The following is a 60,243-nucleotide window of genomic DNA, read 5'->3' as shown; positions in this document are numbered from 1 at the left end:
CTTTTTGCTGTATAAGGTACCATATGCTCAGGTTTCAGGGATAAGGGTGTTTTTGGAGGCAATGCAGATGTCAGGGGATGTCTTCTAGCACAGCAGGTTAAAAAAAAAAAAAGCATTGTCAGATTCAGAAGATCCCTTATGCTCAGTACTAAGGGGTTGGCCAAATCTGGAAGAGGATAATAAAAAGTCTGAGCAGAGAGGTACAGATCAATGGCTTCAAAGTCATAAGATGATCCCAAGCAACACTGGGAAAGACATAAAAGAAAGGCATAAAAGAAGTTTATCCTTCTGTGATGTTTTTGGTCAAAAAGAAAAATGATGAAGAAGCACAACATTGATTTGTGAAAACTCATGTAACTTCACGGTGCAGACAGTTCTGGAAAATGGGAGCTAAAGTTAGATGAATTGATGGGTATGATCCCCATATCCAAAAATCTATTTAAAGATCAAGGCTTGGGGTGCCTGGATGGCTCAGTGGGTTAAAGCCTCTGCCTTCAGCTCAGGTCATGATCCCGGGATCCTGGGATTGAGCCCACATAGGGCTCTCTGCTCAGTGGGGAGCCTGTTTCCTCCTCCTCTCTCTCTCTCTCTGCCTGCCTCTCTGCCTACTTGCGATCTCTGTCAAATAAATGAATAAAATCTTTAAAAAAAAATAAAGTTTAAAGATCAAGGCTTACGAATGGTGACAAAAAAATCTAGTGAAAACATAGTTAAAGGAGAAAGGATATCTTTCTTTCTTTCTTTTCCCCCTGATGCAAAAGGTGATTTTATTAAAATACGGGGACAGGACCCATGTGCAGAAAGAGATGCTGCCAGAAAGGCTGTTTTTCATCTATTTAACCTCAAAGCACTCAAGACTCATAATTTTGGGAACTTTCTGTGTCTTACAGGTTAATTACTGCCTTGCTCATTAGCACTCAGGTGATTTCAGGGTGATTCCCTGAGGAATCTTTCCGAGGGTGATTTTCTGAGGGTGATTCCAGGCAGCACTGGAACAGGAACTGTCTAGATTGGAAACCCAGAAGCCAACCCTTTCTGAGGTGATTCCAGGCAGCACTGGAACAGGAACTGTCTAGATTGGAAACCCAGAAGCCAACCCTGGGACAAGGCTCCACGTACAAGGAGCTGATGCAGGAGGAAGGGAACCCCCTGCCTGGAGTGGGGGGGTGGCAAGGGAGGGAGACAGCCAGTAGTCTACGTGACCCAGCCAGACACCGCTGCAGGCGACCGAAGCTTCATCCTGCTGGGAAACTGGGCGCCACACACCTCTGATATATTCCTCAGAGGCACCAGGCGGCTGGGGCTTTTGAACACCTCTTCCTCAGCAGTTATTGGTTGAGGACTGCTCCTAGGGGCCGGCAGCCCTTGGCATTTCCAGTCTACTCAGCAAGAGGCAAAGGCAAAGCCTCTAGAGAGGCAAGAGAAAGCCTTAGGGTCACAACAGGCAGACCTGACGGTTCAAAATGGTGGTCTTGGAAAGTGGTAAAGGCTGGGGGCAGGGGGTACAGAGCACTAACCCGTCAACAACTAGCCTAACCACTGGGATGGTTTCAAATTGGGCTGTCTCTTTCCGTGCATCATGGTTACTCTACCTCAGTTAAAATAATCAGAAGAACAATAATCAGAAGACGGGCACAACTTTAATGCTTCTGTAATTATATTTTAGAACAGATCAGGCTGATTGATACCAGGTTTCATGGCTTTTGTGTTTCAAAACATTCAACTGAAGCCTGCATTTTGAGTTATTTTGTAAAATGACGTTTACATGATGTAGAATGAAGCAATGAAGTCTTAGATGATGACAACACCAAGAACGAAAGCTAGTAAGCATAAATTTTTACTTTGTGGACTTCCTTGTCGTCACACTCCCTCTGTTTGTTGTAGTAATAGAAAGTATTGTCCCTTCTCTGGAGTTTCTTCACGTATCCGGTCTCTGGCCAACGATCTACCTGCACATCAGAAACCAGAATACAAATACTATGAAGCTAGTTTTATTTTTATATAATAATTTATTATCAAATAGTTAACAGTGTACCTCACATCCAAAAATTAAAGCATAAAATTAAATCTAAAAATACTTGAGCTCTCAAGAGAGTATTATGCACACCTCAAACACACCCTAAGTTGTACCCTTATACTGTAAAATAGCTAAGTTGGTGCTTCTCTCTAGATCCCAATTTCTAGATTTAAATTTCTACTCAGTGGCCAAGATAGAGGAAACATTCAAAACACTCTAAGCATTTTCTTACATTTACAAATTATTTCAAACATTATTACTTCCTAATATCTAAAAGTAATGCCCGAGGAGGAAATTAGACTCAGGCCCTGCTCTGAAAGCACTTGGATGCTGAGAATTGATGTCACAGCAGTGACAAATGGAACCAGCTAGACTCGAGACACCTAAAGGTTCATATGCAGTCCTCATGTCCATATCACAAGTTCATCTTGAAAACCAATTTTTTAAAAGATTTTATTTTTTAAGCAATCTCTATGCACACCATGGGGTTGGAACTTACAACCCCGAGATCAAGAGTCTTATGATCCATCAACTGAGCCAGCCAGGTGCCCCTTGAAATCCAATTTTTAACAGAAATTTGAGGTCATGAATCTAATCCTGCACTATCTTTTCTTACCTTTTCCCCACTATTCTTTCTCATGTCATATTGGTTTGTTTACATTATCATTTGTCTTGACCAATTTGGACATTTTTCTCCCTTTCCTCTCCAAATTCATGTTCCACTTTCTTGATCAGGTCAATGCACTTCTCTTGTTGTTTGGTATATTTCTTCTGGATTCTGTAAGATCTACTCTATCGTTGTCAAAACCTGATCACTCAGGTATCGTGGTCTAGATAATCAAATCTTCCCCACCACCTCTACAGGCAGCTTGACAGTTCTCATATGCCCCACCCATAAATTACAACTTTCCACTGGGATAGGAATAGATCATGAATACAAAGTGGCCTTTGTTTTCTAACAGCACATTTTCATTTTTTATATTGTCTCATTTATTTAAGAATTGATGAAAATAGGTAGAAACATATCGGATAAACCTTGGAAGGCTCTCTGACATATACAGCATAAGAAAAAAAAAATCAATGGCTCCTGTCACTTGGGTCAAGTTTTTCTTTCATAGCTTCCATTGCCCCCAGCAGAGAAAGGAGGATGTTCTCAAGTCACCATTATAACTCTCTTCTTCTTGGGGCCAGGAGCAATCTCTCTTTCATTTACTAGGGTCCCCAAAATCATCTCATGCAGTGAAAAAATACCCTCCAAGGAGCTGTATTGGTTCCTATGCTCATCACCCCTTAGTCATTTTAAATAATAGCCCTTGTATTTTACAACTTTTTCTTCTTGGCTTTTCACTTGAGGACTCCCATTCAATGGAGGAAAGCTTCACTCCTTTCAGTAGAACAGAGTGGAGTGGTTTGGTCATCAAGACCAGCTACAGAGGTCAGTAAGCTTCAATAGCTCTTATGTCCCAAATGGACATATGCTTCAGGTGAGGAAAGAGAAATTTGCTCAAACCCTTCCCACCTCTACCCACTGGTAGAGATATACTAATCAAGGCAAGTGTTCAGTTACCATCCTACCTTCAAGGCCCTCTGCAAATGTCTCTGGGGGCATGAAGCCAGCCCTTTTGGAGGATGGTCCCCCAGAGGAAGTGATTTTGTCTTTCCCTAAATTCCTGCATCATTTAAAAAGGCACACGTATTTTGACTTGCATAAATTTTTACTGTTCATGTCATTATTAATCTTCTATTCCAAGATAATAAAAGCTACCAATCATTAAACACTTATCCTTCATTCACTCAACAAATCATTAAGCACTACAATGTTGGACACTTCGAACACATGATTTCATTTAATTCCTGTAACTATTTTCTAAAGCAGGCACTGCCATTACAATTCAACCGTTGAGCTCAGCCAAGTGAAGGACCTTGTTCAGGCTGGCTCGACTAATGAGAGAGGGGAGCCAGGATTCAGGCCCTGGAGAGATTCCAAATCTGGTTCTCTTCCTACTGGCCCAGTCAGTTTCTGGAGGTCAGGTACACATATTTTTATCTCCTAAAGCACTTGGCACAGAAATTTGCACATGGTATGACAGGGCTGAGGGCACGCTGCCCCAGAACATGGCGCTTTGGCGTACTGATGGTTTCTAGTTAAAGTTACTTGAGAAACTAGAGCATAGAGACTCTGACCCTCCTCTCTGTACCCCTGAAAGCAGGAAAGAAATCTCCCCCATGAAAGGCACCCTCCCTGCACCTGGAGGTAGACAGACATCCTTATCACCAGAGACAGAGAATTCAGAGCCAAGAGGGCTGTGTAAATAAACCCTGCTTCGTTTCCCCACTAATTAGTCCTCAAGCCCAAGTACAGTTCTTCATACATTTCTTATTTCTTTGTCTAAAAGGTATACAAATGGCCTGCTTTGGTCACTTCTTGGGTCTAATATATTTGGGGCCCCTGTATGTATGAAATTAGATGAAATTTGTTTTTTCTCTTATTAATCTGTCATGGGTCAATTTGATTGTTAGACCAGCCAAAAGAACAAGGGAGAATTTTCTCCTTCCTTCCAGTTTATACCCAATTAGTATATACTGAAGTGAAATGCAGGACCTCTTAAAAATCGCCAAGTCATACAGTGAATAAGCTTGTACTTCCCTCTATCACACACACACACACACACACACACACACACACTCCTCTCTCTTTGTGGGACTTCCCTTTCAAGGAGGTTCTTTGTGTGGTCTTAAATCTGATTTTATGTCAATCCCATTATTGGGCATGAGAGTGTAATGCACAACCAAAGTCAGATGCTCTTTAATAGTTCTCTGTCACTTATAATCTCCATAATAAACAAAATCTAACCCCTTTATAATTCAGGATAAAAAGAAACTGGAAAGAAGTAATAGGTACACAACAAACTGAGTATCTGGCAATAGAATTACCTGAGGAAGGGAAAAAGACTCTGCTTTTGTGGTTATCATCAACCCTTTATCTGGCAGAGCATGGTTGTTAAATAAAAGTTAGAAAGTTCTTAATGTTTCCATGCTGAGGGACCACCTCTCTCTCCAGTCTACTTGAAAACCACTCCTCTGGGCCTCAGTCTCCTCATCAATGAAATGAGAGAACTGGAGTAGAGCTTCCTTTTAGTTATTCTCTGGTTCTTTGTTTGATTTTGACACTTTTCACTGAATATTTTGAGTTCAGGTTTGTAGACACATCTTACCATAGAAACTTGTTTCACTTGTTTATATTCAATTTCATCCCGATATCCTGCTTGCTGAAATCTGTACAGATTTTCTATCTCTTCTGACCATTTTTTGGCACGACTTATTGATTTTGGTTTCGCATCAGAACTAGCCATGGCTACAGGGGTCTTATTGCCAATTATTTCTGAAAGATGTTAAAACAACATGAATAGCATAACAGTGACAACTTTGAAAGTCTCTTTAAAAATGAACACAAGTGGAATTAAAAAAAAAACCTAGAATGTTGAGAATCTCATTAAGTATATTAAATTTTAAACATTCAATTTCGGGGTGCCTGGGTGGCTCAGTGGGTTAAGCCTCTGCCTTCGGCTCAGGTCATGGTCTCAGTGTCCTGGGATGGAGCCCCGCATCAGGTTCTCTGCTCAGCGGGGAGCCTGCTTCCCTCTCTCTGTGCCTACTTGTGATCTCTCTCTCTCTCTGTAAACAAATAAATAAAAATCTTTTAAAAAATGAATAAACATTCAATTTCACGATTGAGAAGGATTCATGGTCTACTTTAGAAATAAAATAAACCCTGAAAGGAAATGACAGATGCTGGAGAGGATGTGGAGAAAGGGGAACCCTCCTCCACTGTTGGTGGGAATGCAAGCTGGTCCAACCACTCTGGAAAACAGCATGGAGGTTCCTCAAAATGTTGAAAATAGAACTACCCTATGACCCAGCAATTGCACTACTGGGTATTTACCCTAAAGATACAAACATAGTGATCCGAAGGGGCACGTGTACCCGAATGTTTATAGCAGCAATGTCTACAATAGCCAGACTATGGAAAGAACCTAGATGTCCATCAACAGATGAATGGATCAAGAAGATGTGGTATATATACACAATGGAATACTATGCAGCCATCAAAAGAAATGAAATCTTGCCATTTGCGACGACGTGGATGGAACTAGAGCGTATCGTGCTTAGTGAAATAAGTCAATCGGAGAAAGACAACTATCATATGATCTCCCTGATATGAGGACATGGAGAAGCAACATGGGGGGGTAGGGGGATAGGAGAAGAATAAATGAAACAAGATGGGATTGGGAGGGAGACAAACCATAAATGACTCTTAATCTCACAAAACAAACTGGGGGTTGCTGGGGGGAGGTGGGATTGGGAGAGGGGGAGCGGGCTATGGACATTGGGGAGGGGAGGCGAACCATAAGAGACTATGGACTCTGAAAAACAACCTGAGGGTTTTGAAGGGTCAGGGGTGGGAGGTTGGGGGAACAGGTGGTGGGTGATGGGGAGGGCACGTTTTGCATGGAGCACTGGGTGTTGTGCAAAAAGAATGAATACTGTTACGCTGAAAAAAAAAATAAATAAAAAGGGAAAAAAAAAATAAACCCTGAAAGATACATAGGGAACTGTTTATTTCTTCATCAAATAAAATTGCATTCAGAGCATAATGTCCTACTTCTGGTGTCCTAGGCAATAGTAAACACATTTCTGAAGTCACACTCTTATTTTTAACTACTCAGTAGATTGTCAAAACATCTCACCACCATTCCATTTGATTATATTCAAAACTGCATCCCCCACTTTTTTTTTTCCCCTAAAAAGGGAATGTAAGATCAGTCTTCTCACTGTCTTCTTATTCTTCTTGCTGAGAAGCAATGGTTTCCCCTTTTTCCGTATCTTAACTACTTGGAGGTGGTCTAATCACTGCAGTCCATTCACTCCGGAGGTCACATGACCCTGCTCCTGTGACAGCCCGATGTGAAAAGACAGATGCACACAAAGTCCATGAAAGCTGTACGCCTGTATGATACTGACATCATTGATTTTAAAACAACGTAAGCAGGCACCAATCGCTTTTGACGTTCAAATAGCCCACTGGAGTACGCATGATTGTCTATTCACCAAACTTCTAGAGTCAGTTTTTCAAAGACATGTCTTGCAGTTGTTTCCTCAGAGTCATTTTATAACCAAAATATGTATCAGTTAACTGAAATAAAATGCCTAGAATTTTCATCATGATTCCTTCAATCCATTCTTCTATTAAAATATGTTTCTATTGGCTGAAATACATTAAATATAGACCTCATGAGTTGATCCTCTAAATGGATCCTTATTTTCAAAATTTTTTCAATTACAATGACAAATACTCATTACAGTAGTACCTCTGCACTCTCTACCTTGACTGCAGTCTGGAAGCAGGTGATTCTCATTCTGACCTATTGTCAGAAGGTCAATGGTAGCCTAAGGCTACATCCCAATGCCTGTGTCATTCACCTCACTTGATCTCATCATACAGGCATTTTATCTTACATTATCACAAAAATAGTGAGTATAGGAAAATACATCTGGACAGGCTACATTCACATAACTTCAAAATATAATTATAATTGTTCTATTTTATTATTGTTGATTTAAACTTTATCATAGATAGGTATGTATAGGAAAAGACATAGACTATATAGGGTTAGGTACTATCTGTGGTTTGAAGCATCCAGTGGTGGGGAGGGGGTTTGAACTGTAACCCCCATGGATAAGTGGGGGCTAGTATGTGTTGAAAAGGTCAGGAAATATATTAAAGTATTAAAAAAAGAAAAGTCAAAATAATCATTACATCAATTAGAAGTATCCATCATCATCTCAAACTCATCTTAAGGTGAGTTAGGGCAGACTTCAGAAGTTTTTTAAAAAGGAGTCTTACAATAAATGCTTTCAGAAGTATAACAAATTTAGCTCAGCCTGAATTTAATGAGAGGGAAGTGGGAAATGGGCATAAAATTGATGGAATTTTTGAATTTCAGATAAATATTTCTTCAATGTGAAGGATGTGACCTAAAATTTCTCTCATAGTTAAAAAAAAAGAGACTAGTGGAGACTGTTATTTTAATAAAAATAGATTAGTGGAGACTGTTAGTAGGCTAAGAGTCATTTGTTTGAATTTTATGTATCAATCATGTGCAAGTACCAATTGGCTCTTCCATTAAACATAAGGGAATTGGTCCTATGCTTCCCCCCACCTCCTGTAGACTTTTGTCACATTCTTACTTAACATTCTAAAGGTTGTGGTATTCACATTCATCCTGAAACCAAAATTCTCACAGTTGTTTGGGCTTAGCTCCAGATTTAAATGAATTAAAATGAAGTCATTTGAGCTACACAATTCACTCTGATGAAAGTAGCAACTACCCAAATGGATATGTCATTAATATTGTTTGCATTTTTTATCATGCATACTAATTATATCTATATCGATATCAATATTGATATAGACTAGACCAAAGAAAATTAAGATATTGTTAATATTTGACTTTTTAAAAACTTTTGACCCTTGTTTATTAATTTCGGCTTGGGCTCATGTTATATTTTAAGGCAATATATTGTTGTTGTATGAATTTATGTAAAATATGGACTACCTGACAAAACAATAAGCAAGCCATATTCCAGTGAAATCCTTGCCTTTCATTTCCATTCATTTTTTCAAATTTTCAAATTTTTATTTTTTGTTATTTTTAAAGGTAATTTTATTTATTGGTTTCTTTTTAAAAAAATCAAATTCAATTAATTAACATATAATGTATTACTAGTTTCAGAGGTAGAGTTCAGTGATTCATCAGTCTTATGTAACACCCAGGGCTCATTATATCACATGGCCTCCTTAATGTCCATCACCTAATTCCCCCATCACCCCCAACCCCCCCCAGCAACCTTCAGTTTGTTTCCTATGATTAAGAGGCTCTTATGATTTGTCTCCCTCTGTGATTGTCTTTCTTAATTTTTTCCCTCCGTTCCCCTAAGATCCTGTTTTGTTTCTTAAATTCCACATATGATGAGGTCATATAATTGTCTTTCTGATTGACTTATTTCGCTTAGCATACTACCCTCTAGTTCCATCCATGTCATTGCAAATGAGAAGATATCATTTTTTGACAGCTGAGTAATATACCATTTTCTACATATATACCACATCATCTTTATCCATTCACCTATCATTGGACATTTGGGCTCTTTCCATAGTTTGGCTATTGTGGACATTGCTGCTATAAACATTGGGGTGCAGGTACCCTTTCAGATCACTACATTAGTGATGCCAAGTGATGTGGAGCATTTTTTCATGTTCTTTTGGCCATTTGGATGTCTCTTTTAAACAAATGTCTGTTCATGTCTTCTGTCCATTTCTTGACTAGATTTTTTTGGTTTTTGGGTGTTGAGTTTGATAAGTTCTTTATAGATTTTGGATACTAGCCCTTTGTCTGTTAAGATGTTTGCAAATATCTCAGGGAAATACAAATCAAAACCACAATGAGATACCACCTCACACCAGTCAGAATGGCAAAAATTAACAAGTCAGGGAATGACAGATGCTGGTGAGGATGCGGAGAAAGGGGAACCCTCCTACACTGTTGGTGGGAATGCCAGCTGGTGCAACCACTCTGGAAAACAGAATGGAGGTTCCTCAAAAAGTTGAAAATAGAGCTACCTTATGACCCAGCAATTGCACTACTGGGTATTTACTCTAAAGATACAAACGTAGTGATCTGAAGGGGCACGTGCACCCAAATGTTTATAGCAACAATGTCCACAATAGCCAAACTATGGAAAGAACCTGGATGTCCACCAACAGATGAATGGATAAGGAAGCTGTGGTATATATATACAATGGAATATTATGCAGCCATCAAAAGAAATGAAATCTTGCCATTTGCAATGACGTGGATGCAACTAGAGGGTATTATGCTTAGTGAAATAAATCAAGATCATATGATCTCCCAGATATGAGGACATGGAGATGCAACGTGGGGGGTTTGGGGGGTAGGAAAAGAATAAATTAAACAAGATGGGATCAGGAGGGAGACAAACCATAAGAGACTCTTCATGTCACAAAACAAACGGAGGCGGGCCAGGGGGAGGGGTTATGGAGAGGGTGGTGGGGTTATGGACATTGGGGAGGGTATGTGCTATGGTGAGTGCTGTGAAGTGTGTAAACCTGGCGATTCACAGACCTGTACTCCTGAGGCTAATAATACATTATATGTTTATAAAAAATTTAAAAATTTTAATTAAAAAAAGATATTTGCAAATATGTTTTCCCATTCTGTTAGTTGTCTTTTGGTTTTTTCGATTGTTCTTTGCTGTGCAAGAGCTTTTTATCTTTTAAGTCTCAATAGTTCCTTTTTGCCTTTGTTTCTCTTGCCTTTGGAGACATGTCTAGCAAGAAGTTGCTGTGGGTAAGGTCACAGAGATTGCTGCCTGTGTTCTCTAGGATTTTGATGGGTTCCTGTCTTACATTTAGGTCTTGCATCCACTTTGAGCATATTTTTGTGTGTGGTATAAGAAAATGGTCTAGTTTCATTCTCCTGCATGTGGCTGTCCAATTTTCCCACCACCATTTGTTGAAGAGATTTATCTTTTTTCCATTGGATAGTATTTCCTGCTTGGTTGAAGATTAGTTTACCGTGGAGTTGAGGTTCCATTTCTGGGGTCTCTAGTCTGTTCCATTGATCTTTGTGTCTGTTTTTATGACAGTACCATACTGCCTTGACTATTATAACTTTGTACTAGAGCTTGAAATTCAGAATTGTGATGTCACCAACTTTGGGTTTCCTTTTCAACATTACTTTTGCTATTTGGGGTCTTTTCTGGTTCCATAAAATTTTTTGGATTATTTGTTCCAGCTCTGTGAAAAAAATTGATGGTATTTTGATAGGGATTGCACTGAGTGTACAGATTGCTCTAGGTGGCATAGATATTTTAACAATATTTGTTCTTCCAATCCATTAGCATGGAATATTTTTCCATTTTTGTGTATCTTCAATTTCTTTCATGAGTATTCTATAGTTTTTTGAGTACAGATCCTTTGCCTCTTTGGTTGGTTTTATTTCTAGGTATCTTATGGTTTTTGGTGTAATTATAAACGAGATCGCCTTAATTTCTCTTTCTTCCAACTCATTGTTAGTGTATAAAAATGCAACTGATTTCTGTGCATTGATTTTATATCCTGCCACTTTGAATTCCTGTATGGGTTCTAGCAATTTGGGGATAGAATCTTTTGGGTTTTCCACAGAGAATATCATGTCATCTGAGAAGAGTGAGAGTTTGACTTCTTCTTTGCTGATTCAGATACTTTTTATTACTTTTTGTTGTCTGATTGCTGAGGCTAGGACTTCTAGTACTATGTTGAACAACAGTGGTGAGAGTGGACATCCCTGTCATGTTCCTGACCTTAGGGGTAAAGCGCTCAGTTTTTCCCCATTGAGAATGATATTTGCTGTGGGGTTTTCGAATATGACTTTTAGGATATTGAGGTATATACCATTCATCACTACATTGTGAATAATTTTAGTCAAGAAAGGGTGCTGTACATTGTCAAATGCCTTTTCTGCGTCTATTGAGAATATCATATGGTTCTTGTCCTTCCTTTTATTAATGTTGCGTATCACATTGATTTGTAAATGTTGAACCACCCTTGTAGCCCAGGAATAAATCCCGCTTGGTTGTGGTGAATAATCCTTTTAATGTACTGTTGGATCCTACTGGCTAGTATCTTGGTGAGAATTTTTGCATCAATGTTCATCAGGGATATCGGTCTTTTTGATGAGGTCTTGGTCTGGTTTTGGGATCAAGGTAATGCTGACCTTATAGAAAGAGTTTGCACATTTCCCTTATATTTCTATTTTTTGAAACAGCTTCAGAAGAATAGGCATTAATACTTCTTTAAATGTTTGGTACAATTCCCCTGGGAAGCCATCCAGCCCTGGACTCTTGTTTGTTGGGAGATTTTTTTTTTTTTTTTTTTTTGACAGAGAGAGATCACAAGTAGACAGAGAGGCAGGCAGAGAGAGAGGGAAGCAGGCTCCCCGCCAAGCGGAGAGCCCGATGCGGGACTCGATCCCAGGACCCCGAGATCATGACCTGAGCCGAAGGCAGCGGCTTAACCCACTGAGCCACCCAGGCGCCCCTTGTTGGGAGATTTTTGATTACCACTTCAATTTCCTTGTTGGTTACGGGTTTCTTCAGGTTTTCTCTTTCCTCCTGTTTCAGTTTTGGTAGTTTATACATCTCTAGGAATGCATCCATTTCTTCCAGATTACCTAGTTTTTTGGCATAGAGTTGCTCATAATATATTCTCATAACTATTTGTATTTCTTTGGTGTTGGTGATCTCTCCTCTTTCATTTATGATTTTATTAATTTGGGTCCTTTCTCTTTTCTTTTTGGTAAGTCTGGCCAGGGATTTATTAGTCTTATTGTTTCAAAGAACCAGCTCCTAGTTTTGTTGGTTCTACTGTTCTTTTGGTTTCTATTTCATTTCCATTCATTTCAGTGGGAGGCTCACTGCTTTGTTGCTGCACACTAGGTGTGACCAACAGTGAGTTCGACATATGTGGTACAGCCTGACAATCCATTAACATATACAACCATATATAACCTATTTTTTTCATAGAAAAATGACACTATGAAACATGAAAGGAAAAGTGCAAATTCGCTGTATAAAAATACTTTCAGAATTAGTCATGTTTGTTATATGAATTTAGGGGCTGTATTATATTGCTTTTACAGATAAAGCACACTTTCTAAAAGTCGTGGCACAATCCATCCTTTTTGTTTTACCCAGGCCGTTTTTGCTTTAGGTAGGCTTGGCTTTTTCATACATAACAAAATATTTTATATACTCAGATTCATTCAAAAACTATTTTCCTGAATGTCATCTAGATAACATTTTGCCACCTTCAAACAAAACAGTTATGTAAACTATAAATATAAAAATGCTTTCAACAAGGGTTCCTGGGTGGCTCAGTTGGTTAAGCATCTGCCTTTGGGTCAGGTAATGATCTCATGGGTCTTGGTATTGAGTCCTGCTTCCAGCTTCCTGCTCAGGGGGGAGCCTGCTTCTCTCTCTCTCTGCTCCTCCCCCTCTTGTACATGCGTGCATGCGCTTGTTCTCTTTCAAATAAATAAAATCTTTTAAAAAATAAAAAAAATTGCTTTCAACAGAAGAGCTGTCCGACAGAAGAGCTGAACTACTGCTGGAAAAAAACCCATTTTTTTTTTTCCTCAGTGGAAATATGTATCCTCTACACATATTAGCCATTTCAAAACTTTGTTTTCCCACAATAGCTAAAGGGAACATAAATGCATTTTCACCATAATAGGAAGCCCTGTGCTTACTGAACTATACTATATAGTGGTGGTGCAAATCCCCCCCTAAATTTTTGTCTCCCTTATTACTTACTTTCTACTTATTAAAAACAGAATGAAACTAAAATTGGAAAGATCAACTTACAGTTTTTCAATTAAACATTTAAGTAATTCTGGGAAATTCAGTGACAATATTAATCCCGCTAGTAACATTCAGCACTTTGAAATTTAGTGGTTTTACTTTGCCAAGAGTTGTGGCAAAACTGACCTTTATATCACTATGTTGTAGCTACAGAAACAGGAAATGGCAATGGTTGACTTTCTAGTTTTGCGAAATTCTCATTTTATTAGACAGTATTAGGTTTATATAGGTATTCTAAAAACTCAGCAATATCAAACCCTTGACAATCTAAGGTTTTATTCTGAAATCAAAGCCTTTGATGTACCAGTTATCTCAAACTCCTTTCTATGCAAAAGTCCTTTTCATTTCCTTGTTCACTCTGAAAAGTACTTTTGGCCTTTAGTTGTATTAAAACCCCAAGAGCATTAATTAGTATTGCTAACCCTCCATTTCTTTACCGACTTTATTCTGTTCCTAGATGTTTCAGGATATGGCAAAGGAGCTAATCAGTTAACATCCCTGGGCTTGTTTTCCGAACAGGGAAAAGGTCTCATTTAGAAGGTCTTAGGTCCGCACACTTCCCTTCCCAAAGTTCTTGGGGGGTCAGTTGAAAAATCCAACTGGTTTCCCAAATATGCCTTTGTAGTCCATGGTCTAGGTGTGCTAATCTGCATCTGTGCAGCGTAAAGCCACTCCATGCCTTCTCCAGTCCCTCAAACCTTTCTTCTGCCAGAAATCACCAACTCTGTAATCGAGGTAAAAGGCTGAGATGGGGCAAGCATTTTGAAAACTGGGGGTCAGATGACAGGTCCGCAGAACTCTTGAGAAGAGACCCCAGGATACCTCAAGCCTCAGAGGGCGTGGCTCGGCCTGGAAGCTACGGGGAAATCAGATTCTGAAAGTCAAGGGGTAGCAGGTAAATAACCCCGCTAACCCAGAAAATAGAGAAGCAAGCGGGACAAATCTCAGAAATCACGAAGGCGGGTCGGGCAGAAGGGGCGGAGCGAGGTTTCCGGGGCGGGGCCCGGGCGGGCACAGGGTAGGGGGCGGGCCGTTCGGGCCCCTCAGGATGTGTCCACCCACCCCCTGGGTCCCGCTCTCCATGGTTACCCTCGCTGACCGACCTGGAGAGGCCGAGGCCCCCCGCCCGGGAGCTTGCAGGAGAGCGCGGCGGTGCTGGTGTTCTCCACTCAGGAATCCGTGGGCTGGGCAGCGAGAGGCCAACTGTCGCGCCTGGGCGACCGTCGCGTTCCCTAGCAACGCGTGGCGCCCCTAGCTCCGGCCCTACCCCCTACGAGAGGGCCCTAGCGCGCAGGTGTGGGGGCGGAGACGGGCGGTTTGGAGAGTCAAAGCTGACGCCAGGATGGGCATCTTGCAGGGGCTGACCCCTAGGCAGAGGAATCGAGCAGAATGTGTTATTTGCTTCTACAGTACCAGACAGAATTCCGTTGGAGGTTTTGGTCCCTGCGAGTAGATCCCTCATGTCTGTCCAACCCTATTTTTCATTTTGTTGAAACTAAATGAACCGGTCAATTCACAGATTAGAGTTTAGTGACTGGCAATTGGTAAATCCACAATCAACAGCATCCATAATTTAGATGACTTTCATCTATCATTACCTTTATCTGTATATTTAAAATACTATTGATTTACTTATAACTCCCAAATTTATATCTTCAGCTCAAATCTCTCTCTGAATTCCAGACCTGTATATCCAGCCCATATTCAACATCCACCTAGTTGTCCCAAACAGCCCTCTCCAAAGTCCCCTCCCCAGCTTGCTCCTTCCACAGTCTTCCTCCTTAGCTAAATGGCTCCTAGAGTCCACTCTGTCTTGCCCTATTTATCCGTCACTGTTGGCTTTTCTGTTCCCACCGAGTCCAAGGCACTATCACCACCCCCCACCGCTGGTTATTGCAATAATCTGCAACAGGTGTCTCTTGATCCCCCCCCTCGTCTATTCTCAACACAGCAGTCGGTGCAATCTGTTTAAAACATAACTCAGATTGTGTCATTTCTCTGCTCGAGTCTTGCAATGGCTTCTCATTCTTCCAGAGTAAAACCAACAAAACCCTACAAGGGTTGCATACAATCCCCCTCCCCTTGCTCTGGAGCCCTGGATCACTCCATTCCAGCCACACTGATCTGCTGGTTGTTCCTGGCCCAGCTTCCAGCTTGAGGCCTTAGCTGTGGCTGCTGCATCAGGCTCTCTATCTGACCCCTTACTACGTTCTAGTGTTTCCTCCGTCCACAGCACTTATCACCACTTATTATACTATTTAAATTGCTTCTTTCTTATTTTCATTGTTTATCTTCTGCAAGAATGTAATTTCCGTATTTCCATAAAGACAGAGGTCTTGTTGACCAAATTTCTAGAATGGTACCTAGTGCACAAGAGGTGCCAAAGCAATATATTTCGAATGAATATCTTTCACCACCATGGCCATTCGGATGCTCTGGAAGCAGTATAGCGTCATGTCCAAGGCACGACCTTGGATTTGGATCTGGTTTCTACTACTTTGTTGTCACATGACTTTGTGCAAGTTACTGAACGCTGCTTTCCTTAACTGTAAAGACAAAAAGTGTACCTATCTGCTGGGGCAGTTGTGAGGATGAATTAACAAATGTAAACCATTTAGGAGAGCACCTAGAACTATATGAACGATAGACCTGATTTCCAGTAGAATGTACACTTCATTGTCACAAGGGGTTTACTTTGCTTTGCTTGATGCTGTATCTTTAGTGTCTAGAATAGTGTGTGGCACAGAGTAGATGGTCAGGGATGATTTGTTGAGTGAATAAGTGAATCCACACCATCACATTTTTTGGAGTATTGTGGCAGCTTCCGATCCAGACGTCCTGCCCCAGATTGCCTGAGTGATCTTTCAAACTTAAATCCAGTGGCTTGACAACTTAAGCATCAATCAGAGTCCCCTGGAGAGTGTGTTAAAAGAGACTGCTGGAGAGTTCTGATTCAGTAGGTCTAGGCTGCGGTAGAGATCTTGGATTTTTAACAGGTGCTCTCCCAGGGCCCACACGTTGTTGAGAAACACTCTTCTGATTCACTTGTCATTCTCTTGTTTCAAACCATCCAGGCTTCTCGCTGTTGCTGAAGTTAAAGTTTGAACTATTTGACTTGGTGTATAAGGCCCTCGTGGTCTGGTCCCTTAGCTAGTTTAACCTTGACTTCCCCTGATAAGTCCCTATTATTTCATCCCTTTGACCCAAGTGCTTTGGTTAAAAGGAAATATTTGCAGTGTGCAGACTGAATAAAAGCCCATTCCAGGGACGTCAGTTATTCCTGTGCTCAGAAGCTGAACTTGAGTTTACCTTCTCTGCTATGTTTTTCTTTCTCCTTGCAGAATTGAGCTCTTTTGCTCAGTCCTTGCGCTGCATTCTTAGCAGGTTTCCAATAACGCCCTGTAAAACTTCTTGCATTTATTTCCACGAGTTTCTACTTCTGCCAGACTGTAAGGTCTCATGCCAAGGCTGACTCCTTTATGTACAAACGGGTTCAAGCACAGTGTTTGGCACTTAGTGGATGCCCAGTAAATAATAATAAGAGCTAATATTTATTGAACACTTACCATTGTCTGGGGCTTTGGTTAGACTTTAGTTAGTTAGTTTTTCTTAGTTGAATAATAACACTTTAATCAATCAGAGGGTTGAGAGTAGGAGGTGTGAAGAAGAGATATGGGTGGTGAAGACATGCATGAAACTAATGCAAAATAAACATCTATTGTGATTTTTTCAAAGCCACCTTCTGTTATGTGAGTTAGCCATGCAGTGTCTTCTTAACTCCTCTAGAGAAGGGAGATCCTTGCCAATCTTGTTCAGTTTGTCTCCCTTCTCCCATACACTCTCCAAACATTTTGAAAACAAATCCATTGAGTGATAATTGAAATGCAATAACTAGCACATATTTAACAGCCTATAATTCGATAAGTTTGATATATGCATACACCTGTGAAATCATCACCACAATCAAGTTAATGAACTTGTTTCCTGTGCCCCCAGCAAACTATTGATTTGCTTTCTGTTGCTTTGGATCAGTTCACATTTTTCATAATTTTATATAAGTGGAATCATAGAGTATGATCTCGGATTTCCAGCTTCCAGAACTCTGAGGCAATGAAATTTCTGTTGGGGAAGTCACACCCAGTCTGTGGTGCTTGTTACAGCAGCCCTAGGACACAGATACGCTTTAAAAAAAACATACATTATCTCCTTGTATGCTTCCTCGTATGACATTTTATGTCTGTTATTCTGAAGGAATAGCATAGAATATAGGAAATTTATAACGTAAGTTAATTTAGATTGACAACAGTTTATAAGTGAAGAAAAATAGATCCTGTAGTTATTTCCGAACAGACTTATACCTACCTCAATAACGAATTTTTTGGTATGTAACATGCACTTGGTAGCAGTTTTCAGTCCCTTTGAGGCAGAACATATCAAGGACTTAGAAGTCTGAAGAGCTTGGACTTGCAGAAAGATTCCCGATGTGGGATGAGGAAGTGGAACATAGCTGATGTGGTTGACTACATTTCAGTTTTCTTTACTAGCAGCCACAGGAGGAATTTCTGTTGGGACTCAGTAATCAGAAAATTGGACTTCTGAAAATCTGTTATATTTGTGTCTTGAGGATGTGTAAGGCTAGTGATTATGGCTTCTTCTAGAAGAGCCAAATAATTGGCTCATGTTTTCTAATGGTTTGTGTGTGTCTGTGGCTCTACTTACCCACCTTCGCTGTTTTCTGACCTATCTGTTCCCCTTTATCCTCTTTCCCTTTACTCTGTCGTACTGTACCCATTGCGGAAAGAAGAGAGAATAAATAAGTGGTTAGATAAGCATATGACTATTATCTTCACCTGCCTTGCCAGGAGTTCCACATCCTGTCAGAGGTAGACACACCAGATTCTCCAGATCCCAGTCTCACTGCAGAATTTGTTTTTAGATATACACAGCTTAGTCCTCCTTTATTCTAAGACAAACCATCTTATACTGAATCAAAGGTGTTGGCAATAGTATACTAACAGAATGCTTTACTCAAATGATTATGATGTCTATACTGCTCCCACTCTACCTTGTCTTCCTCCCTTTCTTTTTCTTCACCTTTGAGAAATCTCTATTTGAATAGAACTCCGAGTACCATGGCTGCAGGAAAATGCTGATGTTCTGTGAGGGTGGCACTCTGACTCTTGATTCCACTGCATAAAAGTCGTTGTTCTTGTATTCCCCTCCCCCCCCCGCATTAATTCGTGTCTTTGTGGAAGCATTTGTTTGCCATATTCTGCAAATGTGCTGTCCCAAATGGGTTGAAAAACCTACCTGAAGGCACATCTTAGTCATATATGTAATAAACTGCAAGGCCTATTATAATGTAATACACAAAACAACACCTTAAGAGTGTTTGAGTTGTTTCTGATTATTAATATTGTGGTGTTTGAGGAGACTTGATAGGAAGGGATCCATTCAGTGGGATCGAGTCCCTATAGGGCTCCTTGCTCAGCTGGGAGCCTGCTTCTCCCTCAGCCTGCTGCTTCCCTGCTTGTGCTCTCTCTCTCTGTCAAATAAATAAATTAAAATCTTTTAAAATAAATAAATGAATAAATAAAGGGAAGCGGGAACTAACAGTTATCGAATCTACCAGGAGTCACATACAATTTTTTTTTCTCATACAATCCTGATGGTTACCTCCCTCAGGTAGAAACGGGGAAGAAAAGTAAAAAAAGGGAAACTGAGCTCCGCTTTCAGGCTCTCAGTAGAAAAGCAGGAGGTGGAACGAAGTCTGATTTCAAAGCGAAGCCTTGCATCGCCCTTCGCTTCTTGGCATCCTTGGGTAGAGCGCCTGCTACGGGTGTTCAGTTTCCTTTCGCGATACCGTTCCTGCACAGACACGGACACACTGCACCAGGAAGGTCATTCGTGTTGAGTTAAAGTTTCCAGCAGGAGGCACCCTCGTCGCGCCACATCCTAAATCCCAGCCAGCTGCCCCAGCCCAGCATCCCGCCACTCGAACAATCAACCACGCGACTCGCGGGCAGTGGACTCTCCACTGAAGTTCCTCGGCACCGCCCCGCCGGCGCAGGGCTCCTCTGATTGGACGTGGCTGCATCCGGCGGGCCAATGGCGCGGCGGCGGCGGCAGGTTCCCGGAAGTGGCGGCCCGGCGAGGAAAACCTCAGCTTCCGCAGGCGGCGTGGGGTCGGGTCCGCCGGGCTGCGCTGGCGCTATGAGTTCCTTCAAGGGGCAGATGGCCGAGTACCCAACCATCTCCATAGACCGCTTCGACAGGGAGAACTTGAAAGCCCGCGCCTACTTCCTGTCCCACTGCCACAAGGGTGAGTGAGAGCGGAGCGCCGCCCGCCCCGGGGACGCAGGCTGCCTGGGTTCTGGCCCCGCGGGGAAGCCGCTCGGGGTGCGGGGGGAGCTCGAGCAGCAGAGTGCAGGCTCCGGGAGGCGGGGGCCCAGACCAGCAGATGCACCTTGTCCCAGCCTGGCTCTTCGGCCTCTCTGAGGCTTTATTTCTTCATCTGTACGACGGGACAGAACCGAAACTTGGGCAGCCCCCCCACCCCCCGGGCCCGTTTGACCAGGGATAACACTTGGGTTCTTTTGGTAGCTCTCCTAGCAGCGCAGAGTCAGAGGTCAGCGAGGATTCTTTCTTACTTCTTCCTTTACATCTTCGCTTCCATGTTATAAAGAAAACAAGTTTTAGATGATATCCCGCCCTACCCGCCCCCCAATATTTATTATCAAGCAAGCGCCCGCACACACGCTCAGACCTCGTGTCCGAAAGCTCCTGTAGTGCAAGCTCCTCCTTCTTTGAGGTGTTCTGCCCGCCTCCAGTATAAAAGTTTCGTTTAAGATGAAGTAATCAGGATACTAAAATTTCACAGCTGCACACGGTTAGGGATTAGGCCCTAATGATAAGGCCTGGAGGTTAGAGACTCCAAGTGAGGCGGGAGAGTCTCTAAAACATTCTAACGGATCTCCAGAGTTGGAGGAGCCCTCATTTTGCAACCGTTGGCCGTGTATGTATCACCTAGTATGCCTGCGTTCGCGCTTTTGGGAAGTGCCTCTGCTTTCTTGCTCTAGTCTACGAATTTTCTCTCGTCAATGCGGAAAATCTGAATTTCGTCTCTTGATTTGTAAAATAGCACTGTGAGCCTCTTTGAGGGTCTTTCTACTTATTCTCCAGAATAACGTTTTTGGATTTGGTGTGTTTTTCATTGTGAATCCCCTGCTGGGTGGGGATACCTCTGTTTCACCTTTTGTCTTGAGCAGTTACTGGAGTTTCTGAACTCAGAATGTGCTTAGCCATGATTGACGTGTGGAGCAGGGGCTCGCCCTTGATGTTTACCAGTAGCGAGTTTGGAGAAGGAATCCATCTAACGGAATCTGAAACCATGATCATCTGTTTGTACATTAAGCAAAAAACTGACTCCCTGTTATTGAGCAGTTTATAATCACTGTTTCTGTTCTCTAATGACCTGTGAGTCTGTTTACTCAGCCTGAAAATAATCTCATCAAGGGCAAGAACTCAGCTTCTGCTTTTGGAAATTTCCCACATTGCTTACTGATAGTTTTTAACCTTTTTCAGAAACCGATTTCTTTGATGTGCTGTGGACTGAATTGTGCTGCCCCCATCCCCTTCATATGTTGAAGCTGAAACCCCCATGTGACTGGATTTGGTGACTGGGTTTTTACGAGGCAGTTAAAATTTAAATGAGCGGGATCCTAACTCATTAGGATTGATGGCCTTATGAAAAGAGGAATAGAGATTGCACTCTTTCCACACACACTGAAGGGCCATCTGCAAGCCAGGAGGGGAAGTCTCACCAGAAACCAACCCTGGCTCCTTGAGCTTGGAATTTAGCCTCCAGAACTGTAAGAAGTTTTATGGTTTAAGCCACCTTGTCTGTGGTATTTTGTGTCATTCTGAACAGACTGATACAGGATATCTGACAAAATTTGTTGCCTCTTTTGGTAGAAAAAAAATCACATTTTGATAGAATGTCTCATTCCATGGCCCACTCAGTCCTGCTTATGGGCCATCTGAAACCCAGTCGTATGCTCAGGGCAGGCTTTGCTAAGCATCAGTAAGGTCTGGCGGTCAAGAGGGGACCCGTGGCCTGATAGAGTAGCCCAGGGTTGGAGAAGACCCCATTAGGGGACAATTTCCAATGATTTAATTTGGTTAGGCAAAGCAAAAAGGCTCTGGAAAGGAGACTCTGGGTACAGTCCTTGCAGCACCGAGTAAACTGGCCCAGGTTCTCTTGTTGGCAGCCTTAGAGGGGTCTGTGGTGGTCCAGGGCCGGTCCTGGACTGTCTTGACTAAAGCAGCCGCAGAGGGCTGCCTGCTGATTTAGTTTGGGAGTATGGAACCGAGTCCTGATTCAGCCTCTCTTTTGCCGTGGCACAAATTCTTTGGAAATTCTAACCGATGCCACCAGAGGCCCTAAAAGCCAGGACCAGGAATGATCTGAGGGGATTCACCCACCGAGGGAGCAGGCACAAGTCCAGTCAAGGTCTGCTGTGGGGGGTGTGGCGACTGCTTTGTTTTCTCTGGGGTTAAGGATCAGCACAGGTGATTGTGTTGAGTGTGTGTGTGTGTGTGTGTGTGTGTGTGTGTGTGTTTTGGGTGGTAATTTGAATAATTAGGATTTGTGGTCATTGCTATCTAGTCCTTCCCATGCTGGAGATTCAGAATGTATTAGAATGACAATGTTTAAAGGCTGTCTTTCTGTATGTGTTGCTTTGGAGGGCTGCGAAGCGGACCTGTGTGGGTAGAAAGGACGCATCTTTCTACCCAGCAGTCACAGTAGGCTGAGAAGAGAATGAAACTCTTTTCATGCTTACCTAAGCCTAAACAAGTTCCAGATGGACTCACTTCAGTGCCTGGAACTGGATGGGTCACATAAAGTGGGCACAAAGTTTGGTTGGATTAAAATGAAGGAAGAACATGAAAGAAAGTGCTGGAAGCAGTTCTGAAGTGAGAGTCTGGTCACTCATTCTTCTGTGGTTACTCAGAGTGATTTATAGTCTGTTCTAAGATGGAGGGGATTGTTCTTGTAAATGATGGCCAGAGATGATCAGCTTGCTGTGGTTCCTGCCCTGTTTGCAGCTGCATTTGCCACCTGCAGAAGAGTCAGTAGCCCATACGAATCAGTTCTCTTATAAAGGTGAACCTCTTGGGGCACCTGGGGGCTCAGTTGCTCGAGCATCAAACTCTCGGTTTTGGCTCAGGTCATGATCTCGGGGTCATAGTATCCAGCCCAGTATGGGAGTCCCTGCTCAGTGGGGAGTCCGCTTCAAGATTCTCTCCTCCCACACGGATGCAAAAATTCTCACCAAAATACTAGCCAATAGGATTCAACAGTACATTAAAAGGATTATTCACCACGACCAAGTGGGATTTATTCCAGGGCTGCAAGGTTGGTTCAACATCCGTAAATCAATCAGTGTGATACAATATATTAATGAAAGAAAGAACAAGAACCATATGATACTCTCAATAGATGCTAAAAAAGCATTTGACAAAGTACAGCATCCTTTCTTGATCAAAACTCTTCACACTGTAGGGATAGAGGGCACATACCTCAATATCATCAAAGCCATCTATGAAAAACTTACAGCAAATATCATTCTCAATGGGGAAAACTGAGAGCTTTTCCGCTAAAGTCAGGAACATGGCAGAGCTGTCCATTATCACCACTGCTATTCAACATAGTACTGGAAGTCCTAGCCTCGGCAATCAGACAATAAAAATAAATAAAAGGCATCCGAATCGACAAAGAAGAAGTCAAACTTTATGTGGAAAACCCAAAGGACTCCACTCCAAAACTGCTAGAACTCATACAGGAATTCAGTAAAGTGTCAGGATATAAAATCAATGCACAGAAATCAGTTGCATTTCTATACACCAACAGCAAGACATAGGAAAGAGAAATTAAGGAGTTGATCCCATTTACAATTGCACCAAAAACTATAAGATACCTAGGAATAAACCTAACCAAAGAGGCAAATTCAGAAGACTATAAAAGTACTCATGAAAGAAATTGAGGAAGACAGAAAGAAATGGAAAAACATTCCATGCTTGTGGATTGGAAGAACAAATATTGTGAAAATGTCTATGCTACCTAAAGCAATTTACACATTTAGTGCAATCCCTATCAAAATATCACCTTTTTCCCCCCAAAGAAATGGAACAAATAATCCTAAAATTTGTATGGAACCAGAAAAGACCCCAAATAGCCAGAGGAATGTTGAAAAAGAAACCCAAAGTTGGCAGCATCACAATTCCAGACTTAAAGCTCTATTACAAAGCTGTCATCATCAAGGCAGTATGGTGCTGGCACAAAAACAGACACATAGATCAATGGAACAGAATAGAGAGCCCAGAAATAGATCCTCAACTCTATGGTCAACTAATCTTTGATAAAGCAGGAAAGAATGTCCAATGGAAAAGAGACAGTCTCTTCAACAAATGGTGCTGGGAAAATTGGACAGCCACATGCAGAAGAATAAAACTGGACAATTTCCTTACACCACATACAAAAATAGACTCAAAATGGACGAAAGACCTCAATTTGAGACAGGAATCCATCAAAATCCTTGAGAACACAGGTAGTAACCTGTTCGACCTCTGCTGCAGCAGTTTCTTCCTAGAAACATCGCCAAAGGCAAGGGGACCAAGGGCAAAAATGAACTATTGGGACTTCATCAAGATCAAAAGCTTTTTGCATAGCAGAGGAAACAGTCAACAAACCAAAAGATGATTGACAGAATGGGAGAAGATATTTGAAAATGACATATCTGATAAAGGGTTAGTATCCAAAATCTATAAAGAACTTTTCAAACTCAATACCCAAAGAACAAATAATCCAATCAAGAAATGGGCAGAGGACATGAACAGACATTTCTGCAAAGAAGACATCCAGATGGCCAACAGACACATGAAAAAGTGCTCCACATCACTCAGCATCAGGGAAATAGAAATCGAAACCACAATGAGACACCACCTCACACCAGTCAGAATGGCTAAAATTAACAAGTCAGAAAATGACAGATGTTGGAGAGGATGTGGAGAAAGGGGAACCCTCCTACACTGTTGGTGGGAATGCAAGCTGGTGCAGCCACTCTGGAAAACAGCATGGAGGTTCCTCATAAAGTTGAAAATAGAACTACCGTATGACCCAGCACCACTGGGTATTTACCATAAAGATGGAAATGTAGTGATCTGAAGTGGCACGTGTACCCGAATGTTTATAGTAGCAATGTCCACAATAGCCAAACTATGGAAAGAACCTAGAGGTCCATCAACAGATGAACGGATAAAGAAGCTGTGGTATATATATACAACGGAATAACATGCAGCCATCAGAAAACCGAAATCTTCCCATTTGCAATGACGTGGATGGAACTGGAGGTTATTATGCTGAGCGAAATAAGTCAATCGGAGAAAGGCAATTATATGGTCTCTCTAATATAAGGAATTTGAGGTGCAGGGCGGGAGGTCATGAGGGGTAGGGAGGGGATAAAATGAAACAAGATGGGATCATGAGGGAGACAAATCGTAAGAGACTTAATCTCATGAAACAAAATGAGGGTTGCTGGAGTGGAGCTGGGTGAGAGGGATGGAGTGGTTGGGTTATGGACATTGGGGAGGGTATGTGCGATGGTGAGTGCTGTGAAATGTGTAAGCCGGATGATTCACAGACATGTACCCCTGGGGAAACACTACATTATATGTTAAAAAATATATATATAGTAACCACACTCCAGGTTTAAAAAAAAACATTCTCTCCTCCCCCCTTCCCCCGCCCTCCCACTCACGCATGAGTTTGCGTGCTCGCTTTCTCAAATAAAAGAAATCTTAAAAAAAAAAAAAAGTGAACCTCTCATATACTTTCTCTTAAAAGAAAGCTTGAAAAGAACAGACAACCATTTGCTTGCCCTAAGAAATCCTCTCCAAAAAAAAATGTGCTTATAATTTATGATTCTTTTGTTTTTAGATCACATGAAAGGATTAAGAGCCCCTACCTTGAAAAGAAGGCTGGAGTGCAGGTAATTTATTTTGCTCCTTATTTGTGTGTTTTTTTAAGTAAACATTTTAATTGAGCTGTGACTGCTACACAGGGAAGTACATACATCGTAAGGGGACACCGTCAGATGAGCTTTTGTAGGTGAGCACATCTATGAAGCTTCCACCCAGATCGAGAAATAGAATAGGGCCCGTGTCCTAGAACAGAGCTCCATTCCTCCTCCCAGTCAGTCCTCGTCTCAGAGGCATCGTGTATTCTTTCTGTCGTCATGGTTTAACCTTGGCTGGTTTTGAACTTTGTATAAGTAGAATCATACCGAATAGACCCTTCTAGTTGTTTTCTGTCACTTGACATTCTAATTGTATGATTCATCGTGCTGTTGGGGGTAGCAGTAGTGTGTTTGTTTTCTTTTCTCCCTGTGTGTGTAGTTCTCTCGCGAAGACAGTCATAATATTTTTGGATCTCCAAGCCAAACTACTGCATTCTTTTCCTACAGCCCGCTTTTGCCTAAATGTCAGTTCCAAATCCCCAAGCTATGTATTGGAAAGGGGCCTACTGACTCTTTAACTTTTGACCCGGTGAATGCCAGTCCTCTCTGCAAAGTGCTATCACGAGTCTGTGTTCATGATGAACGGTTGCCTGTATTCACTGAGTACTTATATAAATGCCAGGCACTATGTGTTGATTAGTTTGACAGTTTCTTTGAGAGCCTGTGACAAGGCAGGCATTGTGCTGGACGTTGAAGATATACTAGTAACAACACAGATGAAAATCCCTGTCTTCTTGGAGCCAAGATCCTCATTAGATCCTCTTGATAACTTTTGAATAGATACCATTATTATTTCTATTTTGCAGATGAGGAAACTGAGGAACCAGAGAGGTTATATTAGTTGCCCAAGGTCACGCAGCCAGTAAGTGGCAGGACCAGGATTTCAACCAGGTCTGTCTGATTTTTGAGCCCATATATTAGTTATCTATTGCTGCGTAACAAATTACCCCCAAACTTAGTGACTTTAACCCACTAATCTTATGTTCTTTCTCAGTTTCTGTGGGTTGGGAACACTGACAGAGCACAGTCGGGGGTGCTGGTTTCTGCCTGGCTGGGTGTCCTAGGGGGACTGCCATTATCTGGGGGCCCATCCTTCAGTGTTTGACACCGAGGCTGAGAGGAATCAGGCAGCTGGGGTTTTTGGGCAACTCTGTTGCTAGAAAACTCTTCAGCATGGTGATTTCAAGGTAGCTGAACTTCTTAAATGGAGACTCAGGGCTTAAAAAGTGTATGTCCGAAGGGAGAGCTAGCAGGGAGCCATGTTGCCCAGGAGACGTAGCCTCCACAGTCCTGAGACCTCCCTCCGTCACGTTCTGTTGGCTGAGGCAGTCACAAAGACAGGCTGAAGGGGGGGAGCTTAAAATAGACCCCTCTGTCAGTGGAAGGATTTCCTTATCCATCTGTAAACAGAGCATGTGTGGTTAGTTTGGCCATCTTTGGAAAATACAGTCCACCGCAGACTATATTCTTAACTCTAAGCTTTGTTTTCGAATTTAAAAATTCGAAAGCATCCCCACCCCTTTCCCTTCTTGAGAGGTAGCTTCATGTGGTAGAATCATTCCAGACATATCTGGTCAGGTACAAAGATGTGATGGGGGACCCCCTTTTGAGGAAGTCAGAGGGCACGGTATGTTCTCTTCTTCTGCTTCTTCCCTGTTGTCCCTCTGCACTCTTTTTTTTTTTTTTTTTAATTTTATTTTATTTTTAAGGGGGGCTCCTGGGTGGTGCAGTCTGTTAAGCAGCTGGCTCTTGATTTCAGCTCATGTCATGATCCCAGGATCATGATTCCACGGTTGTGGGATCAAGCCCCCATGTGGGCTCCACGCTCAGTGGGGAGTCGGCTTGAGATTCTCTCCCTCTCTTTCGCTCTTCCCTTTTCTCTTTTTCTCAAAATAAATTTTTTCTCTCAAAATAAAATAAATAAATACATCTTTAAAAATAAATTTATTTTAAGTAATCTCTGCTCCAAATGTGGGCTTCTAACTTACAGCCCCAAGATTCAGAGTCGCACACTCTACCGACTGAGCCAGCCAGGTGCCCCCTCCCCCACTTCGGTCTTGACGGAACTTAGATAGTTACAGGTGGTGGCATGTGGGGACCTGTTCTGACACTTGTTGAGCCAGCTCAGTGTCTGAATGATTTGAGATAACTGATACGTGATGAAATGTATTTTTCTGGTCACCCAGATGGCTCACTGTGGATTATACTGACCCAGCTTTTCTAAATTTCTTCTTTCAGCCTGAAGGTTTGCTTATACTGTTCGCCTGTTACTAAAGAGTTGTTGTTAACTAGCCCGAAGTACAGATTTTGGGAGAAACGAATCGTAAGTTTTATTTTTTTATGACACTAATTCTTTACCTCAAGGGGAAATATTTTTCGAGGTCGATTAAACAAAGCATTGGGATTATTCAAAGCCCAGTTAGTCCTACACTGTGTTTATCCACATTAATTGCAGTATTGATGTTTAGTCTTTGTAATTCCTCAGTTTAGAAGAGGCCAACATTTTGTTGTTGCAGATTTGTATTTCTTATCCATCAGTGGCTTGATCTCAGGTCTTAGTTTTGTTGGTTTAATTTCATTAACTCTTGCTAAATTGCATTTTAATTAGCAATAATCGCACCTTGGATAAACCTCATTGGCTACGATACTACCACTGTGCAAAGCTGCTAAGTTGCATTTTAATACTGCAGAGTGTGAAATGTTTAACACAAGTGACAAATCCTATTACTTAGGTCATGACATAGTTAGGAAAAATGAGCACGTCTTATGGGTTATGATAAAGGGATAACAAGTGGAGTAAAAATAGAGTGGACAACTTTGAATCTGACAGAATGAAATGGATCTTTTCCAATGGAAATAGTGAAGGCAGAAACAAAGGAATGGTATATGGAAAATGTAAAGATGCCAGGAAAAGTCCTATTATAACAGTAATTACTAGTTAATTTTCTAACTAATGATTTTCTCAGTTTAGGTTAAGGGAAAAAAAAGGAAAGTTCCAACAGTCTTAGTCTACAAGAGGTTTAGATAAAACAAAAGGATAAATGCAAGTTGAAATAGAGTTAAAAAAACAAAAAAAAGGAAAAGGTGTACTAAATAATTAGAAGCTAAAAAATCCAGAGTGGCCGTTTTTTTTGTCATACAAAATAGAATTGAAGGTAAAAAGAGATCTTGTTTCCAAGAGGATGTTATTTATTGTCAGAAGGAGGGATGGATCAAGAAGATTTGAACTTAATGTGCCATAGACAAACATGCAATTGACAAACTGGATAAAGTCCTCACTGATCCCCCAGTGCTTGACCAGAGAAAGAGAAGCCTGGGGAAATACAGTTAGGGTGCACTCTATGGTTTAAACCTTAAGTCATTGTGGGAGCTGGCAGAGAAGGCCGAACAAGTGTCAGAGTTTGTTTGATGTTTGCCTGCTGCCAGCTTTCAGCTCTCACATCGTTTTTCCACTTCTGCCCCACATTTGGGCAGGCTGATTAAAAAAAAAAAAAAAAAAATCCTTGGGGCCCCTGGGTGGTTCAGTCAGTTAAGCATCTGCCTTTGGCTCAGGTCATGGTCCCAGGGTTCAGGATCAAGTCCCACATCGGGCTCCCTGACAGGAGGGAGACTGCTTCTCCCTCTCCCTCTGCCTGCCGCTCCCCACCCTCTCTTTCTCTGTCAAATCAATAAAAAATCTTAAAAAAAAAAAAAGCCCACCCCCTCCCTTGGCACTGATGTGAAGTTCGAACCATGGGAGCCCAGGCACAACCCCCCCCCCCCAACCACAATAAAAACCAGGGCCACTCACTGCTCCTGTCTCCGGGGTGGGGGGAAGAGCCACTTCCTCCCAGCTGGGGCTCTGCTCTCCTCTCTGCGGAACCTCCCACAGTGTGAGAAAAACAGTGTTTTCACACCCTGTTGGTGCACGTGTGGCACATTCCGGCTCGACCTCTGCCCGTAGTTGGGGTGGGGTCCATCCCCACTCCACAGAGTGGCCCAACACCAAGACTGTAACCTCGGCCTGATATTAGGCCTGAGGTTGCCACGGACCTGTAGGTCAGCGGCAGGAAGCCGAGTGGAGAGAGAAGCGGAGAAGGGCAGAGATGAGCTGGAACCCACAGGGAAACCTGGAACCCCTGTCTCGCACTCTCCCCACCCTGGCTAATGCTGCAGCCCCCTGGTGCTACTGAGTTCCACACTCCTGGCCCAGGCCTTCGAGAAGCTGAAGGAGGATGCGCAGCCGAAGGTGGGGGCACTGCAGTCCTGTCCTGTCTGCCAGCTGAGCCAGCAGGCGCTCGTACCTGAGCTGGTAGGCCTTCTGGCTGCCGGTTCACTTTGGCCTTCCAGATCTCGCACAGCGGTTTCCTGTGGCCAGTGCCAACCTGGAGGTGTGCGTGGAGGGGACCTCTGGGACGGTTGCAGCGCAGCGAAGTTGATGGAGTACGAGGCCGCCTCTCAGTCTAAGAGCAGCTAGGACACTCAGCGCTTGTAGCTGGAGCGCTTCACACACCACTCACAGAAGCTGAAAGAGAGGGACACGCAGGTGGCACAGTCACTTAAGTGTCTGCCTTCAGCTCAGGTTGTGATCCCGGGGTCCTGGGATCGGTCCCCACAACAGGCTCCCTCCTCAGCGGGGAATCTGCTTCTCTCATTCTCCCTGTCTCTCGCAAATAAAATTAAAAAAAACCAAAAAACAAAACTGAAAGAGGAAGGAAGCAGGAAATAAGATAGATTTGAAGGGCTTGATTAATAAATGTGAACTAATAGCAATCTGAGGCACCCAAAGGGAAAGCAAGATCTTTGGTATACAGGAAACATTTTCAACAATTGATCATGTGCTGTGTCACAAAAGTAGGAAATCCTACTGGTCTGTTCTCTGAGTACAATGTGGTGTTGCTGAAGTCATAAATAAAAGTCATAATAAAAAATAAAGTCAAATAAAAGGAGAGCTAAAATCATCCCACACATGGGAACTGAAATAATAAGCAACCATTAGGTTAAAGAGGAAATTGTAAAGAAAAGCATGTGATACTTAGAATTGATGGACAGTGAGAACACGACATGTCAAAATATGTGTAACACAGCTAAATTAGCGCTTGAAGGGAAATTGACAGCATTGAGTACATTTCTTAGAAAACAAAGACCAGAATTACATGGAATGAGTCTTCATCTCAGTACGAAGGGAAAGGAGCAACAAAGCAAATCTAAGGATATGGGAAAGAAGGAAATAATTAAGGCAAAAGGACAAGTTAGCGATACAGAGACCAACAACTACCACAGAAAATAAAAGGCAAGATTAACAAAAGTAAAAGCTTATCTTTAGAGGAACAGAAATAGATTTCTGCCAAGATTAAAAAAAGATGCAGGGGCCCATGGGTGAGATGGGTGGCTCAGTTGGTTGAGCAGCTGCCTTCAGCTCAGGTCATGATCCTGGAGTCCTGGGATCGAGTCCTGCATTGGGCTCCCTGCTAAGCGGGGGGGGGGGGGGGGGGGGGGTTGGCTTCTCCCTCTGTCCCTCCCCCTGCTCATGCTCTGTCTGTCTGTCTCTCTCTCTCAGTCTCCCTCTCAAATGAATAAATAAAATCTTTTTTAAAAAGATGCATATAGGGGCGCCTGGGTGGCTCAGCGGGTTAAAGCCTCTGCATTCGGCTCAGGTCATGATCCCAGGGTCCTGGGATCAAGCCCCGCATCGGGCTCTCTGCTTGGCTGGGAGCCTGCTTCCTCCTCTCTCTCTCTCTCTGCCTACTTGTAATCTCTATCTGTCAAAAAAATAAATCTTTAAAAAAAAATTAAAAAAAATAAAAAGATGCATATAGGGTGCCTGGGTGGCTCAGTGGGTTAAGCCTCTGCCTTCGGCTCAGGTCATGATCTCAGGGTCCTGGGATGGAGTCCCGCATCAGGCTCTCTGCTCAGCAGGGAGCCTGCTTCCTTCTCTCTCTCTCTCCCTCTCTCTCTCTCTCTCTCTCTTTCTGCCTGTCTACTTGTGCTCTCTCTCTCTGTCAAAAAAAAAAAAAAGATGCGTATAAAAATACAGAATGATAAAAGGAAAGTAAGTACTAATAGTAGTGCATTTTTTGAAAATTATTGACAGTATATTTGATAATGTAGGCAAAGTGGATACCTGGGTAAGTAGGAAAATACCAAATTGAGCCAAGAAAACTGGAAAACTTGAATAAGTAAACATTGAAGAAATTAAAACAACTTACAAAGATCTCTTCTTCAATTAAGCCCCAGGTCCAGATGGTTTTATAGGTGCATTTTGCCAAATGTTTAAAGGACAAATTATCCCCATGCTGGATGAGTTTTTGTGGGATATAGTAAAGAGAAGCTGCTCGACCTTGTTGGCAGAATTGATAATGATAGTGCAAGGAGGAGAGAAGCCGTTTCATGTATGACACGTGAACAGCCTGATTAAGCTAACTGAATCTCAGAGTAGCAAAAAAGTGCGTTGTGAACACAGTACAGTGTGTTTACTCCGGAATGCAAGGATACATTTATTTTTAAGATTTTATTTATTTATTTGAGAGAGAGAGTAGGAGTTGGGCACTGTGGGGGTGCAGAGAGAAGCAGACTCCCCACTGAGCAGGGAGCTGGACACAGAGCTCAATCCTAGGACCCGGAGATTATGACTTGAGCCGAAGGCAGATGCTTAACCAACTAAACCACCCAGGCGCCCCCAGAATGCAAGGATATTTTTAACACCTGAATCTCAGTTACTCTAAGTTTTAGGACATCTGTGGACTGAAAAGATGAATTGTGTGCACTGATTCATCAACTACATACTGAATGCCCCTCATGCAAGTTGCTATCATAGTAAAATGGGCCAGGCCACCTGGGAGCCCCTTGAGGCAGCCTGAATCTGAACAAGGCCAGCACCTCGTGGACAGATCCAGGCTGCGTTCTGCAGCGAGAAGCCTAAGCACGCAGAGCACGTGGCCTTGTGTGTTACCGAGGCTCAAGTTCAGAGGGAGTAGGCAGTGGGAGGACAGGAATGGGGAGTGATAGGAGAAGAATTGAATTCATGGAAATAGAATTGCCATGTCAAAGGTTATGTAAGTTTAGGAGGCATTTAACCCACGTTGCCACATCAGCCACAGAAAAGGCACTACGTTAGCTCTATCCTGTCATCAAGCTGTTAAAACATTTAGTATTGCAGAGTCCGAAATTATGACTCGGAGAGTCCTAGTAACTTCTAAGTCTTTTTGTGTGTGTGTTGGAGATGGCAGAGCCATGTAAATCCATGGAAAACTGAAAACACTGAGTATGATGGTACATATGATCTCTTATTTTAATAGATATCCATTGAAATAGAAACTCCTACCCAGATACCTTTAGTTGATGAAGCATCAGGCGAGGTAAGTAAATACTAAATATAATTTTTAAAAATTATTGTTTAATAATCTGATTGTTTTTCTCTGTGATTTTGAATGCTGCTCTTACCATAAATAAAAGTTATAGTAATTGGATGACTTTGTAGGGGGAAAATATATATGTATGTATTTGTGTTGTATTTCTTTTCTACATGGTAGTCTACAAGGTAGCCTTTGACTTCTGCGTGAATTGCTCTTTTTTAGTATATTACCTACTAATGATGAGAACTCCAGTTTTTAATATTACTGTATGATGTCATTGTCACTTTTATTACGTTTATTACGATATTCAGGATATAATATGGTGCTTAATGCTTTTGTAGCAAATACATGTATTTGTGATTTTCTTATTTTCTGAATCATTTCTTATGGAAGAAACAGTGTCCACGTGGATCCAATATATTTTTTGCCCTTAAATTTAGAAGCAGGTACTTTTGTGTTGTGAATGCTTAATAATAAGCAAGACTTATTAATAAGCAAGATTATGGACCTACCTTTCATTTGTTTATTTTTTACCTCAAATTCTTCCTAGGGCCAGAAGTATTTTCCTACTGTCTGGGAAATCTAGGTAGGATTAGTTCCATGGCCAGGTTAAAACCTGCCCCTGCCGACACGTTGAACTCCGAAGGGTGTCCATCATCTTGCCAGGATCAGGCAGGGGCTGACTTCGCCTCTCCTTTGTGGAGAAGATCAGCCTGTGAATGTGCCCTCACCAAATTGTTCAGCAAGGGAGGACTTCAGAGCTGGTTGAGGGGAGTTAAAAAGGAGGAAAAAAGGACAGCCTGAAGGTTCCCAGATGCTGTGCTGACCTCAGTTAGCTTGCAGTTAGCGAGCACTCGACTCCCCCGATTGCCTCGCATCTTGCCACTTACATTGGTGAAAGACTTGAACTCCTGTTGACCGGAGTCTGGCCGTCCCACTCTGGTCCTGGGTTTATTCTCATGCGCCATAGCTCTGTGTGTTGTGTCTCCAGAACTAATCACAGGCCCTTGCTCTAATGGGGCCATCGGAATGAATGACCTTAGACTTCTGGGAGGAATTGCCATTCTCACGTAGCGAGTCGGTGTGTCCTAATACCAGGACAGTACATGTAGAATGGCGACTTGGGGCCAGATGATGGCATTTTTTTGTTTTTTCCTTTCCACCCCCCGCCTTTTTTTTTTAAGTTTAATAATAGCTTTATTGAGATATATAACATACAGTTCACTCCATTTAAAATGTACAATTCAGTGGTTTTTCATATATTCACAGAGTTGTGTATTCACCACCACAGTTCTTTTTCGATTATTTTCATCACCCACAAAGAAACCATGTACCCATTAGCAGTCATTCCCTACTTCTCCGTCCCCCAGTCCATGGCAACCGCTGCTCTAGTCTGTTCTGGCCTGTTCTGGACATTTCCTATCAATGGAATAGTACTGGATGTGGTCTTTTATGAGCCACTTCTTTCACTTTGCATAATGGTGTCAAGGTTTATCCATGTCATGGTATGATGTGGGTATTTCATCTCTTGCTGTGGCCCAAATAACATTCCACTGTATGGGTCCTGTTCACGTGTTCATCAGTTGAGTGACATTTAGACTGTTTCTACTTCTTGGCTAGTATGAGCAGAGCCGCTGTGGACATTCATGCCCAGGTTTTCATGCGGTTGTCCGTTTTCGTTTCTCTTGTGTATAGCTCAGAGTGGAATTGCTGGGTTACACTGTCGCTGCATTTAACTGTCATTCTGTGGGCGAGGATTTCACGCATCTCCAGGATTTGGTGCGTGAGGAAATGAGGAAAGGCATACCACATTCTTGAGAAGTACCTGAATCTGTTTGATTAAGGAGAGCTGGGTCCTGACGATAACTTCTATTATTATTATTTTTTCTTTATTTTCTTTTTAGAAGGAAGAGGTTGTTGTGACTCTCTTACCAGCTGGTCATTGTCCAGGATCAGTTATGTAAGGGGGCTCATCTATTTTGCCATTTTCTTACACATAGATATATGTTGCGTTTGTAGAAATAAATGTTTAGGGTCTAGAAAATAATATGTGTGGGGAGATTACTTCTTGAATGTGTAGATGGGAATTTCTTTAATCTTTGTTTCCAAATTGAACTTGGGGAATTGAGGTGAAGATCAAGTTGGAAATGTGGCTTTCTTATAATGGAAGTCTTCAGTGGCCATTTCTCTGTTGGCTTTGCCTTTTCCTGTCCCATGGATTTTTCTCTCCATGAGTAGTGGAGAGTGCTAACACATTGCAGGGGATGTCTGTTGGAAATGCAGTAGTATAGTCCATAATGTTATCTACTCCCCCTGCCCCCCGAGAAAAGGTGGCGGCTCAGTGCCTGGTATGGTGTAGAGCTATTAAAATCCCACTAATATTGTATTGTAGGTGGCTATGTTTGGCAGGAAATGTTTGCTGTGAGTTTAGTATGTTTTTGCTTTATGAGGATGTTATATGAGACTTAGAAGTCACCAAGATCTATTTCCTTCTCAGGTTTTTATTTCAGGGCAATAATGGAACAGTCTTGTACACGGGAGACTTCAGATTGGCAAAGGGAGAAGCTGCTAGAATGGAGCTTCTGCACTCTGGGGGCAGGTACTGAACTTTATGTAATTCCTTTTTCTTTTCTTTTCTTTCTTTTTTTTTTTTTTTAAGAGAGAGAGTATGCATAAGCAGGGAAATGGGGAAAGGGCAGAGGGAGAGAGAAGGAGAGAATTCCAAACAGACTCCACGCCCAGCAGAGCCCAACGTGGGGCTCCATCTGATGACCCTGAGATGATAACCTGAGCGGAAATCAGAAGTCAGATATTTAACTGACTGAGACCCCCAGGTGCCCCAGACTTCATGTAATTCTTGAATAGGGGACTGAATCATCTAAAAAGTTTTACTGCTCCTTTCCTCCCAAATATAAGCCTTTGTTTCAATTAGAAATCGAAGTTTGTTATATTCATGACAGTAAAGCAAAGTTTTCTTCTTGGAATGGGCTGATGGTAACATTCTGTATGTTGATTGGGGGCAGTAGTTACGTGAACTTGTCAAAATTCACTCAACCATCTTTATAGAATCTGTGTAATTTATTGTGTGGAAATCATTTCCCAAAAAAGTTGATTTAATAAAAAAAATTCCAAATTCAATGAACACCCTCTAAGATTACTGAAAATTTAAACTTTACGTATATTTTATTTAACATTAGATGGTTGACACCAATTGTTATTGTTGTGTTTTTGTTTTTGTTTTTTTCCCTAGAGTGAAAGACATCCAGAGTGTATACTTGGATACTACTTTCTGTGATCCAAAATTTTATCAGATTCCTAGTCGAGTAAGTCTCCCCGGAGAAGTGGGCATGGTAACCTGGGTGTGGCTGTCTATTTCTAGTAGGAAGTTTCTAGAATAACATGTCAGATCATAATCGTCCCATAATTAATTGGCATTAATAACATGACTGTTGGGAGTGCAAAGGGTGAGTGATGTTCTTAAAAGTGTTAAATGCCTTTGAAAATTCCTGCCCAGGAGGAGTGTCTGAGCGGAATAATAGAGCTGGTTCGAGGCTGGATCACTCGGAGTCCGTACCATGTCGTGTGGCTGAACTGCAAAGCAGCTTATGGGTATGAGTACCTGTTCACCAACCTAAGTGAAGAATTTGGAGTCCAGGTACGGTGATGGCTCTTTCTTTTCTGTTGCTCCTTCCATCCTTCCAGCCTCCCTTTTCCTCCCCATCTCTGCCCCCCAAAAACCAACCGCAGTAGCGGAGGGAAGCAGCCCATGAAAGGGCGTGGGTTGGGGGCTTGGGTGGCTCAGTTGGTTAAGTGTCTGCCTTCGGCTCAGGTCTAGATCCCACGGTTCTGGGATCGAGGCCCACATCAGGCTCTCTATTTAGGAGGCAGCCTCCTTCTCCCTCTCTTTCCACCTCTCTCCTCGCTTTTGCACTCTTTCTCTCTTGGGTCAAATAAATAAATCTTTAAAAACAAAACAAAAAACCAAAAAACAAAGGGCGTGTTTCACCGGGGTTGGCAGCCCCTGTGGAGTGAGAGGGCATCTCTGTTCATGCCCTCAGGGGAGGTGCCGACTGTGGCCCCATGGCTGGGAACGGCAGTGGCAAAATGTCCTGTAGGGGAAGTTTTTTTTTTTTCAAGTATTTTTTATGACCATGGGTCATAAAATAGATGTAGTGATCTGAGTGTATTACTTTTAGTCCGAGTAATTATCGTTTTGTGACCGCTCACATAGAGAATGAGACACGTACGTTTACGTACGTGTATGCATGTGTGCACTGGGTTGCACTGGGAAACCTATTTCTTACAGCGGGTCCTGGTCCTGGTGTGTGGAAACTGCTGTCCTAGAGCTCAGAAGCTTCAGGGCAGGCTGGGAGGGAGTTTTATTTCACCCGTCCCTTCCTCAGGGCTCGGTGCTGGGCTCTCGGACAGAGCCGCTGAGTCTGGGGCTCCTTCTCTTGTCCCCTGAGAGATGGAGTTCTGGCAATGACCCCGAATAAAACAGAGTGCTGGGGTGGGTTGGACATGTAAGTTCCACTCTGTTTTGTACTTTTTTTTTTTTTTAAGATTTTAAAAATTTATTTGACGGAGATCACAAGTAGGCAGAGAGGCAGTCATAGAGAGAGGCGGGGAAACAGTCTCCCCACTGAGCAGAGAGCCCGATGTGGGGCTCGATCCCAGAACCCTGGGATCATGACCTGCGCCAAAGGCAGAGGCTTTAACCCTCTGAGCCACCCAGGCGCTCCTGTTTTTGTACCTTTTAACGTTGATCCCCCATCCAGCAAACTTGTGCCAAGTCAGTGTCATTCAGTAAAATAAAAAAGATCTAGCTTTTCTGCATATGAAATTTTAAAAATTCTTCCCCCCTCCCTTCGTAAGTCTTGACTCCCTCCGCCCTCCTTTCCTTAATTTTTTCCTTCCTTGGGTCCCTCTGTCAAAATACATTGGTATCAAGTTGTGAATTATCCATTTTGAGAAGGATTTGCTTTCATTCTGAGATTGTCATTCCTGGTTTTTTTGGTGTACGCACACACACACACATAGACTGATCTCTGTTATCTGCTTTTTCCCTCCTGTCTTCTCCGTGAAGTAAAAAGGTAGCAGCTGCTTATCAGTCCCAAATTCCTGTTGTAAATATTTGCTTGTGCATGTAATCTGGGAAGGCCTTGCAGGAAGGAACCTTGGGCTGAGGAGGGCTGGGGATGGTGGAGAGCAGACTTGGGGGGGTGACCCTGTGACCTCAGAGTCCCCCTGACGTGAGCCCTCTCTCAGGCCCTTGAATCCCTTTGAGGGGAATAGAAACAATTTCAGATCAGGAATTTAAAAAGGGACAACAGGGAGGTTTTTGACTAAGGGACTCAGAGATGATTTCTGGCAACTTTTTCAGGCTTCTTTATTTTTGTTGAGGATAAAACCTTCTGTATCTCTGTACACCTTAAAATTTACCCCTTTTTATTTTCTTAGAGAGTCCAGAAAAGCAAATTTGTTGTTACTCCTTACTAGTCATTAGTAAACGGAATGAATGGAATAAGCCACAGGATAAAGAGGCAGTTATGTTGGGTTCTTTTTATTCTTGTCTTGGTATTAATTACCACAGCAATTTGACATTATTCTAATCTGTTGTTAATCAGATTTCAAAATGAGAGCAAATACTTCTTATGTGTGCTATTTCACAGTCCCAATATCAATTTAGGTACATGTCACTTACTTTGAAGAAGAGAATCTTTTAAAATGGATACACTGTTTAAACAATAAAATGTATCAGCCTTAAAATTTTAAAAGTGGCTAAGCTTCCCCCCCCCCGACCCCCACATCTGTCCTCCCCCTTTTAATCCCATAGAGAGGTGTGTTGTAAAGGGGGGATCTGGGTCTCTGCTTCCTACTCCAGCTGTGTTCCCCCTAAAACTGCCCTTAACTCATGTGGCATGTTGGCGGTGTGTCTCCACAAGTAGTGATTCTTCGTTATTCACGGCAGTATACCCAGTATTTAGAATAAAACTTGACCTGTAGCAGGTGCACAATAAATATGAATTGAATGACTCTTGGCAGATTGAAGGACGGTAAAGTTGACCCTTGAGCAACATGGATTTGAACCACATGGGTCCATTTATATGTGGATTTTCTTCGATAAATACGGTCTTGTGTCATATATACTGTGTGGTGACAGATGGTGGCCACACTTGTGAGCACAGCATAACCTAGAGAGTTACAGTGTGTTGTACACCTGAAACTAATGTAACTTCATGGGTCAACTGAACGTCAGTAAAAAAAAAAAAAAAATACACTGCGTACTCTAAGTGTATTTTCTCTCATGATTTTCTGAGTAGCATTTTTTTGTAATGTACAGTATGTGATACATAACAGAATGTGCGTCAGTTGACTGTTTATGGTATCGGTAAGGGGGCTATTAGCGTTTAAGTTCTTGGGGAGTAGAAGGTTATGGGGATTTTTGACCGTGTGGGGGTTGGCGTCCCAACCCCTGTGTTGTTTGGGGTCCGTTGTATTAGCACGATTCAACGAGGTTCACCAGCCGAGTCTCCACCGCCGATCGGCCCTAATGCTAACTGGTGGGAATGCGCTCTCTGTCCTTTGCCTCCTGACATCCCGGCATATTACCAGTGTGCACCGGAATAGCCAGTTAACTAGGTTTTTGTTTTGTTTTAAAGCTTTTATTTATTGGGGGGGGGCACATGCGCTTGGTGCTGAGTGGGGAGCCCGACCTGGGGCTCGATCCTAGGTGCCCCTCCAAAAACTAAGTTTTAAGAAAGAAGAAAGTTCACTAACTGAACGATTTGCCCGGCAGCATCACCCTTGAACGGTTTTTTGTTTTGTTTTGTTTTTTTTAATAGGAAATACAATTCAGATAATACGCTTGTATGTCTTATTTTACTCAGATTCATGTGAACAAACTAGACATGTTTAGAAACATGCCGGACATTCTTCATCATCTCACAACAGACCGCAGCACTCAGATCCATGCCTGTCGCCATCCAAAGGTGCGGAGTAAATTGCTTTTCTGATTGTGGGTGTGATGCATGGAAAACAGAATTTTAGGTTCAGAAGGAAGCTCTGAAATCCCATATGCTAAACCCTTCAGTTTGCAGATGTGAAAACCGAGGCTGAGAGCCTCCGGTGTTACCCCAGGACACACAGCTAGATGTCACTGTGTTCCATGACCATAGAGGGCGTGGCAGTAAACAGACATGGATCCCCTTCGTTTTTTAATGAAATAAATCCAGGTGCATTCGGTACATGTTTATTTGTAATGAATTACATAATGAATAATGTATTTATAATGAAATTAGTAATATGTTAGAGCTTATAACTTAACATTTACAATCCATTGTTACTTAAATTTGAGATTCATGACCCATATGTACGTTTATAAACTATTTTTCTTCTATTCATTTGAGATAAATACTTGGATATAACTTCGCTTCATACTTTGAAATGTTTTTATGTATTGCTGGTCCATTTCAGTTGAGTGTTTTTTTAGTGTTTTCCAACTCATTTGTAATTCATTTGCGAAGGCCACCATAGAGCTCCCTTCACTTATTAAATGCCCTTCTGTTATTAAAGGTCAGGTATTAAATTTTGCATTTGCCCTTAACATTTTTTTCCCTCTCAATTTATATAGTCAGTTGGCATCACTAATCCTAAATCAGGATCTTCAGAAGTGGGGGTGTGCGTGGCCATGATTTTCCTCTAAATTTTTAGAATATCTGAACATTCAAATGCTGAGTGATTTTTATTTTAGTTAACACTGCTTTTATTTAGTGAGTCAGTTACTGTGGTAGTAATATTTGCTCCATTGCCAAAAACCCTAAGTATATTTGCTCAGCCCTAAATAAGGGATAATTTTAAAAAAAATCCCACCACCAACCAATTCTTACCTATAACGTGGAATATTCTACTTGAGACCACTGTGGGAGAACTACAAGGTAAGAAGTTATCTTGATGATTGGTAAGCTGCATATCATAACCTGAGTCATGGATTCATTTCATCCTTTTGCTTAGGTGTCTACACACACACACACCTTACTGAATTCACGGATGGATCAAAATCACGTAGATTCAGAATAGCAACTGTTTTGTCTCTGGGTGTCTCATAAATCTTTTAATTGGCAGATTTCTCTTTGTTCTGAGTTTTCTTACATCCCACAAAGTAGCTGTGTTTGTAACTGTCACCCCTGTCACTTCCCACATGGCTAATTGCCGGAACACTACTTCAGGCGGCTTAGTTCTTGGTTCAGTAGCCTCAGGAATACTGCCCCGCAGCCCCAGAGCCCTGGCGCGCTCTCTGGCGCCCCCTCCTCTGCAGGACCCGCACCTAAGGCCCCCGATGGCCTTTGATTGGGACTGAGCGGTAATGGTTTTGCAGGACCCCGATCCGAACAGGACATCTTCGGGAAGATAGTCCCATTGTTTTTCAGCTATTTATTTATTTATTTATTTATTTATTTATTTATTTTTAAGATTTTATTATTCACTTGACAGACAGCGGGAGAGGGAACACAAGCAGGGGCAGTGGGAGAGGGGGAAGCAGGCTTCCCGCTGAGCAGGGACCGTGGGATCATAACCTGAGCCAAAGGCAGATGCCTAACGACTGAGTCACCCAGGTGCCCTGTTTGTTACTTTTTCCTCCAACTTGATTTTGAAGAAAATTGGATGTGTGGCCCGTATTCATTCTCCCTGGTTGTGTGGTTGTGCCCTTTTCAGCATGTGAAGGGCGAGCAGGGCGTCCTGAGTGAAGGTCAGGTATATGTTGCCATCACTGTGGCCTCTCTTGTCTCTTGATGTAGATCAAGTCTCCAGCCTTTTGCTCTTCTTTCAGGACATTGATATTTTCGAAGAGACCAGGCTAGTCATTTTGCAGAGTGGTCCTAAATTTGGAATTATCTGATTGTCTCCTTAGATCTGCTTTTTTTTTTTTTTTTAAGATTTTATTTATTTATTTGACACAGAGAGATCACAAGTAGGCAGACAGGCAGGCAGAGAGAGAGAGAGGGAAGCAGGCTCCTTGCTGAGCAGAGAGCCCGATGCGGGGCTTGATCCCAGGACCCTGAGATCATGACCTGAGCCGAAGGCAGAGGCTTAACCTACTGAGCCACCCAGGTGCCCCAGATCTGCTTTTTTATTTCATTATAAGCATTTGTTTTTGAGACCCTGAGTACAAACATATTTGTTGAAAGCATTGAACTGCTTTTCTGTTTTTAGGCAGAGGAGTATTTTCACTGGAATAAATTACCTTGTGGAATTATTTCCAAAAATAAAATTCCACTCCACACAATCAGCATTAAACCATCCACTATGTGGTTTGGAGAAAGAACCAGAAGAACAAATGTCATTGTGAGGTAAGAAAGTAACCTGCCTTTTGAGACAAATCTTACTTTTTGAGGTAACGTATCTGATTTAGTTTACTTTCTTTTTTTTTTTTAAAGATTTTATTTATTTATTTGGCAGAGAGAGATCACAAGTAGACAGAGAGGCAGGCAGAGAGAGAGAGAGAGGGAAGCAGGCTCCCTGCTGAGCAGAGAGCCCGATGATGCGGGACCCGATCCCAGGACCCTGAGATCACGACCTGAGCCGAAGGCAGCGGCTCAACCCACTGAGCCACCCAGGCGCCCCTACTTTGTTTCTTTTTAAAGGTTTTATTTATCATGGTACCTGGGTGGTTCAGTGGGTTAAGCGTCTGCCTTCAGATTGGGTCATGATCTCAGGGTCCTGGGATCAAGCCCCGCATCGGGTTCCCTGCTCAGCGGGGATGCTTCTCCCTCTCCTGCTCCCCCTGCTTGTGCTCACATATGCTCTCTGTCAAATAAATAAATAAATAAATAAATAAATAAATAAATAAATAAATAAAATCTTAAAAAAAATAACAATTTTATTTATTTGAGAGTGAGGGAGTGAGTGAGAGGAGCAACAGTGGGAGGGGCGAGGGGGTGGCGAGAGCAGCAGACTTTCTGCAGAGCGGGGAGCCTGATGTGGGCTGATCAGGCCCACAGAGCTGGAGGCAGATGCTTAACTGACTGAGCCACCCGGGAGCTCTGATTTAGTTTAGTTTAAATGCAGTGTAGCCTAACCCAGAGAGGAGGATATACTATAGTCGTGGGGAACCACCTCCGAAATGTAAACCTGTCTAAAGAGGTGCTACTTCCAGATGTGCCTGATGGCCAACACCATTAGCCGGGGTTTCCTGAGGTCTGTTCTGGTCGGGTGGCCGGAGAGTGAAGGCATCTTCCCTGTCGGGGAGTGGGGGTCTGCCGTCGTGGGGGATAGAAGCCCTTGGTGGAGAAGAGGACCATTACGGTTAATGGTCATCGTATTTTGGCAGTACTTCCTTAATATTGGGTATTCAGAATGTCTACAAATATTTCTGCTTCTGGAAAGAGTTCCCTCTTATCCCAGGGAGAAACTTCTTGGTTGTGGGGTGATTTCGTATTGGAATAGACTAAGTGGGAAGGCCTGAAATTGAGAACTTTGCTTAGTTTTGATGAGTGACCTTTTCATTGTATGTTTTCTTTTCCTTTAGGACTGGAGAGAGTTCATACAGAGCTTGTTTTTCTTTTCATTCTTCCTACAGTGAGGTAAGAGGATCGATCCCATGTTCTCAGAACCCTGTTGTCAGCTGCTCTGCCAGCCCCTTCCCGTTTGACAGCAGTAGTGGTCCCCTTGGCGACCGGGGCGTCTCTTTTCCGACTGCTTAAGATTTGATGTGGCTTTTTCCAAAGAAATTCAGGGAAAATACCAGTAGGTGAGCTATGTTTACTGAGTAATAGAGGAAATTGGCTATTATCAGCTGTTTTCAGCCTCAACGTTGAAGAATACTGATGATTAAGGTTTTCTTCCCATCTTGCTTCCTGTATGTATTTTATCGCTCCCGCTTCAGTTCTGTTCACCTGTCATAAGAGGATCATAAATCTTACATAAGGGAGTATTACAGATAAAATCTCACTTGGGCAGCCTTAAGGTGCTGTTCACATTTCTGTCCTCTTCCCAACTTGGACTGCGTCGAAAAACTGTTTAAAAAATAGTCCCGAGTATCTGGCAGGGGGAAAGAACAAAGGTGATTGAGGTAGAGACCTTGTTCTTAGGAAGGACATATATCCTGGAATTACCCAGCTTAAGAAGGGTTATTAAATGGTTGTGTCAGGATCCTTTTCATTTTTCTCTTTTCTTTAATTGGCCAACATGTAAAACATCATGATTTCAGATGTAGAGTTCAGTAATTCGACTGTTGCATTGTTAGGATCCTTTTGATACAGGAAATTGGCCTCCTCCCTCGAGTGGGAACATGTTATGTGTGACGCACTTGCAGACTCCTCGTGCATTTCTAAAGTCAGTGCTAGTATCTTAAAAGTGCTGAGTTCTAGTAATTTCATGTACGTATCAGAAGAAAAAGGTATATAAAATCAGACTGTCACATATAATTTTAGTTTGACCATTTCGGCACTTAAAAATTGATTTCCCTGATAACTATTATTTTTGTATTTGGGATACATGGATACAGCCCTGCAGCAGTGAGCCGTGGACGTGTTAATGATTTGAAAAGGTGGATTCTTCCAGAGCTCCAGGTAGTGGCTTTCTTACCAAGTCAGCTGTAGTATTGTAAATGATTCCTTATCTGATTATCAAAGTATCATAATGACTTCTCTATTAAATGACTGACCTTAACTTTCAGATACAGATAGGTTATCTGAGATTAGCTTGGAAGGAACTCATTGTGATAGTATAATGTAGTTGATGTGTTTTCCTCATTTTATCCTGAAATCTCAAATTGTTGTCAGAGCCTCCTCCTAGGGGTTTGTCTTTGGTTTGGCATCTGGCTCAGCGTCAGGGCTGATGAAAATCCCTCCTGGGAGTTTATGCAGTTACCCCCCCAGGAAGGAGATATTCCCTGGTGCTTGAGTGGAGAGATGAAGCAGATGAGCCCCCCTGCCCTGCTTGCTGTCGGCTGGCCACACTCCCCCTAGATTAGCACTAGTGATCGCACCCATAGAGGGTCACCTTGAGCTCCGTGTGGTCATCTTCTCTCAGGGTGGTGGTGGGGAGACAGGCTTTCCTGAAAAGTGCTCTAATTAATAGGCCTATCCTAAGTATAGATCATGTTGAAATACATTTAAAAACATAAATCTGTCAATTTTTTAAAATTAATGATTTTAGAGCATGCACTTGGGCTGGGGGTGGGGGCAGAGGGAGAGAGAGAGAATTTCAAGCAGACTCACTGCAGAACCGCACATGGGGCTCGATCTCATGACCCTGAGATCATGACCTGAGCCGAAACCAAGAGTTTTCAGCTTTATCAAGTGAGCCACCCGGGTGCCCCATAAATAGTTCCTGTCGGTTTTTATTCTGAATACAGCGGATCCTCCTTATTTGTGGATTCCTTATTTACAAGTTTGCTTGCTCACTAAAATTTGTTCATGACCCCAGATTAATAGACGCGGTGCTGCATGGTTGCTTGCAGACATGCCCAGCGGAGTGGTGAGAAGCGGGAGTCCCCGGGCATGCTATTTCCAATTTTGGCCGAAAAAGGGGGTGCTCTACCCTCTCTGCTGAGCTCATAGGGTTAACAGGGGCCTTTTTGCAGTCAGTTTAGTGCTTCATTGTACACGTTTCTGTGCTTTCTGTTGGGGATTTCACTGTTTATAGTGGCTCGCAAGTGCAGTGCTGGGGTGCTGTGTGTGTTCCTAAGCACGGAATCAGGGATGTGCTTTATGGAGAAAATCCCGGTGGCATGAGGTACGGTGCCGTGGACTGTGAGTTCAGGAGTTATGAATCAACAGTACACACTGAATAGGTAACCTTTTTTTTTTTTAAAGATTTTATTTGTCAGAGAGCGAGAGTGCATGCACACGCGTGTGTGTGGACATGCGCGTGTGGGTGGGGCAAAGGAGGAAACAGGCTCCGCACTGAGCAAGGAGCCAGATGTGGGGTCCATCCCAGGACCCTGCGATCATGACCTGAGGCAAGGCAGATGCTTAACTGACTGAGCCACCAAGCAGCCCTGAATTGGTATCTTTATTTTTTATTATTTTTTAAAAAGATTTTATTCATTCATTTGAGAGAGAGAGTGAGAGAGAGCATGAGAGGGGAGAAAGGAGAAGCAGACTCCTTGTGGAGCTGGGAGCCCGATGCGGGACTCCATCCGGGGACTTCGGGATCATGACCTGAGCCAAAGGCAGTTGCTTAACCAGCTGAGCCACCCAGGTGCCCCTGAATTAGTCTTTAAACAGAAACACACATAAAACAGGGTGTGATGCATTGATAGGTTGACAAAAATGCAGTGACTATAAGCTTACAGGAACCTTTTCTTCCCCTTAGGAGTCGTGATTCAGTGTTTGCTAATTCACCATTCCCAGTGACCTCAAGGAACATGACCCCTGTGGATACTGAGGATAGCTGGTGTTCATGAGTTGTTTTAAGGCAGGCATCTGACGTAAGGACATCAGCTTGTACAAGGGACAGAGGATGCCCATTTATGGGTGTCTCTTGTCTCCTGTGGCCACTTCATTTCCAAGTAGAAGTGAATCATTTTGGTATAGGTTGACCTTGCTTTCTTTATCCCTATTCTCTTGACAAGCCTCAGATTTCTGCCAGCCTCAACTTTGAATTAATTATGCAAATCATGTAGATTGTGGACAGGTAAGAGTTTCTGATTGCACGCCTGCTCTGAAAATACAAAAGAATTTATGAAAAATACCTGAAGAATGAATGTGTCTTATTGTTGTTTTCTCCTGTTTTAAGTAAGGTCGCCACTTTATTTTATATGGAATTATTGTTAATCCCTGGGTTCCTACCTCTTTTGATTTGGTAAAGTTGGGTTCTAATAATTACTCAGAGCTCAGTTTCCCCACTTGTAGAAGAGAATAAAAACCTTTGTTGTCATTGTCATCTCTGCAGTGGATAATTTCATTGAATGTCAAACATATGCCAGGGGCGCCTGGGTGGCTCAGTGGGTTAAAGCCTCTGCCTTCGGCTCAGGTTGTGATCCCAGGGTCCTGGGATCGAGCCCCGCATCAGGCTCTCTGCTCAGCGGGATGCCTGCTTCCTCCTCTCTCTCTGTCTCTGCCTGCTTCTCTGCCTACTTGTGATCTCTGTCAAATAAATAAATAAATAATCTTAAAAAAAAATATGCCAGGTGCCAGGCCAAACACTTCAGATACATTATCTCCTTTATACTTTTAGATGAAGAATTTAGTAACTTAAGAGACTTCAGGTAACTTGTCCAAGGGCACCCGCTCACCAATGAGTGACAACGCTGAAACTTGTCCGTGTTGTAAAGATGTTTTGAGGAATAGTGATAGAGTTCCTCTGGTTAGCGTTCTAAATTTTGCACAAAATCAAGGTATTCATGAAATTTTTGCCTGTAATTTTCCTCTAGATTAGAATAAACCTAGAAGATGTAATTTCCTTATTTTGTTTGTTGGAGAAAAGAAATAAACTCTAAGACCTTGTTTCCTTGTGTGTATTAAGTATTCAGCTTAATTCTAATTTACTTGAAGGGAATTAGTTAATTGTGGGGGACTTTATTAGATGGGGAAACTAATGTCATTTAAAGAAATATAGGGGGCGCCTGGGTGGCTCTGTTGGTTAAGCATCTGTCTTTGGCTCAGGTCATGATCCCAGGGCAGTGGGCTCCTGCTCAGCAGGGGGCCTGTTTCTTCCTCTCCCTATGCCCTTCCCCACTGCTTGTGCTCTCTCGCTCTGTCAAATAAATAAATAAAATCTTAAGAAAAAAAATAGAATCTTTGAATTCCATTAATCAGTAATTCATAGTCCTTATTGTGGAACAGAATCACCTGAAGGACATTTCAATATCCTGATTCCCAGTCCCCACTGTAGCTCAGTAGCAAGAGGATTTTGGGGGGGGTGGGCCTGAGTGTTGGCTGTCTCTTTCCGAAGAGGTCCCCGGGTGTCCCCCGTGCAGCTAGTACTGAGAACCGCACCGTAAGAAATTCCTGCTGCTCTTTCTCCTGCCCTCCCTTTTGTTGCTTCTAGAACACCCAGATTTTTCAGCATAGAGATAATTGATCCATTCTATTTTCCTTCTTCTAGATTAAAGATTTCTTGAGCTACATCTGTCCTGTGAACATCTATCCAAATGTCATTCCAGTAGGCACCACTATGGATAAAGTTGTAGAAATGTGAGTAGTTGCTCCTTGTGGAACTTCTGTCGTTGGACAGGATGGATTCTGAGACTAGGTTTGGGCCTAAGGACAAGGGCCAGGATGTAAGTAAGATGGACATGGCTGTCAGTACTTTTCTGGTTGGGAGCCTGACGGCTTTCTTCAAGTGGTATGTTATAGTAATCCTAAAGGCTTCTGGGAATCTGACACAAGGAAGCAGTGAGGCCCTCAAGAAAGGAAATAAGTCGGGGCGCCTGAGTGGCTCAGTGGGTTGGGCCGCTGCCTTCGGCTCGGGTCGTGATCTCGGGGTCCTGGGATTGAGTCCCGCATCGGGCTCTCTGCTCAGCGGTGAGCCTGCTTCCCTCTCTCTCTCTCTCTGCCTGCCTCTCTATCTACTTGTGATCTCTCTATGTCAAATAAATAAAATAAAATCTTTAAAAAAAAAAAAAAGAAAGGAAATAAGTCATTTCCATGTCCTTTCGTATTTTATCATCACTGCGCCTTAGCTTTCTGCCTCTAGAATGAGGAGATCAAACTTGTGAGATTCTTATGAACCCCATTAAACAGGGAAGAGTAAGCAGCCAGCTGTCCTGTATTCCATGAATGCCAGGTGTCACTGTATTACCTAATAGTCTTACAGAATAGGGACCTGCTTTTCTGCAGTGCAAGGCCAAATACAGGGGTTAGTCTTCGCTCAATCCTACAGTTAGACAGCTGTGTGATGGGTTGTATTTAAGTGCTTTTATTGACCACTTTGTTACAGTGAAGTGGTTTTTTCATTATTAAACATGGCTTTTCAGTTTTTAAAAGTAGTTATATGATTTTCCCCATGGCCAAGTTTTTATCTTCTCTGTAAATGCTTATATTCTAGCAGCTTTCCCCACAGGAAAAAATAAAATATTCACATTCGTTTCAGCTTAAAGCCTTTGTGCCGATCTTCCCAAAGTACGGAGCCAAAGTATAAACCACTTGGAAAATTGAAGAGAGCTAGAAAAACTCACCTCGACACAGGTAAGAAAATGGGCCCTGGGTTCAGAGGTGTGGGTTTCCACGCAAAACTTTTTTCCAGGCTCTTCTGGTCTGGTGAAAGCTTCACTGGGCAGAGGTGGGCCTGGGACCTACTGTCATTCACACTTGTCACCATGCTCTCAGGAAGTGCTTTTCCTTCCTTTTGCAGCCTGTGAAGCCAGGAGTCCAATCTCTTTCACAGGCTTAAAACAAGTGACCTTAGAATTGCCTGTATTGAATCGTGTTCTCAGCTTTCTGGAGGTAGGCCCTATGGTTTGTGTAGGCCATAAGGAGAGGCTGTGCTGTTAATCTTGGACATTTCTTCTAAGATACTAGTAAATGCTGGTAATGGGAACTTTGTTGGTCATTGTCATCATTTCCCATTTTCTTTTTTTTTTTTTTAAATATTTTATTTATTTATTTGACAGAGAGAGAGATCACAAGCAGACAGAGAGGCAGAGCAGAGAGAGAGGGGAAGCAGGCCCCCTGCGAGGGGAAGCAGGCCCCCTGCTGAGCAGAGAGCCCCATGCGGGACTCGATCCCAGGATCCCGGGAACATGACCTGAGCTAAAGGCAGAGGCTTAACCCACTGAGCCACCCAGGCACCCCCATTGTCATCATTTCCAACCAGACTGATCAGCAGTGCTTCTACTAATGGATTTTCTCTGTACTTTACTGCCTTTTTTTATTGTTATTTGAGTTTTCCAGCGAAGAGCAGAAGTAAACCTCTGAGGAAGAAATCAGAGCTTCAGATTCCTATCGAAGCTCTGCTCCTTCACAGCAGCCAGATTGCGTAGTTAGGATTCTGAAGTTAAATTGCTTTGGAGGAGGGTCTGTTACTATACCGTGGAGCTAATACATGACCCAAAGAGAGTAGGTAATAATGATAGCGTTTATTGAAGCCTGCTGTATATGGCAGGTGTTGTGCTACGTGCTTTACATACATAACACCTAAACCCCAAACCTCCAAGGGGTATCATCCCAATTTTACTATCGAGGAAAACAAATTTTAGAGAGTGAAATAAATCCCCCAAGGTCCAGTCAGAAGTAAGTGATGCGGCTGGGATTCTTTTTCCTTTTTTTCTTTCTTTCTTGTGTTATGTTACCACCATACAGTATGTTGTTTTTGATATGGTGTTCCATGATTCAATGTTTGCTTGTAACACCCAGTGCTCCATGCAATCCTTGCCCTCCTTAATACTCATCCCCCCACCCCCCTCCCTTCTAAAACCTTCTGTTTGTTTCCTGGAGTCCATAATTTCTCATGGTTCATCTCCCGCTCTAATCTCCTCCTTAATTTTTCCCTTCTCCTAATGTTCTCCATGCTATTCCTTATGTTCCACAAATAAGTGAAATCATATAATAACTGACTTTCTCTGACTTATTTTACTCAGCATAATCTCCTCCAGCCCCATCCAAGTTGATGCAAAAGTTGGGTATTCATCCTTTCTGATGGCTGAGTAATATTCCATAGTATATATGGACCATATCTTCGTTATCTGTTTGTCTGTTGAAGGCCATCTTGGCTCTTTCCACAGTTTGGCGACTGTGGCCATTGCTGCTATGAACATTGGGGTACAGATGGCCCTTCTTTTCACTACATCTGTATCTTTTGGGTAAATACCCAGTAATGCAATTGCAGGGTCATAGGGTAGCTCTATTTTTAATTTTTTGAGGAACCTCAAAAAATTTTCCAAAATTTGGAAAACAATTGTTTTCCAAAGTGGCTGCACCAACTTGCATTCCCACCAACAGTATAAGAGGGTTCCCCTTTCTCCACATCCTTTCCAACATTTATTGTTTCTTGCTGTGTTAATTTTTGCCATTCTCACTGGTGTAAGATGGTATCTCAATGTGGTTTTGATTTGAATTTCCCTGATGGCTAATGATGAATACTTTTTCATGTGTCAGCTCATGTCTTCTGCCCATTTTTTGATTTATCTGTTTTTTGGGTGTTGAGTTTGAGAAGTTCTTTATAGATCTTGAATTCTAATCCAAGCCTGTCTTTCCCAGCTCCATTTCTGCGTTTCACTTAGAATCAAATAGAAAACCATAAGATGCAAATTCCAGGACTGATTCTAGGAAAACAGTTGTATTTTCAGATGTTATAGCTATCATGTTCTACATTTTCTAATCCTTCGTATCTACAAACTTGATTGTAGGGTTTTTAAAGAAAGCTTTACCAAGGTATAATTGATACACAATAAATTGCACATGTAACGTGTCCAATTTGACAGACTTTTACATATGCATATACTTGAGAAGCCTTCACCATAACTAAGATAATGAAAATATTCATTACCCCCAAGTCTTTGTAGTATGCCACTTTGTAATTCCTCCTAGCTGCCCCTCTTGCCTCCTATTGTCTTGCTGTGTTGCTGTGGCAACCACTGATTTGCTATCCGATAAATTAAAATCTTCTAAAATAATCACATACAAATATGGCTTATTTCAGTTGGCATATTTATTTTGAAATTTATTGATACTGTTGCAGGTATCAATAGTTCGTTCTTTCTTATTGATGAACAGTATTCCGCTGCATGGATATACAATTCACTGATCCATTCCTGTTGTACATTTGGGTTGTCTCCAGTTTTTGGTTATTACAAAGCTGTAAAGATTCACGTACAAATCTTTGTATGGATGTCTGCTTTCATACTAGGAGTGGACATAGGGTAGCTGTGTCTTTTAGAAATTGCCAAATTGTTTTCCAGAGTGGTTGAACCATTTTGCTTTCTTGCCAGTTCTTTTGCTCTACTTTATTGCCAGTATTTTTAGCTATCCTAATGAGTGTGCTGTGGTATCTCATGGTTTTAATTTGTATTTTTCTAATGCCAGTGAGGCTGAGCATCTTTTAATGTTCTTATTGGTGTCCATATATTTTCATTGGTGAAGTGTTCAAATTTTTACCCATTTTTAAAATTATTTTGTTACTTTTTTATTAACTTTCCGAGTTTCTGGATATAAATTCTTTATCATTTGCATGCTTTGCAAAACCTTCCAGTTTGTGACTCATCTTTGCAGCGTCTTTTGAAGTGCAGAAATTTTAAATTTTGATGCTACATTTACTAATGTTCATTTATTTATTGATAGTATAACTAAGAACTCTTTGCCTGACTGAAGGTCACAAAGATTTTCTCTTCATTTTCTGATAGAAATTTTTGTCGTTTTAGGATTTACATTTAGGTCTATGATCCATTTTCTAGAAAATCCATTTCTATTTTATTTGACAGAGATCACAAGCAGGCAGAGAGGCAGGCAGAGAGAGAGAGAGAGAGAGAGAGAGAGAGAGAGAAAGGAGGAAGCAGGCTCCCCGCTGAGCAGAGAGCCCGATGCAGGGCTCAATCTCAGGACCCTGAGATCATGACCTGAGCCAAAGGCAGAGAGAGGTTTTAACCCACTGAGCCACCCAGGTGCCCCCATTTTCTAGTTATTTTTGGTGCATGGTGCAAACTAGAGGTCCAGTGTTTTGTGTGTGTGTGTGTGTGTGTGTGTGTGTTTCTTCTGCATATGGACATCCAGGTACTCTTGGGACCATTTGTTGAAGAGTTCTCTTTTTTCTACTGAATCTTCACACTTTTGTTGAAAATCAATTGACAATATATGTGGGGATCTACTTCCAGACTTTATGTTAATGTTCTGTGATCTCTGTCTTGACATCCCTACTGCCCTGTCTTGATTATTGTACGTTTATAAATTTTGAAGTTAAGTGATACAACCTCAAAGTTGTTTTGGCTATCCAGGTCCTTTGTGTTTAGAGTCATCTTGCCATTTGTACAAAATGTCCACCGGAGAGAGTTTGGTTGGAATTGTGGTAAATTTTTTCAATTAGGGAAGAATAGATAGATTACATTAATCTCTTGTTGGCTTATTGGCTGTAATTCTTTTAGTGGCTTACAGTATACATCTTTAACCTATCAGAGTGAAAAGATACATATTATTCCAGGAATGCTATAGCACAGTAGAAGAAACTGAATGACAGTATGGCTCCACTTCCCCCCTCACAGTCTGCATTTTTTGCCATTTTACTTGTTATAAACCCCACAATTTTTTTTTTTTTTTGCTTTAAACTGTCAGTTTTTTTAAAGCATTATTGCAGTATAATTTATATGCCATAAATTTCACCCTTTTTAGGCAAACACTTCCATGATTGTTACTATCACACACACAGCCATTTGCCACTGTGTAATTTCAGAGCATTCTGTTACTCCACGCCATGCCCGTTTCGAGTCAGTCCCCATGAGCCCCTCCAGTTGTAGGCAACCACTAACCCTGTAGATCTGTCTCTGCTGGACATTTCATGTTAGTGGAACTATACAACATTTGGTCTTTTGTGCCTGGCTTCTTAGCATCACCTTTTCAGAGTTCATCGGTGTTGTGTCAATACTTACTCCTTTATACTGCCACATTTTATGTATCCTTTCATCAGTTGATGGACATTTGGGTTGTTTTTTAGTTATGAATTATGCTGCTTTGAATATTTGCAGACATGTCTTTGTGTGGACATAGGACTTATTTGGGGTAGATAACACAGGAATAGCATTTCCAGATGATGGTGGGGGTGACCGTCTTAGTCTCCCTGAGTTGCTGTAACAAAATACCACAGACTGGGTAGTTAACAGGCACTTCTCATAATTCAGGAGACTGGACGTCCCAAGATCAAAGTGCTGGCAAAGTAAGTTTCATTCTGAGACCTCTTTGCTGACCTCTTTGCAGGAAAGGGCATGTGCTGGGGGCAGAGGGCTGTAGGGGGTGAGGGCCGATGTCTCTTATAAGGGCACTAATCCTGTTTGATCAGGGTGCTGTCCTTACTGACTTCACTTCCTTTGAGGCTCCATTTCCGAATACAGCCACACTGGTGGTTAGGGCTTCAACATGTGGATTGGGAGGAGGGCACATTTATTCCAGAACGTAGTTAATCTGTTTTGACATTTTACCAAACCGAGAAACTTTTCTAAACTGAACACATTTTCATTCCCACTAGCTGAGGATTCCAATTTTCTCCTCATTGTAGCTCACACTTTTTGAGTGTAGCCATTCTAGTGGGTATAAAGAGGTATTTCATTATAGTTTTGATTTGTATTTCACTTTATATTGAGCTTAATTCATTTGCTTATTGGCCATTTATGTTCTTTGTTGAAATGTCTGCTTCAGTCTTTTGCCCATTTTTAATTGGATTATTGATCTTACTGCATTGTAAGTTCTTTATGGACTCTGGGTATAAGTCCTTTATTAGATATGGTTTGCAGATATTTTCTTTCAGTCTATAGTTTGTCTTTTCTTTCTTGATGGTGTCTCTTGTAGTGTGAAATTTTGAATTTTGATTAAGTCCAATCTATCTAATTTGTGTTTTACTTCATGTGCTTTTGGTGTCGTAATCAACTGTTGCTTAATCCAAGATCACAAAGGTTTACTCCCATGTTTCTGGATCATTTCAGTTTACCCGAAGTTTACCTTGTTAGGTTCTAATTTTGGATTTCTAAGAATATTCATGCACTTTGTTCTGGCATGTGGTTAAGTGGCTTGGCTACAGTGTGATCCTTTTGTGTTTTTTCATCTTGTTAGGCAGGAGCAGGGCAGCATTTGATCTAGAATTAACTCTCACACTACTAAGGCCCCTTTTAGTGCCCCTTCAGCTGCCCTGTGAATTATGAGGGGTTCCACTCTGGCTGTTGGGAACAGGCATGCTCCTAGCACTGTGTGCATTCTGGGCACTGTTTCTTTCAGTTCTTTGGAGAAAGTTTTCCTTGGCCTCAGGTAGTTAGCTCACAAGCATGCACTGATCAGTTTGCTGAGCACTAGAGGGGGCTCTCTCTCTAGGCCTCTGCCCTGTAGACTCCTGCCACCTTGGCTTCTTGACTCGCAGTCACACCTTCTCAACTACATGATGCTCGTGAGCTCTACCTGGGTGTCCCCGTCCTGCCTAGAAACGGTCACTAGGTTAACTGGGGCAGTCTTAGGGCTCCCTTCATTTGTTTCTGTCTCAAGTGTCCTTGTCCTTCATTGCCTGATGTCTGATTTCTTGAGAGCCTTTGGTATATTTTGTCTGGTTTCTTAGTTTCAGGTGAGAAGTTAAATGTAGTCCCTGTTACTCTTGGCTGGAAGCAGAAATCTTAACATTTTGTACCTTATAAACATCTACCCCATGCCATTTATTTTTGTCTATGTGGTTTTTGATTGGGCCACTAGTTTTTTTTTTTTTTAACTTTATGTATTTGAGAGAGAGACAGTGAAACAGAGCATGGGAGAGGAGAAGCAGACTCCCCATGGAACTGGGAGCCTGATGCAGGACTCAGTCCTGGTACTCCGGGATCATGACCTGAGCCAAAGACAGCTGCCCAACTGAGCAACCCAGGTGCCCTGGCCCACTGGTTCTGAGTTTTTAGATTGACATTTGTTTTGCCATTTTATTGCTGCTTCTTCTTCGTTAGCTTTGACTTTGTTCCTTGTTGATTCCTTAGCATTTTTATTCCTTATTACTATAGCAAGTTTTCTGGTTTTTCTTTGTATAGGTATAGATCTTTCAGCAACCCTCTGGTGTCAGTCTAATAGTGGGTTAGATGTGTTTTGTAAGCCATAGGAATCATGTTTGCTTTAGTCCATGTCACTGACTTTATAATTCTGTCCTGTGTGTGTGGTTTTTTAAAGTCTGTGGTGATTTCTACTATTGTGTGGGGTGGTTTTTCAGTTTCTTGTCTGTTAAATATGTTCTGTTGAAGCAAATCGGTGTTAGTACCCATTTAGTACTGGACAAATCTTAAAGAGCAACTGATTTTTCTGAGGGGCAAGTTGAGGAGTCATTCTCATAGACCTCTTTTGAAAAGCATTTCAATAAAGCTCTTTGTGCTCTGATATTTTAATATTTATTTTTTAAAAAGATTTTATTTATTTGACAAGAGATCACAAGTAGGCAGAGAGGCAAGCAGAGAGAGGGAAGCAGGCTCCCCGCTGAGCAGGGAGCCCAATGTGGGGCTTGATCTCAGAGATCATGACCTGAGCCAAAGGCAGAGGCTTTAACCCACTGAGCCACCCAGGCACCCCTTAATAGCTATTATAAATTATAGTTAATTGAGAAAATAGTTCTATTTTCTAATAGAAACTCTAAATTATTTTGAATACCATTTTAACGTATTTCCCTCGCCCGCAACTCTAAATTATTTTGAATACCATTTTAACGTATTTCCCTTGCCCCATTCATTTATATAAATATCCAGAACTCAGAGGCATTAAAAATGTTTGAAAAAAACATTGTTTAGGCACCACCAAGAGTAGTAGTAACCGTAGTGCAAGAACAGGGTCCTGAAGCTCTTCAGTTGTGTAAGACTTCCAGCTGGGATTGTGGAGAGGTGGACAGCAGTCCTTAAGTAGGGACCAGGGCAGGGAGAGGGGACGGAAGGACACTTGCAGGCTTGTGGCAAGGGCTGTTTACTAATAGCTGTACAAGTGTAGAGGTGTATACAAGCTGAAAAGCAGTTGACCTTTTTATGTTGTTCAAAAAAAATAGCTGCGTATATTGCATTATGGCTATATAACGGTGTAATTCATCTTTGTACATTTAATGTCACTTTAAGTCCGTCTCATACCTCTCATTATTGGGTTAAACTGTAGAAATCAAGGTGCTTCATTTGTTGCCCAGTATGGTTATACAGACATGACAGTGGAAAGTATCTGTGAATTGTAGTATCTGTCCTTTTAAAATTGGGCTTAGGTGTGCTTATCAGCTTGTTAACACTTATTTTCTGTTAGATGCCTCATTTGCATATAAAGAAATTTAAAATTTTTATATCATTGTAAGAATTCATAGTATCAGAAGTATATTGTTTTTTAGATACATACATACAGATAAGTTAGAAGAATTAACGTGAAAAATGTTTTGCCAGATTTTTACAGTTGAAACATCATACTATGATAGTGGTATAGTCACTAATCTAAGGATATGAAACTGTTCAGCTTACAGATATAAAAATATTGCTTAAAATGTAACTGTGGCAAAAACAAATTTATAATCCGTGTTTGAAAATGATTGGAGCTGAAAGTGATTCCAAATATAGTCACTAGATATCTTAGCCACCTTAAGTCCTTCAGAAAAGGAGATAAATCATTGCTTAAGGATTAGGCAGAGCCAGGAATCACACTGATCTGGTCTTGGCCCGGAGTCTTGTCCCACCTCTCTAGGCAGGTCTCCTCATTGGTAGAATGGGAGCAACCTGACCTCTGTGGTCCAATTTTTAAAAGCAGTTTTTAACTACATCCTTTATCTACTGGGAAAAAATGTTATCTTTTTAAGTAAGTAGTTATAAGTTAGTAAGGTAACACTAGAACAATGAAGTTGGCATGGACAGTAGTCTCATGAGCATTTAATTTTCTTCTTAGATAAGGTGTCATTAGAAGGCGGGAAAGTATTTGTGTATACCACCCCCCCCCCCCATTACATGCCTACTCAATTTATGAGAATTTCATTCTCCAAGTAAGGTTTCCTCCTTTTAAGAATTTAAGGGAACTGGTTCATTATAGTGCTAATGTAACATGCTTAAAAAAACAAAACAGTAAATTCCTTGGTTCCAGTTTGTGCCACTTCAAAGTGAGCCCCATTTGGCACATTTGTCCCCCTTGGTGTCTATCATAGCCTCGTACACTTGGCTGGCTCAGGCTGCTGTGACAGATACCAGAGACTGGATACTTAGCAACAGATATTCTCACAGTTCCGGAGGCTGGGATGTCCATGGTCAAGGTGCCAGCAGAATTTGATTCTTGGAGAAGACCATTTCCTTGTTGTAGACCGCCTCCTTCTCCATGTGTGCTCACCTGGCCTTTCCACACGCCATCCATGCATAAAGAAGGAAAGTGAGAGATCTGTCTTCCTCTTCTTACGAAGACACTAGTCGCATCTCCAAATACATGACATTGTTGCTAGGGCTCCAAATTAGGAACTTTGGAGGACACATTTTAGCCCATAAGATGCACAAAATAGGTATCAAATGTTCACAGAACAAAATGAATTCAGCCAATTCACTGAGTATCCACTATTTGCCAAGCAAATTAAATGCTCATGAGACTACTGTCCATGCCAGAGCATACGGTCTGCAAATCTGGCTGTTGAACAGAACTTAAAGCACAAATCAAAATATTGGGTCCCACCTTCAGGGATTCAGTAGGTCTAGAAGGAGAAACAGAAAGCTGTATTTTTTTTTAAAAAGGATTTCCAGGGGCTCCTAACTGGCTCAGTCAGAATAACATGCAACTCTTGATCTCAGGGTCATGAATCTGAGCCCCATGTTGGCTATAGATTATGTAAATAAATGAATAAAAAAAAGCTTTCCAAATGAGACTAATGAACAGCCAGGTTTGAGAACCAATGGTATAGGCATTATGACCTATTTGGGGAATGCAGATCTATATTCTCAACTCAATCTGGCATGAGTTGATAGGCAGTCATTAAATTATTCAAAATATCCTTAAAGGGCCTTTTTCTTAGAAGAAGAGCGATTATTTACAGTTCCACCAAATGAAAACATAGCTAAATGCCACAAATTGGATTTTAAATTAAAAGCACAAATTGGCTCTCTTTGCATTCTGTGTTTCCCATATCTCGCCTATGTTTTTCTGCAGAGGAGGAAGATGACCTCTTTGATGACCCTGTGCCATTACCGCTAAGGCACAAGGCTCCATACCAGCTAACTCTTCACCCTGAGGTATTTGTAATGACCGCAGCACAACCCCAGCCTGAACAACAGAGGCAAAGCACCGGCTACCTCAAAGCAGAGGGTATGCAAACCTCTCCTTGGGCAAACTTTGTAGATTGTGAAGAATCTAACAGTGAGAGTGAAGAGGAATTACAGACTCCAGCTTCGTCTCAAGACGACCTGGGTGCCGTGACCCACCAGCAGCCAAAGGCTGATGTAGAAGTACCACAGTGGGAAGTATTCTTTCAAAGAAATGATGAAATCACAGATGAGGGTTTGGAAAACCCCTCTTCTTCCACAGAGGCAGGGGGCTCTCAGTCACCGAAGCTTTTTAGTGACTCTGATGGGGAATCCACTCACATCTCTTCCCAGAATTCTTCTCAGTCAACACACATATCTGAACAAGGGAGTCAAGGGTGGGACAGCCAATCTGATACTGTCTTGTTATCATCCCAAGAGAGAAAGAGTGGGGATATTACCTCCTTACACAAAGGTAGCTACAGACCAAGAATCAAAGAGCATATTCCTGCCTCTCAGATGGAACAAAGTGTACTTTGTCCAAAGGAGACTCACTCTGACTTGAAACACGGAAATCAAGACATAAAGATCGTTCCCAGTGCTGGAGAACCGACTGCTCTAAGCAGTGGGATACACCTACCTCAGGAGAAAAGGTCGCTAAATCTTAGCACCACTGCAGACTCCCAGAGCTCCTCAGATTTTGAAATTCCCTCAACACCAGAAGCGGAGCTACCTAAAGGAGAGCATTTACAATATTTATATGAGAAGCTGGCAACAGGTGAGAATATAGTCATTGAAAAAAGAAAAAGCTCACTCATAGATACTTAAAAATTAAAAACCTTGCGTTCTAGAGCAACCACTAAAAACCCTACACAAAGAGTTAAGAGTCCAAGTGGTAACAGACACAGGAAAGTGGAGTACTGAAAAATGCTCCTGTAAGTTAAAACAGTGCAGGGAAGGGGAAGCAGAGAACAAAAAAATAGTGCTAAAAAAGAGAAAAGATATAGCAGAACTAAATCCCAACACCAATAATTACGTTAAGTGAAAATGGTCAAAACACACGAGTGAAAGCAACCCTCCCATATGCAGTCTCTAAGAAATTCACTGCAAATGACGCAGGTAGGTTAAAAGTAAGGGATGGGAAAAGATATCTAAATACCTTAAAGCTGGATTGGTTATATTTATAGCACATAAATTTCTAATGATAAAAGGTCCAGTTCACGAAGAAGACAAGGCTAGAAGTGTATGTGCCTAAAAACAGCTTCAAATATACAAAGAAAAAACCAAGGAGAAAGACTAATGCAGAGTTCTAGCTGGAGACTCTCCCACTCCCCTCAGTAACAGAATGAGCGTACAGAAGGTAAGCAAGAATACAGAAGAACTGCAGAGCACCACCGACCAACTGGATCTAACGGACACAGAACACTCCACCCACTAACAGGTGCCCGTGGCACACTGACCACACTAGACAACCGTAACCTGCAGGGTCATAAAAACATC

At 42.0% G+C, this 60,243-nt stretch overlaps 2 protein-coding genes and 1 pseudogene across 3 annotated transcripts; 1 reads left to right on the top strand and 2 right to left on the bottom strand.

Moving 5' to 3' along the window:
* Nucleotides 1–1,820: 1,820 nt before the first annotated feature.
* MEIG1 (meiosis/spermiogenesis associated 1) lies at nucleotides 1,821–14,595 on the bottom strand. Its single transcript, XM_046013797.1, has 3 exons — nucleotides 14,564–14,595; nucleotides 5,233–5,401; nucleotides 1,821–1,949 (listed from the first exon to the last, which is right to left on the bottom strand). The coding sequence occupies exons 2-3, from the start codon at nucleotides 5,368–5,370 to the stop codon at nucleotides 1,821–1,823; spliced, it is 267 nt and encodes an 88-aa protein (XP_045869753.1). The 5' UTR covers nucleotides 5,371–5,401; nucleotides 14,564–14,595.
* Nucleotides 14,596–19,658: 5,063 nt separating this feature from the next.
* DCLRE1C (DNA cross-link repair 1C) lies at nucleotides 19,659–60,011 on the top strand. 2 transcript variants are annotated; one of them, XM_046012171.1, is made up of 15 exons: nucleotides 19,735–19,820; nucleotides 25,497–25,548; nucleotides 26,382–26,466; nucleotides 27,814–27,898; nucleotides 32,853–32,912; nucleotides 34,814–34,869; nucleotides 35,407–35,508; nucleotides 36,160–36,232; nucleotides 36,424–36,564; nucleotides 39,800–39,901; nucleotides 42,123–42,259; nucleotides 43,438–43,492; nucleotides 47,964–48,052; nucleotides 48,951–49,045; nucleotides 58,652–60,011. In XM_046012171.1, coding segments are annotated over exons 6-15 (1,716 nt in total). In that variant the 5' UTR covers nucleotides 19,735–19,820; nucleotides 25,497–25,548; nucleotides 26,382–26,466; nucleotides 27,814–27,898; nucleotides 32,853–32,912; nucleotides 34,814–34,867; the 3' UTR covers nucleotides 59,572–60,011. The 2 variants fall into 2 exon arrangements, with proteins under 2 accessions (XP_045868126.1, XP_045868127.1); XM_046012170.1 differs by lacking the exon at nucleotides 26,382–26,466 and having other exon boundaries at nucleotides 19,659–19,820.
* On the bottom strand, nucleotides 28,148–28,240 carry LOC123947748 (annotated as a pseudogene).
* Nucleotides 60,012–60,243: the final 232 nt, after the last annotated feature.

The sequence above is a fragment of the Meles meles genome, chromosome 7 (genome assembly GCF_922984935.1).
Source record: "Meles meles chromosome 7, mMelMel3.1 paternal haplotype, whole genome shotgun sequence".
Classification (NCBI taxonomy): Eukaryota; Metazoa; Chordata; class Mammalia; order Carnivora; family Mustelidae; genus Meles; species Meles meles.
The sequence above is the reverse complement of the archived record's forward strand: the minus strand, read 5'-3'. Positions and strand labels throughout refer to the sequence as shown.

What these genes read in the sequence shown, in the direction of transcription:
- DCLRE1C (XM_046012170.1), top strand. Translation starts at nt 19,712, where the DNA reads ATGAGTTCCTTCAAGGGGCAGATGGCCGAGTACCCAACCATCTCCATA. An exon ending in TTGATGAAGCATCAGGCGAG is followed by an intron (nt 32,913 to 34,813) that starts GTAAGTAAATAC and finishes TTTTCTTTTTAG; the next exon opens with AAGGAAGAGGTTGTTGTGAC. An exon ending in GTGAAGAATTTGGAGTCCAG is followed by an intron (nt 36,565 to 39,799) that starts GTACGGTGATGG and finishes TATTTTACTCAG; the next exon opens with ATTCATGTGAACAAACTAGA.
- MEIG1 (XM_046013797.1), bottom strand. Translation starts at nt 5,370, where the DNA reads ATGGCTAGTTCTGATGCGAAACCAAAATCAATAAGTCGTGCCAAAAAA. An exon ending in AAGTGAAACAAGTTTCTATG is followed by an intron (nt 1,950 to 5,232) that starts GTAAGATGTGTC and finishes TCTGATGTGCAG; the next exon opens with GTAGATCGTTGGCCAGAGAC.